The sequence below is a fragment of the Elaeis guineensis genome, chromosome 13 (assembly GCF_000442705.2).
Source record: "Elaeis guineensis isolate ETL-2024a chromosome 13, EG11, whole genome shotgun sequence".
Lineage (NCBI taxonomy): Eukaryota > Viridiplantae > Streptophyta > Magnoliopsida > Arecales > Arecaceae > Elaeis > Elaeis guineensis.
The window spans coordinates 70985504-71054422 of record NC_026005.2 but is presented as its reverse complement, the minus strand read 5'-3'; the positions used below and the strand labels follow the sequence as shown (position 1 = coordinate 71054422).

General features: G+C 36.4%; 4 protein-coding genes across 10 annotated transcripts in view; 3 read left to right on the top strand and 1 right to left on the bottom strand.

The window, feature by feature from the left end:
• The first annotated feature begins 9421 nt into the window (after positions 1–9421).
• Positions 9422–12127, top strand: LOC105055986 (uncharacterized). Its single transcript, XM_010938034.3, is given in 3 exon segments — positions 9422–10644; positions 10647–11385; positions 11864–12127. Coding segments are annotated over 2 exon segments (1494 nt in total). The 5' UTR covers positions 9422–9755; the 3' UTR covers positions 11252–11385; positions 11864–12127.
• A 15896-nt stretch (positions 12128–28023) lies between these two features.
• Positions 28024–36613, top strand: LOC105055987 (uncharacterized). Of its 3 annotated transcripts, none has more exons than XM_073247745.1 (3): positions 28024–28699; positions 30041–30181; positions 35784–36613. In XM_073247745.1, exons 1-3 carry the CDS (start codon positions 28238–28240, stop codon positions 36348–36350), a joined length of 1170 nt encoding a protein of 389 aa, XP_073103846.1. In that variant the 5' UTR covers positions 28024–28237; the 3' UTR covers positions 36351–36613. The 3 variants fall into 3 exon arrangements, with proteins under 3 accessions (XP_073103846.1, XP_010936338.1, XP_010936339.1); XM_010938036.4 differs by lacking the exon at positions 30041–30181 and adding an exon at positions 30421–30495 and having other exon boundaries at positions 28028–28699; XM_010938037.4 differs by lacking the exon at positions 30041–30181 and having other exon boundaries at positions 28033–28699.
• Positions 36614–44532: 7919 nt separating this feature from the next.
• LOC105056029 (uncharacterized) lies at positions 44533–53730 on the top strand. Of its 5 annotated transcripts, XM_073247627.1 has the most exons (9): positions 44536–44695; positions 44787–44905; positions 45440–45511; positions 46490–46583; positions 46827–47439; positions 48937–49072; positions 49152–49319; positions 49573–49683; positions 53266–53730. In XM_073247627.1, exons 3-9 carry the CDS (start codon positions 45440–45442, stop codon positions 53482–53484), a joined length of 1413 nt encoding a protein of 470 aa, XP_073103728.1. In that variant the 5' UTR covers positions 44536–44695; positions 44787–44905; the 3' UTR covers positions 53485–53730. The 5 variants fall into 5 exon arrangements, with proteins under 5 accessions (XP_073103727.1, XP_073103726.1, XP_073103730.1 ...); XM_073247626.1 differs by having other exon boundaries at positions 44533–44901; XM_073247625.1 differs by having other exon boundaries at positions 44533–44905.
• Positions 53731–68062: 14332 nt separating this feature from the next.
• Positions 68063–68919, bottom strand: part of LOC105055988 (uncharacterized) — a 4727-nt gene continuing 3870 nt past the window's right edge. The window contains 1 exon segment of the mRNA XM_010938038.3: positions 68063–68919. This exon segment is cut by the window's right edge and continues 392 nt beyond it. Within this exon segment, the coding sequence (XP_010936340.2) occupies positions 68344–68919 (576 nt within the window). The 3' untranslated portion in view covers positions 68063–68343.

Below are 68919 nucleotides of genomic sequence, written 5' to 3'. Positions count from 1 at the left end.
TCTCTCAGATCGTATTGTTGATATGAATTTTTTAGATTTAGAGGAATTTGAGATTGCAAATTTGATTAAAGCTATGAGGTGAAAATTCATCTGCACAGCTGAAGCTCCAATGTTTATGAAGTTTGTTAGAAAATTTTATGAGAATATTTTATTTGAAGAAGATGCTGTATCATCTTCAGTGAAAGAAAAAAAAAATTATTTTGATGATGAAATACTAGAATAAATTTTAAAACTTCTAACCGTAGGTTATCTACAGGACAGTAGAGGAGATAAAAGTATAAGAATAGAAACTATTCTTGGAGTAGAGGATCACGGTCAATTCTGTAAAATTTATGGACGATACTTAAATATTGAAATGAAACTCCTCCATATCATTGTTTGTTGGATTATACAACCTAGAGTAAGAGGATTTGATATTGTAACAGAGAGGGACTTAACAATTATGTATCATGTGGTCCAATGCATTCCACTCAACCTTCCAAGAATGATCATCAAAGCTATGCTAGAAGCGATGAGTAGGGCACAGACATCCTTACTTTATGTCATGATTTTAATCCATATCTTTAAACATTATGGAGTAAAGATTCAGGATGAACAATTAACAAAATTAAGCAAAGGTAGTAAAATCAATGAAGGAGCCCTCCACAGAATTTTATTGGTTTAAAACTGATGATGGTGAGTGGATTAGAAAGGATGGAAGCAGAGAACATGAGGAAGCTGAGGAAGAAAGACCTCAATTTAATAGAAGTGAAGCAGGACCTTCTAGATCTAGATCTACGGAGCGTATGGAGCCTGTTGATCAAATTAGGATGACTCCAGATATGGTCAGTGCAATCGCTCAGGAGATTGCATCTATTCTTCAGTCATCGTCTTCAGGAAAGAGTACTACACGTATGGATCCCAGCAGCATACATAGTTCTTCGTTCGAGCAAAAATTGGATAATCTTATTTCAGCAGTGCAGGACATAAGACAAGACATTCATAATTTGATCTGTCGTATCGAAAAATTAGAGAGATGTTTATCTCATACAGATATGCAACATTAGCTAGACAAGATTATCTGCACTTTTAGAGTACTCCAAACTGTGATATAGAGAGAATTAGGTAGGATAGAAAGGCAAAATATTTTTTCTACTGGATTGGCTACAGTTTTGCAGAATATTATCCAGATTGGCCAACAGATGAATATTTTTATTTCGAATATCTCAAGTGATCAATCCAATTAGCCTCCTTTCAAGTAGCCTCCTCTTAGTCAGTCTCATCCTAGTCAGCCATCCTTCTCTAGACCATCCTCATTTACCCATCGCTATCGTTCTGTTGTCCAGTCTGATCCTAAGGATGAGACTGTATCGAATTTTATGGATTGTGTGTTGTGATGATGTAGTATTTTGATTTTATATGTTATATGTTGTGATAATATTTTATTGTATTTTCTTGAATGTAGAGTGGTTTATATATTGAATTGTTGAATGATTTACATATATGAAAGGATGAAAGAATGATGGTTTAAGCTCAGTTGTATAATGTATGACCCTAAACACTATGATTTGCTGTTAGATTTTATATATCTACCTTGATGATTATTATGAAGTTCAGACAACTAATGTTGTATGGATATTTATTCCATGCCAGTGACAGCGTGCCAAATCAAGTCCGTGCCAAAATAATGTTCTCAGTATCGTATCAATTTGTAATATAATATATGATATTATTTTATTATTATATATTATAATAATATAATAGATATTATTATATTATTATAATATATTAAAAATATTGGACAATCTCAAACTCCAACCATATAACCTGTATAAAGATTAATAATTAATTTTTGTGCAACTAGCATAAATTGTAACATTAATTTCAAAATAATATAATCTGATTACAAAATTATTTTAGCAAAAAAAATGTATAAATATCGCAACTATAACTATCGAGAGGTATATATATCAAAAAACTGGGGCCTCTTGTGCGTTCGTCTCTCGTAAACGCCTATCATCTCTGGCTGCTGGTGTGATGGCTCAGGCGCAGTATCTATTGGTAGGGAAGGAGGTGGAGGCTCTCTCACTCTATGTGATAGAGACGAGGGAGGTGGAGGCTTGCTTACTCTCTATGATAGAGATGCATCATCTATAGGAAGGTCGAAGTCTAAGAAGCTAGGGTATGAGATGTGCTGGGCATATGAAAATGTACTCGAATCATCCATCAATGGTACAGTTTGAAGACGTCTATCTTCTGAGACAACTCGCATAGTATCAATAAGGACATCCATAATATCGACAAGTGCTCGATCCTTGCATCCAACAGTGATCGAATAGAATCCGCTCCTTACTGTATGATATAGTGACGTGATCCTTTGAAACTATCAAAAAAATAAATTTTATTCATAAATATATTAATAATAACATAACAAAATGAGACAAAAGCAAATATATTTACAACAATATCCATCATGCCACCTGAAGCACGGAACCTCATCTCGGGATGCTCACTCATCAATGACGAGATGAATCACCTAGTGATGCTTCTGTACCACTGCAGATATGGATCATAATAATCCACCATGAAAAGCATGGGTGGACCAGCCACAATCAAATCTTCTCGTCACTCCCATGCATTAATATACTCCCGATACTCTCGAACCTAATCATGATGATGTCGCCTTTATGGATTCAAACGGTGGAGAGCATCTCGAGTGTCACATGGGGGGACGTCCTGATGCATGTCAAACTATCGTATCACACGCTCCGGACAATAGATCTCCATGATGTCGAAGCAAATGAGAGGTGCACATGTCCTCCATATATGCTGATCTGATCGACATATCTCGGGCAATGCAGCCAATATCTCTGGTGTGTTAGGCATCCATAACATCTGATCATCACGCTGTTGATCTAGCTGATCCCTATAATATATAACTGTATGTGGCACCGGATTGCTAGCACTGATCAGTCGAGTTCTCCACCTGTCCAAAACAAAGCCACTATGTTACTATATGTAAATATGCTGTCATTTATCATGTAAAATCAATGCTACTTTACATACCTGTATCCTAGTGGATCAGCCTGATTAGGCATACGCCACCAAATGGATCCTCAAAACCAGCATGATCCACGTCTAAAGGAACATATCCTGCTACATCACCTCCCACTGCCGACTGATGGGCTCCTACTCTGGGAAGCACCCGATCTGACCGTCCAACATGTAAATACTCCCAGACCCAAAGTTGAAGCAACACCAATGGCCCATTTACTCAAATTATCAAGTTGATATGTTTTCAGATATTGGAAGCAATTGGATCATGTTCTCTCAATATATTGCATGCTTCAATCAAACTTTCAAGGTTGATTTTTTTTACAGTTTGATGAAAATAAGCTAAAAATGCAGCATCATAGAATCGACTATTTAAGTTAGCCTCAATATGTCGAAGATATAATCTATGATATCCATATGATGTTGTCCATCCAACAGATTGATCTGAAACAACAGCTAATATTCTTTTATACCGGTCTAAAATTATGTCAATCTCCATACGATCACGTACCACATAATAGCGCAAATGCCATAAAAATCATGACCAACTACTACAGTTCTCACCTTCACAAATGGCAAATGCTAAAGGATAAATACTTTCATTTCCATCTCTTCCCACTACTATCTTAAGAGTATCCTTATATCGGCCGTACAGATGTGTTGCATCGATACTAATCAGTGAGCGACAGAACTAGAAGTCCTGAATGCATGGATCAAATACTTAAAAAACTCGATGGAATACCTCTATTTGCCTCTGTTGTAGAAAATTTTATAAAATCTACCACGATCTCCTCATTGGCATGATGAACTGTAGCTAGCCAAAGACCTAATGCATTATAGGACTCTATCCAATCTCCAAACAGCTCACCCATAACAATTTGTTTAGCTATCCATATCTTTTTGTAAGATGCCTTACACTGCCATGCATCACGTACATAAGCCGACAGGCTGATATGGATATGGATATCTCTGCTCTAAGTGATCTTCTAATGATATCGGCAATCATGCGTGCATCAAGCTGTGGATGATCTCGCATCACATCTGTATTCAAGCATGTGTGTGGCCCTTTATATACCATAATCTCTTATCGCTGCATCTTGATCTGAAGGAATGCATGAAGATGCTAATTACAAATATCAGACTGTTTACACATAATGCTCCATTTAACTCTATCTAACTCGATGACTTTGAAAGGATGGTAGGTGCAAATGGCATATTGTTTCACGATATATTGGACTTGTTCTTTCAATCTAAATACCATTCTTGTTCTTAACTTTTCATTCCTACCAAATAATGGATGTTCTGGTAAAGCTCCATGGGATGCGGCCTCGTCGTCGTCGGATGCATCAACTAGTTCGAATTCAGGAACAAGGGGTGCCTCATGTGGTGGGACATCATCTTCTATACTAGATTCTTCACTATCACTACCATCAAACTCTGCATCATCATCTTCATCTTCATCATCAGTAGGATTAGGATCATAACTAACAGCGGCTTCATTTTCAAATAAAGTTGTCTCAGCCATTGCAATTCCTAATCTTCCTAGTCTGGTACATGTTGTATGTGGCTGATTAAGTGATACAGGATCATGCTCCATGGTAGCTGCCACATAACTAAGGTCGGCACCCGTATCATCAAATACGGTGTTATATGAATATTGATATGCAGATTCGTACCTATCATGTGCTGGGGACTACTAGTCACGGATGCTACGGTCTACCAATGGTACATACAGGGATACTTTTGTACTGATATCCAGCTTCATTAACCATTGAAGCTGCATCAGATAGAGAACCATCCATCCCCGACTGCGCAAATGGGGCAGATACAGCATGAGACACACTAACATGCTGTTCATCACCATCCGAAACTCGTACGTTGCCGGCTCAATAAAAATTTCAACAACTCGAAAAACCTCCTCTGATGGGATGCTTAAGATGATGTTCATGTTCTGATCATCTTCAATAGATACAGCCAAATACTGTCCAATGGTATGCATCGAAAATCTACATAATAAGAAAACTTCATGGTGATTGGGGTTCCATCCGGTGACAGCATAGCAGGCTCGCACAAGTTCTAGATATGTTGTGTTTCAATCTATCGTAGTCATCCAGATCCTTCCACCATCATAATATGCACTGTTAGCATTATAATTGATCCTCCCATCCCAATAGAAGATAACAGTGACAAGACTTGGATCTATTTTGTTGGAAATTATTGTGAAAAGTAACTGCATGAACATATAAATAGATGTTCACTAAGAGAAAGTACTTAATATTTCAAATGACTTACATAATAAATGCATCCTATTGCTGTCTACTAGGTAAAGTTAGGTCCTATCCCATTTAGAAATTACATTAATTCTATAGGTAATTGTGGTAATCAACCGATGCGCAATAGGAGTTGAAAAAAATTTTGGCAGTATTTTTCTTAGTTTTTTCTTAGTTCTCCCCACACGGCTAAAAATGTATGGGGAGAACTAAAAAAAATACTGTTTGAAATTTCTTCCGGCTCCTATTGTACATCGGTTGATTACCATAATTACCTATAAAATTAATTATAATTTTTAAACTGTCCAAACTGGACAATCAATTGATCAATGTACATAATTTTTTTATCTATATAAAAAAAATATAGTTGTATGGATTTTTAGAATATGTACATTATTCTATGTAATGTAAAATTTTTAAAAAATATAGACTTAATGGTTGGGCCACGAATCCATGGGATTTTGGGCCAACCAACCACATTAAATTACTTCCCTCTATATAAATTACCTTCCGTTATAAAATTATAAATAAATATTATAAAAATAAATTTATAATTTAAATAAAAAAATAAATCATAAAAATTAAAAAAATAAAAAAATTACCTTTGAAGAATGCCGGCGGCATTATGGGGAGGTACGCTAGGAAGGAGGGGATCGAGGTTCTCGCACCGAGAGGAGGGAGGGCTGTCAGAGAGGAGGAGAGGGACGGTCGCAGGGGACTGAGGGGGGGCGTTTGCACTGGGATCGAGAGGAGTGACGAGGGCGTTTGTGTTGGGAATCGAGAGGAGCAGTGGGTTTCGCATGAAGAGGAGGGGGGATCGGAGAGAGAGATCGTGCGGGGAGGAGGGGGCACTGAGCGGTGGGGATCATGCGAGAAGGAGGGGGGATTGAGAGGGAGAGATCACGCAGGAGAGGAGGGGACCGAGAGGGAGAGATCGTGCGGGGAGGAAGGGGGACGAGTGTCGCGGGGAGGAAGGGGGACCATGGAGGGGGGATACTGGGAGTGGGAGGAGGGGAGGTTTTTTTTTTTTACTTAGTGGAGTGGGGAGGAGGGGGGACCGACTATGGACCGACTGTGGGGAGGAGGGGAGTGATTTTTTTTTTTTTTTTGCTTAAGTCTTTTAAGAGTTGACATTTGAAAGAGCAACTTTCATAGTTGCCTTTGGGAGGACGACTCACCATTTCATAAGGCCATTATGATAGTCGCCCTTCCAGAAGACGACTATAAAACTCATCCTTTCAATCATCGATTTTTTTGATTGACTCGTACTTCCACACGGTATGGGAAGGATCCAGATGACACTTAAAGTCGTTCTATAGTAGGACGATTTTTTTTTGGACAGTAATTTGATAAATATTTTTTAAGAAATATTATTTTGATAAATTATTTTAAAAATAATAATAAATAGATAAAAAAAATTATGATTTACGATATAAATAATAGTAAAACTGTAAGTATTAGCTAAGAAGATACTCATAGATTGGGCTTGCGCCGAAGTAATGCTGGCAGTTGCCTGGACTCTGAGCATGTTGTGTACCAACCTAGATGTTTTGGGCAAACGTAAACTAGTATCCAAACAGAGTAGCTATTTGAGAGAGAGAGAGAGATGGTCCACTGAATCTAAGTCTATGTTTACAATTAAATTAATAAGAATGGAGTTCCATATGGGGTCCATTGCGGGGGCTCAAGAATGGTTGGAAAAAAAGGACTCAGCAAGCTGCAGTAGCTGTAACTTTGGGGGCTCATGAAGTGCTATAAAATAGCATAAAGCTCTGGAATACATTTATCTGGCTATTATAATTTAATTTTCTTTTGAAGATCTTTCCAATTTCTTGCCAGTGTCATTATGAGGGTATCATTTTCTGAAATAATGAAAATCCCTACTGCACTGTTATATGATAGTCATATAATGATTACCGTTAATTGAAATCCAAGAGAAATTCTAAAGGTATTATGACGATATTTATGTATCTTAAAGATTATAATCATATGAAACCCAGGTTACTACTCCATATCTTTAAAAATCAGACTATTCATTTTATTTTTTGGAAAGAACAGGAAATTAGAATTTTAAATCCTAGCTAAAGAGTCAGACAGTTTTAGCATAAGCCATAAAAAATTGAGTCAAATTCCCAAAGGTCCACTGAATGTACTACTTTGCATTCCACAGAAAACAATGCTATAAAAGAAAATGTTGCTTTTTATCTTCTTTTGATTCTATGGACTCGTTTATATATATATATATATATATATATATATAATATATAATATATATTATATATATATGAGTAATTGTTATAATTCTTTGATAATTTTCGTAGTAACATCATGCATATGACAAGACAAAATATGCCTCCTGATTTTTTATTACTGACATAAAGTTAGTACAACCGTATGATAGCTCAGCCTCTTTTTATGCTAATTGGCATACAAATATGCCCACCATATGTGATTCATATTCCATTTCAAATCACCTAGGTTTGGTCATGATAGTCATAACAAAGAACATGCTGAGGTAAGTGGATATGGACAACAGGATTGACTATTAATTTCGGCCTAAAGAATCCTCAATATTAATTTTCATTACTTTAGAATTTTGTGGAGAGATCAAACAAAGATAGAAACTATCAAAACAAATTTAAAGAGAACTCATTTTTATCGTGCCATAACTTGTACAACCTATCGAAGTCCAATTTTTGTTGCGTTGCATGAACCCATGATCAATACCATCTCTCATGGATGAGGAGGTTCCATTGCAAACAATATATACTCTAATGGATTACTTGGTTTAATTGTCAATATCGATAGGATCAATGTAGCTTATCATAATCTCATACCATAAGTGCAATTGGAAGTTGTATCCAAGCATAACTAGCATCTACTACTTAACAAGTTTATATTTCTACCTACTAAGACCTCCGTATTGCATGCACTAGGTGCAATTAGACTGCGCCAAATCCAACAATGGATAACACACCATGCTACCTTTTGTGTTTCACCAATTTTTGGTTACATGCTATCCATCATGCATATGCTCCACGATTTGCCTTGGTTCACTTGTACCTGGTGCATGAATAAGTTCTCCCTACTAAGGTAAAATCAGAGAGAATATAATTAAAATTAATGATTCAAAATATAATTAATAAATTTTACATTTTTTGAACGCTGGTTACTCTAACGAGTAGCAAGAGTAAATGGCAGCTCGATGACCCTATCTCACTCCATTTGATTTTTTCTTTATTAATTATCTTTTCCTTTCCTTTTCTTTATTTACTTGTGCATTGTATAGATTTTTTACCTTTTTTTTTAATAAATGGCTTCAATTACAACCCAAAAAATATATATATATATATTTTAAAAAAGACAGCCTATTATTCTTGATTTTTGTCTACTGGTCTTTGTGCTTTCCTTATCAAAATGAAAGCCAAATATGCTGAATAGAAGTTATAAATTGAAAGAGAGAACAGAAGGAATTAGGCTTCATCTACTGTAGCCCTAAGTTCATGCAGACACGTTATCCTAAATCTTCGTAGAACACCAAAATATGGATAATGAGAAGCACACCCATGTGAGAGACTGAGATCAGTTCTGTGCACGACTTTGTACCACCATCACTGCACGGCATCCTGGACGTCTGATTGATGGGCCCGCCTCCATCATGGACCTCAATCCATAGGCATCACCCTTTGATAGACGGTGGAGATCATTTTAACCCGCATTTGACCTCTTCCTTCATTTAACGTTTCTCCAGATCAAGTCATGGACGGGGATTAGGACTAGGAGGGACCCACCTCTCCCACAACACCAAACACTAAAACCAACCAATCGCCGCCCACCGCGTGCCTGTATTCGTGATGCAAGACACTTGCTGTTTGCTGTTCCTGGCCCGGATAGCTGATCTTCCCGCCTCCCCCATTCTCCACCTCCATGACAGCAGAACAAAGGAAGGAATGGTTACGGGGGCCGTTAGTGAGGGAGAAGGGATCCCCACCACCCGTGGGACACCAGAAAAATCCACATGGCATTATCCGGGTCGTCTGATCGGCTGGCGTGGGGTCTTCAGTTGGGGACACGTGCTCCTTCCTTTCTTCTTTTTAACTTTGCTTCCATGCATGGATTTCTCCTCCCAGAGAGACCAAATAAAACAACACAAACAATGGGAATTGGAGTGCCACCAACCTCCTCCCTTCTTCCCATAGCCTAAAAATCCCAACTTTCCTCACTACTCACCCTCTAGCTACAATAACAGAGTGATTGGAAACAGGGCAGAGTTGGTGCTCAGATCTAAGGCAACAGATGAAATCTATCGTGGTTTCTTCTCAGATCGACCAAGAAATCAGAATTTGATAGATCTGATCGCCTTCTTGCTATCATCTTGAGCTCTTTGATTGTTTTTCTGGATCAAAATCTCATCTTGTCAGCTCCCCTATTCCCCCCCTTCTTCCAGTGGAGATGGAGAGAGATCAGCAGCTCAAGCATTGCTGCAAGGTTTGTAGGAAGAGCTTCCCCTGTGGGAGATCTTTGGGAGGCCACATGAGGTCCCACTTGGCACTGAACTCCCTGACCGAGGCCGAGGAGAGGCTGCAGAGCAGCAGGAGCTCCATTGGGGTGGGAGCTGGCTATGGCTTGAGGGAGAACCCAAAGAAGACTTGGCGGCTATCGGATTCTGGAGGTGATCGCTCCCCGAGGCAAGCCAAGCTCTGCAAGAAGTGTGGAAAAGTTTTCCCTTCTTGGAAGTCTCTCTTCGGGCACATGAGGTGCCATCAGGAGAAGTCCCACCACAACTTGGAGGAGGGAGAAGAGCAAGACAAAGAATTGGAGGAGCAGGAGGGTTCCTGGAGTGCAGGAGGCCAATCTGATAACGAGACATTGATTCCAAGGAGGAGAAGGAGATCGAGGCAAGTAGCATCGATCCCGGGCTCATTGTCACCGGTGTTGGAGTCCAAGAAGGAGCAAGAGAATGTGGCACTAAGCCTCATGATGCTGTCAAGCGACACTGGGTTCTGGAGTGGCATCAGCCCGGTTGCCGAGTCCTCTGATAAGAATTCAGTGGTATTGGAGGATTTAGGCTCTGAGGGGGATGAGATTGGGAAGGCAAAGAAGAGATCTGAATTCATTGCTTCAAGAAATGGGGATAAGGGAGATGGGCTAAAGAAGATGGAATCTGATGTTTCTAATGATGATGATAATGGTTTTGTTAAGGATGATGAGTTCAAGAAGCCAAAGGCTTATGCTTCCGACACCGACGAATTCGAGTACTCCTATGAGGCATCAAGGAAAGGCTCTCTCGAGAAGAAGGATCTGAATTGTGGTCTGGCTGAATTGGGGAGGAAGACTAGATTGATCAATGGCATTCGGTGGTTGGGAAGTATAGCAAATTAGGATCAAGGTCTGAGATTGGTGTTTCCAATGGTGAATTCAGTAAGGTTTCTTTGAAGAGAGGCCGATACGAATGCGCTACATGCAACAAGTTCTTCCCTTCTTACCAAGCTCTCGGAGGTCACCGAGCTAGCCACAAGAGGATCAAGGGCTGCTTTGCATCGAGGACTGAAGGCAGCGAGAACAGCTTGGAGACAGATGCTTCTATCGAACCAGCACAATTCGAAGAATCAATCCACAAGAATGTGGGCATTGATGCTAGCTCTGAAGCATCAAAGAAGGTCAAGAGTCATGAATGCCCAATCTGTGGCAAGGTTTTCTCATCAGGGCAAGCTTTGGGGGGTCACAAGAGGTCCCACTTGGTCGCGAGCTCCGATGGTGGAGGCCTCACTAATCAGGCTATTGTAATTCAGCAGCAGCCTCCGGGGCTGCTGGATTTGCTTGATCTGAATCTCCCAGCTCCCACTGATGAAGGTTCTAATAATACTGATGGGAATCTCAAGCTCAAGTCTTGGTGGGTTGGAAGAAACCACGAGCATGAGTCACTTTCGGACCTCATCTCGAACTGATGAAGATGCTGAAGAAGATGCAGAGAGTGTACATATTCATGAGATAATTGCTGCAGTTTTATTCAATTCATTCTTTTAGACATGCCAGCAAGACCATGGCTAACTTACCACTTATAGCTTCAAATGTTGAAGAGGTGAGCTCTTTTTTCCTTTCCTAATCCAAGAGTCCAAATCTCTGAGGAAATTTCAACTTTTGTTTCTTTTCTCTAACTTGGAATAAATGTTTGTTGAATTAGTAATGGTAGAAGAGCCAATCGAAGTGCTAAGGGAGTGGGGTGTTTTTTTATAGCAATTGAGATTACTTCGATGCTAGAATGTGTTTCCTCGAAGTGTCTCGTTGGTATCACTTTGGGTCATCATGATTCATAGTATATAGGTTAATGGAAGCATTAACCAAGCTGAGTGGCACTTGAGATCTCTTGTTCTTGTTCTTCTTTTTCTCACCGAAAATTAGCTTTTACATCCTTATTGGAGTTCATTTCCTTTTTTATTTAATTTTTGATTTGAGATGTTTTAAGAAGTCAGCAAGCAATGCATCTTTATTTATTGTTAACTTTGGGTCATTATGTCGATTTTCTCAACTCTTCCTCTTTCTGAATTCTGTAACTTCAGTGACTTGGTGCAGATACAGCAACATGAAGTGCATGGAGAAAAATTTTAGCATGCTCTCTGAATATTGCTTTGCCTCTTCTGAATCAAATCTAAGTAATGTTTGAGACTGACCCGATAAATCGGTGCTTAGAAATAGTTGCTAATTTGGGTGATACTTAATCGTCTTTGTGAGCTCTTGTAGCAATGTTCTTCTTCATGACCGCTTAGGCTTCATGAATCAAAAGGAAAAATAGAAGAGAAAGGCTAAGAAAGCCATCAACTACATTTAAAATTGTTCTTATCTTTGATACTCTTTAATCAATATTTTTAGTTAATGATGGACTAATAGCATTGGAGTGTTTTGTCGGACTTGTTGGAGGATAGGATACCAGCTCGACCGGAGCAATGGAGCTTTGCTTGCTTGGATTTGTATGATATTGAGGCTTAAATAATAATTTCTAGGTGTAGATGAACTGTGGGCAAATATGGGAGCATGCTGCCTTTGCCAACAGGCCATCCGCTGACCTGGGTTCATGGTTTCTGCAAGCTAGGTTGAAATGATTGGTTGTGAAATCTTTAGCAAACATGGTTAATGGCCTTTACCAAGAATATAGATATAAAATGGATGATGGCATGTGGCATCAAGTTGGTTGCTCATTTGTCCACCATAACATATGACAACCTATCTCACTCACCCATGTTGGTGTCCTTTCCTTTCTTGCTTTAGCCAAATAGGATAGTACTTATCTATGCTGTGAAAGGTTAATGCTTCTCATGCTCTCTCTCTCTCTCTCTCTCTTTTTTAGAGTCTGGAGTCCAGACAGCCCATCATCCTTGTGTTGCTCATGTCTTTTTCTTGCCTGCTTTTCTTAGACTAGTTGGCATTGGGAAGCACAAACTCTTTATGAGGAGACCTCTCTCACACAAAATATTTACATTATCTACACATCAAAGTTTAGTTTATATGATTCCACCAAAAATAGTTGGCAGCAGAATAGATTTTTTTCAGAAGCAATTTGTGCCATCCAGTAGTCTAAGAGTTGCCTTTTGGATGAGATTAGTGTAGATCCATGTAAGTTAAACAAATAAATATTCAAATCAAGGGACCCTGTTAAGTAGTATTCCATGTTGCATATGGTTTTTAGTTGGCATATATATGATATATTAATCTAGGCCATTTAGGAAGGTCTTTATATTAGTTTGAAATAGCGAAATGCTTAATCTTTGATTATAACGATTAAGCCAATGCATCAGACACAGAGAGCTTATATTCTTTTCACTAACATGAATACCTAAAATCATAAGGACTATTCTTGCACCACTCTACCCTTTGAGTGCAATAGGATGCCTTTATCAATCAGGCCAGTAGGTCCACAACTTGATTTGCTTCTCTTAATGCATGGAATCCACCATAGGGTTATAGTATTTAATTATACTTGGGCAAGCTCAGACAATAGAGAAAGTTTGGTAATGGTATAGCTCCTGCAGCACTTGTCTATCATTGCTTTGTTTGATTCTTTCATGTGGATTGCGTGTCGCATTAGAGGAATGTATGATTGGATGCTGATGTAAACATGTGAGCCATGCTTGACATGACCAAGGAGAAGAATATGCTGAGTTAGTCGCTTGATTGGATAGCATATGAACAATGAAAGCTTTATAATTAAAACAGTTGATTTTCTTCCACTGAAGATAAGTGCTAAACTTGTGGATAGCTCTCAATAATTTTGGAAGATAAGTGCTAAAGTAGCATGTAAAGGCTTGCATCTAATATTTGAGGGGCCATATCTTTAGATGTCAAGAAAGCAAAGTCAGGTTGCATGTTCTGTATTACCAGAAATATAAAATTTATCAATCAAGAGAGGTTATGTTTTAAACTTTTCTAACTTTTAATTACATAATCTCTAAATTAGGTAATCATCTGATGTGTGGGTAATTTCAATAGGATGCTGAAACCAGAAAAGAGATTGAAAAGGTTCATTTCAAGCGAAAACAACCTTCCTAAGATCCCCTTCAAGTGATCAACCTTCCTAACTATCCAAAGAAGAATACTATTAGATTTGAGGATCTTCTTTTATTCATACTCATACACATTGACATGCATAGTTTACAGAAATAAATATCTCTTAGTAACCACCCATACATAAAAAATAAAAAAAAAAAATTAAGAAAACGAAAATAACATAACTACATGTAAGTACCTGATAATCCCAAATTTTGATAACTAATTTTTAATATAATAACTATAGGTTGGATGAGTACACAACATCATCACATTCCTAGAGATGTGTCTCCAATATTCTAGCTAGCACTATTCCTTTCATTAGGTACATGTGGTTTTATATGAGGAAGCCTACTTAATAATATATAAGGCCAAATTATTTCTTAAGCACTTATGGCCAAATTATTTTTTATCAGTTGTCCTTACCCCAAGCTTTCCATTGATGAGATAAAGTTGGCTTACATGTGATAAACGCGATGCAGTGCAGCCCTGATGTTGCTTGTAGTGCATCAGAATCATGGTAGCATAAATTTAGTTGTATTCAGAAATCATCCCAAATAAAATTGGATAAGTTGCTAAATATACGAACAATTTAAAATACAATGGTGGACACATCCTCTTGGGAGACTTGAATTTATACATGATTGTTGTATCATCAATGATCGATTAAATTTATCGCATTGAGGCTCATACCTAGCTTCCTCAAATATCAGGTTTAGAAGTTTTTTGTCTCAAGCTAGCCGACAACCTAACTTTGCTCTTGCCTGAGGTCATTGAGTTTGAGAAAGGATGATGCAAGTGGGTTGCATAGGCAAGGAATCTCAACATTCTCTACTGGAAATTGATGTATTAGGGCTGAAAGATTGGCCCACTAGATTTTCTGCAAGTAATGTATATATGCGTGTCTCCAAAACTTGGATATAGGGTACGCATGACCAATGCCTATTTGTTTGGCAACCAACTATTTAGGTGGGCTCATGATTTCCTTTTGCCCCAACTTTGCTTTGGGAAGTCACAGTTCTCAGTTGAGATGTTCCAAAGTTACACTCACAAAAAAGAGTATGTTACAAAGTTACAATCAAAAAAAGGGATGTTGCAAGGTTCTGTAATCTTTGCAACACCTTTGTGTTGATTATATTAGGTGATTATAGTAGGTGACTTCTCTTGGAGAGCATGAGGACCACTAGTAAATGGGAAACTGAACAGATTTGTTCCTATATGTAATTTAAAAACAGTGTTGTCAGTGGTCATAAACTTGCTAAGTGTGTTGGGCAAATTTTGTGTTTCATTTAATTGTTCACATGTGAACTTGAATTGCCATGTTCATGGGCACATCCTATTTTGCTTTGATGCCAATGGAATAATTTGCTGACCAAGGAAATAGTTGTCTACTTGGCATCTCTCTCTCTCTCTCTCTCTCTCTGCCTATCTATTGCTCTATCTCTCATGCAAATGTAGAAGCATTGCATATGGATAATATTATTATGGATAACATTTCTCAAAGAGTTGGAGGGATTTTTCTTTGTCATTTAGATAAAACATTACAATGTCACAGAAACTAGGCTACAGCCCAATTGTTGCACCCTTTGTCCTTTTTGATGGCGTATCAATGTTGAACTCTTGGCATGGCCTTGACAAGTCGAAGCGCATGCCGACGCATGCTGAAAGCAAACACCTTTGTCCCCTTTGTTAGATGATCTTTTTGAACCTTGAAGGTTTCCCCCATCATTTTCTTAAACAAAACCGTTACAATGTTACAGACGGACTTGCAAACAATTAACTACGTAACAATTTACTATTATGTGATTATGTTGCTATTAATATTGATATCATGTATAATTTTAGATATGGTATTCTCTCGTGATAAGATGGTAATTTTCAAACAATTATATCATATTCCTGTATCATTAGATGTCATCAATATATAACATTTTAATATAAACTACTGTATCTACTTTTAAATATTATAATATCATTGTAATAATACAGATGACCATAATGCATGATTTGTGATATTAAGAAATATAGTCATGATATTATGTTAATAAAATAGTTCAAAAATAATATAATACTTGTATTATGATAAATAAATCCATATTTTAAATTAATAATATGACTGAATAACAATGTTATATTATACTCTTGTATATGGGTTGATATCTCATACTGATAATTTAAAATATTACATACTATACTAAAATATAAAATAAAAATGAATTATAATAGTTATACTAATATATTATTATGTGCTATAAAATTACTAAAGAGAGTTATTCTACTCTTAGTTACATTGGCCGAATTGTTTCATCTTGTCACCGGAAAGCTGGTGGTCCTTCTCTTTAATCCTAATCAGGTCTTTGGCTCTCACAGCTCTCTTTGTCTTGATTGTAGTTTGTCATCAATTCATCCCTCACTCTCATGCGTCGCAATTTGATGGTAGCCCATCAGCATTCCTCATGGCTTGGTCTACTATTGTGATAGAAAGAAGGCGTTGAATCTCTTTTATACTTTGATGCGGAAATATTATAATATAAGTTCTAACCATACTTCGAAACTATTAGATAATTAAGTTATAATAAAAAAAATGGGAATTAGAATCATATGCAGCTCTATTTACATAATATATTCTTTATTACATGCAATCAAGGGTCTTGATTTTAAAATAGGATTTTTTGTGTACATATTCTCCTAAATATTATAATTTACATGAATATCCTTTCCAAACTGATATTTACATATATATCTTTATAAAAAAAATTATTTTATAAATATATCTTTCTCTTTCTTTTTTTTATATATAAAGGTATATATACAGATAGTAGCTTTGCGAAGGTATTCATGTAATTTCACATATTTAGAAAGATTTATATGCAAAAAAAATTAATTTTATTTTTATCTATTTCAACTTGTTCAAATATCTAGATTAATCTCATACTCGCTTCTTAACACTTTTTGTAAAAATATTGCTTAGAAAAAGATAATATACCCCCTCGTTCTCTTGAAAAAATGAATAAATAAAATTATTCATGGATCTGATTCAAGCTTTATTTTCTAAGTTCATCATGCACATATCAACGTTCCACTCATTAGCTACCTCAAGGTATAAAAAATAAAAACTAAACTCAATGGGCTTTGGCTAATTTCGAAGCTTGCTTGACCACACGAGAGGTAGGCTAAGCTTTGGTCAATCTCAAACAAACACCTAGCTCGTTAGAACAAATTGATCATAAATTTGTTTATACCAGTTGCAAACTTGCAATTGTTGATGTTATATTTATGAGCCATCATAAAAATTTATAAAAAAATCAAAAGTGCCAAATGGGAGTTTGTTGCAGTTAAAATCTGAGTTGGAGAGATTTAACGAGCTCCAATCAGAGAAATCGAATGAGCTTTGAGCTAGAAAAATTAGATGACTTGGTGAATGATGAATGATCGACCATGGTTTGGCTCACATAAAGAGATCTGCTAAAATTCTTCATCCAAATCTAGTCATAATCTTCCTTATTGGCTAGTCAGAAAAGGTTTAGATTTTTTTTGGCTCAAGTATCTATACCGGCAATCTTCTTATCTTTCTAATGACTTGGCTTTGATTGCTAAATTAAAAAATAAACTTATTATTAGTTAAAAAAATTGAAGCTGCAAAGAAAATTGGCTTAAAATATTCAACATAAGGTATGACCTTCTACCATATAGCCGTAGAGGTTGTTAGTAAGTCTAAATGGTTTTGAAGCGCTTTAATGATTTTTTACTTAAGGGTGGTTGATGTTGTTTTTCCATCCATGAGCACAATAGTAGCAATGAATCTTGATCATTATACTCTGTTGTATGCCTTTAAGAGATTTCAATCCTCTTCTGTATTCTAATATATACCCTCTTATATGCATCGATAATAATAAATATTAGAATAATTATAGGAACACCTCATCACTTTCAGTCTAATTTCATTTACATTCACTCGACTTTAAAAAAATATCAAATTAGTCCTTCAAATTTTTGAAATGTTACAAAATAGTCCTACCATTTACTTTCGTTAATGGAATAATATTATGTGACAATTATATGATACTATTATTTTATAAAATAATAAAAATATCCTTATCTCTACTTTTTTCTTCCGTCCTCTCTGATTGATCTCCTTCTTGTCCGCCACCGACGTCCCTCTTTCTCGCTCCTTCTTCTCCCTCCTCTTCTTCCTTCTCACCTACTTCTCCTCCATGGCAGCTCCCTCCACCTCTATCCATTCTTTACTGATAATCCCTTTTCCCCCTCCTTCCTTTCCTCCTGATCCACTTTTACTCCTCCAAATTCTTTTATGAGCTTTTTTCTTCCATGGTGGCTCCCTCCATCTCCAACTATTCTTTGTCAATGACTCCTCCATCCCCCTCCTCTTCTTCATCCTCATTCATTTTTCCTCCTCATCCTCCTCCTCCTCTAAGCTATCTATGAGCCTTCTCCTTCCACGGCAGCCCCTTCTACCACCACCACTTCTTGTCGACAACCCATCATTCTCTTTTCTTTTCCTCCTCACCCTCTTCTTCTCCTTCTCATCTATATCCTTTAAAGCTGCCAATAAGCCTTCCCCCTCTATGGTGGTTCACTTTATCTTTATCCATTTCTTATGATGATCCCTCCCTTTTCCTCTCTTTCCTCCTAACCTACTTCTCCTCCTTTTCATCTTTTTTCTTCAAGCCCACCCATAAGCCTTACTCTTCCATGGCGATCTCCTCCACCTCCATTCTTTCTCGTCGACAACTCATACTTCCCCCTCTCCTTTCTCCTCACTAGAGTTAATCACGGGCAGGGCCATGGGCCTAAACACTAGTCATTTTTAATCGGGCTTCAGGTCAGGCCTATGTAAACTTTGACATTCTCTGGGCCCAAGGTCGGCCCATGATCAGGTCAACTCCTCACCCTCTTCTTATCTTTGTTATCCACTTCCTTTAAAGCCGACCATGAGCCCTCTTCCTCCATGGTGGTTCTCTCTACCTCCACATATTCCTTGTCGGTGGCTCATTCCCCCTCCTCTTTTTTCTCCTCATCCCCTTCTCCTTCTCCTTCAATCCCACCCATGAGATCTTCAACGTTGTTCTCCCCCTCTATGCCAACCTCCATGATCCCACCCTCCTCTATGGTTGTTTCCTTCATCTCCATCTCTTTTTCATCAGTGATCCTTTTCATATGAGTGAGAGACATTTTTATCCATTGAGAAAAAAAGCTAACACAATTTATTAGTAAGTGAATAACATGATCATTTTAGAATATTTTAAAAATTTGAAGGATTAGTTTTATACTTTTTAAAATCAAGAAGATATAAATAAAATTTGACTAAAATTGAGGGGATGTTCCTATAATTTATCCTAAATATTACAAGTTAATTTTTAATAAAATAAAATATAATAGTTATTATAAAAAAATAAATAAAATAAAATAATCTCATAATTAATGAAAGAATTTTTAAAACTCTCTTTGTTATATAATCATTGAATCTATTTTATTCTTAAGCAATATTTTTATAAAAAATATTTTTTTTGATATGACGATACATTCATACTATTCTAGTATGAACACAACAAAAAATATCAAGAAATAAAACATCATAGAAATCATATGGTATAGTGGATATGTCAGTCCAAATCACATCATCTGAGTGCTCTGTCACAAAAAAGACAACCTAGTCTGCTGCAGTGTTAGTCTCCCTATAGATATGCTTGGCACATATGACAGCAGCCCACCTTAGTAGCATCATGATATCCCTCGGAAGCAGATGAACATCATCATCTGTACCTTGCATCTGAATCCATCTAGCCACTATGTATAAGAATAATTAAAGTATTTAAATAAGTTGCAATAGATAAAAATAAAATTAAAATTTTTTGTATGTAAATTTTTTAAAATATGTAAAATTACATAAATATCCTCGTAAAAAAATATTATTTATATATATATCCTTATAAATATTTTTTTTTCCATGCTCATCCATTAAGGATACATTAGCCATTAAATTAGAAATTGATAATTTCTTAACCGCATTAGATGGTGTGGATACATATGTAAGAGAAAAGAAAAATGAAAGATATATAGATGTTTTATAAAGGTATGCATGTAAATATTAGTTTTGGAAGAGTATTCAAGCAACTTATAATACTTACGAGGGTATGTATGTGAAAAATCCTTTAAAATAAGGTGTATAAGACTAGCATATCATTTGAAAAGAGATCTAGCATGAGACAGTAACTCAATATGAATCGTATGTGTATGTATAAATATTTCAGAAAAATGAACAGCTGTTTTCCCAATGCCCATTTTTTGTCTCCCATCTATTCTAAAGTGTCCTGATTTTGATAAACATTAATAGACCTAATATAATTCCAAGGAACTTTATACATATTACAAAAAAATAGATTCCACCAACTTCTTTCTTGATGGTTTAGACCAACAAGTATGAGTTGGTTTTGGTTCCAATCAATCAAATCTTAGATCTAGGCAGACCCATTTGTAATTCATGACGATATGACATTGAAGACTTTTGGCCATGACATTAATTTCTACCAAGTCCAAAATACTGGAATATAGAAAGAGATTGGGGTTGTATCATTTGTCCAAAAGAGTGATTGATTTTTTTCTTGAGGTCAACCATTGAATCCTATTTTATACAACTTTCCAAGCCTTTCAAACTCTCACTTCCATTTGTTAGCATAGATCATGAGATAGATGCTGTGTTTTTAAGCTGTGCAAAGCACGATCTAATAGTTCACACCGCAAAAAAATATCTATTATTTTTTTTTGCACGAAAGATACAATCCACACCCATAGAAACATTGGCACCATTAATAATTTTATGGCCGACCGCCATTAACATCTTTTGTTCATAATGCCATTAAAGAGTCTAAATGCTAATCCGAAGCTAAAAACAAACTGCACAATGGGGCTATAAATCAGATCCAAAGTCACTCTTCCAACGCATGTTGGCACCTCAACATTTGCACCAAGGGCTAAGAGACTACAGATATGTCCGCCACTGCCATAAACCCTAAAGAAGGTAAAAAGCAAAAGAAAAAAGGATTTGCAAGTCCAAAGAAAAGCCTAGAAAAGAACTTAGTCCCCATTAAGGTGGCCTAAAAGTAGTTTTAATTAAGTTTAGTTAGGCTAGACTCCTACAATAATCAGCATACAGTATACACAGATTGGTCCTGGTGCAAAAATAAACTTGATGATTCCTCTTGTATATACTGAGCAAATGATTTGGTCTAATTTTGACCACCATGACCTTGCTTTGGTTGCCTAACTTCACAAATTGGAGAAACAAAAGAGTCGAATTTAAACAAAAGAAGAGTCATATTTAAAACAAAAGAAATGAAGTTTTAGCTCTAATATATAACTTAAGGATGCTTTTGATGTGATTAGGAGTTGAGAAAAAAAGCTGTCTGGAAGCATTATGCTCCACATGGTTGAGATATGAGCTCCAAGATAGCACACATTTCTCTCTTCCCTCAAAAAAAAAAAAGAAAAAGAGAGTAGCGCAACAAATAAATCATTGCTTGCTATCTAATTAGATTCATCTTAGTAGGTGCTAATAACATGCACTACATGGCATCTATCATTTACATGCGCATAAGTGTTATAAGAGGATTAATGCAAATTAGTCATCTAATTATTTTTTTAAGTCACCAATTCTACATGGCAGTTGGAAATTGATGCGGTGCACAAGAGATAGGTTGGGTCATATGTGAAGCAGGTACCATTCTATCAATCATCGATTGCTACTAGAGCTAATGAATTGCAAATTGATATGCTGGATGATCTATAGCAATTTTCTCATCCTAATAACAAATATCAACTATTATAATGAGCATTATTTTAAATTTAGATAATCCTACTCCATGCAAATCTTGAACTAACAATAATCATAATCATGATTATAATAGCCAATAATGGTTTCGATGTTACGTCCATTACAATGATAGTGAGACATTATTTATCTAAGCCTTAATAGTAGGGTCTGCCATTATCACACCAGTCTCTTATTATAGGATTTTGAATTTTGAATTTTGGGTGTCTAATAGCGGTGCTCTCTAGTTGGGTCTAGGCTTTATTAAACCCTATACCATGCCTTTTGAGGTTTTTGGTCTCGTTTTTCTTCCAAATTGGTCCATTGAAGGACCAAGCCGGGTCTAGGTTCGGATGATAAATATGTGTATCGGGTTCGGGTCGGTGTCGAAGTATCAATTGGATATCACATGGTATATCAAATTTAGGTCGGTTGGAGATTAGGTCCAAGTATCTATACTTTGGAGGTTTATAAGCATCCAAAACATGGTATAAAAATTAAATCATGAACAAAAGCCATTTGAAGTTAACTATATAAAAATAGTGGGTACAATTGAAAAGATACACCTTACTTAAATTGGGTATGCATACTAAAATATGTTCTAACCTGTGATTATTTTTTATTTCTTCAATTGGAGGATATATAAACAAACCTAATATATATATATATATTTTTTTTTTTTTTTTTTATATATGCTTATGCAAATAGATGTACTATTTATATATATATACATATGCATGTGACAAACTGGATAACTACAATCCTTGTTGGATATAAAAACCTTAAAAGCCGATCTAATGGTAGATTTTGTTGATGCTTTGAAGGAAATTGAAAAACTCAAAATTTCTTTCAATCAATTTTCAACTTTTTATTTAGTCCCATATTGGACAGGAGAAAACTTGAGAAGGATTCATAATGAAAATATTTTCTTGAGCTTTTTTAAAAAATTTAGTAGTTTTGGGCCACATCATAGATGCATACGCAGCTTGGCCCAGCATGATGGGGCCCATATTTTATTTTTTCTATTTATTTTTTTTAATGAATATTATCATTTTTTTATTTATTTGAGGATAAATATCATATTTTAATGTTGCTTAATGTTAACCGTTGGATTAATGTTTCTGTTGGTTTTCTATCCGTTAGTCAATTAAATACGTGTTTAATATTTTGACCATTGGATTGCCAAATGGCTACCTCTTGGAGCTATAAATTGGGCCCTTGGTAGAAGTTAGAATATGCAAGAAAAACTTGCTCTTTTCTCTCCTAATCTCTTCTTTTATTCTTCTAAATTATCTTCTTCGTGCTTAATCTTCTTCTTCCAAATTCTTTCTTAAGCTATTTCTTTTTTCTTCATTTTACCTGTTGGGTCGAAGCTCTATCATCCTCTCCATAGTCGTGCCCATAATAGAGATTTTTTATTGTATTTTGGGATGAAGTTTTAAGATTGATCCTGTGATACCTGGTCCTAAAACCCCTATACCCTTGCACGAATCTTAAGATATGAAAAAGAAAAAACAAAAAGAAAGAAACAAAGAAAAAAAAAAGCAAAAAAAAAAATATTGAAGACTCCCAGTGGGATTCTTCTTCCATTCGGATTCATCGGAGAGGAAACTGATTCCGAAGAGGATTCTGCCTCCCCTCTCTATAAAACTCCCCTCTCCCTTCTAAGCAAACCACGATGAGCACCGGCCTTCGTCCCTCTTCTTTCTCTTTGAGTTCTTCCCGTTGAAGCCGCAGATACCATCTTCATGCCTATCAAAAATCGGAGGCGAAGACCCACCGAACAACTCGAGGTAAGTCCGATCCCTTTTCTTCTCTTTCTTCTCCTCTTTTCCATGCCATTGCACACGACCGCCGACCGTCAGGTTCATCGGAAAAGCCACCAAAGAAGAAGACCCTGTTTTTCCATATTTTTTTAAAACTTTTGATTTTCTTTTGTTAGCCGGCCACTTGTCACCGACCATCCCTTGCTTCACCACTGCCAGCCCCTACATTGCCGTCGGACTCTCAGCCGTAGGTCATCAGCCTTTGTTCCCTTGATCGATCAAAAAAAGAAGAAAGGAAAGGGAAAGAAGAAGAAGAAGAAAAAAGAAAAGAAAAAAAAAAAGAGAAAATGCTTTCTCTCTTTTATCTTTCTCCTCTAAGATTTTCTCTCTCTATCCTCTCTCTTTTTTGTCTATTTGACCTACGGATCCTACTATGAGTCTGATATGACCTTTTCAGAGAAATTCGGATTCGCTTTAATATCTGTGCAGTTTGTTAATCCAAGTCTGGCCCTTACCATATATTTATAGATCTAATCACCGTCAATCCCTATGAAGTTATTATGACATAATGTTAGATGATTTTGATCATAGATTATTTTTTTGAGAAATATGAAGATTCTCTCTTTATTTTTTCACTCTTTACCCATTTTCTCTCTCTAAGAATACCTATGGATCCCTATCGAGCCATGTCTTCCTCTTTTAAGAACCTATGTTGACTCTGACAAGATGACTTGAAACTGTTTTGATATTTATGCTATATGTCAAACCCATGCCAGGCCTATCTAGTATCTTTGAAACTTACTATTGATGTACTAACTTTTTGTGGGCTGCTTTCTTCGTACTTTGGCTACGTCGATGTATCGTTCCATGCAACAAAGGTGACTACATTGACCCAAGGTTATTCTACATTGTAGCGTGGATTGGCCCTGATACAGCTAAGCCATAGGAGATATCTGTTGATCGATCTTGATCTTGATTCAATTCATGCTCCATGATTTCTTGATTGAGTCGCTTAAATTTGATTCTCAGCTAGGAGGTCCTGAATTGTTCTGATGTCCGAACAGTTTGTTGGACCGACTATTTAGTCAACAGTCCTCTTTTCTTATTATTTAATTCTACTTAATTCATTGAATAAGTATTAATTATATTTTTAATTTTTTTATAAGATTATCTGATTATTCTAATGAAGTTTAAAGATCTAAGGCGATCGAAGTTAGTGAATCTTATGCTCTTTATTTATTTTTAAATAAATATATTTTTTATGTAAAAATTGTTGTTGATGAAATCATATTTTTCATAAAATAAAGATCAGCATATGTGATATAAAAAAATATATTTTATTATATGATCATTGATTCCATGATTATATTTTATGAAAGTAGCATATTTATAAAGTATGAATTTTATTATTTTTTATTTATGTATATGTATGTTTTAAGAAAAAGATATAAGGATTTCAAAGGCTCTTAGATAGCTATGAACGAATCTGTTTAGGAAGGTCGATATTCGGAGCTAGCATCCACACAAAATATGATCCCGCCAATGGGTATAAAGTTGGCACACGAAATAAAAACTCTATCGATTAAGAAACATGCACTGTCACAGGTATAATAGTGACCTTAGTATGAATATCTGTAAGCAATATTTTCAAACATGATACGAATGCATGACAAGAATGATTTATAATTTATGTTTATGAAATATTCATGATTTATGCAAGCATGATTTGATTTATAACTTATTTTATTATATGCTCTATGAAATATTTATTTTTATAATATTTTTATTTTTTAAATATTACATTATCATAAAAAATTTATGCTTGATCCGATAAGAAAGTACAGGTTCTACTTACTGAGCTAGTATAGTTCACATCCTTTTATTTTTTTTTTTTTTATAAAAAAAAATATTATTACCGACGAAGGATTTAAGCTTGAGGATCTACATAGCAAGCTTGAAAATTTTATAGTAAAAGTTTAGTTTATTTTATAATCATGGACTTATAGTTATCTATTTATGAATGTTGATATTTGGGTTGGTACTTGCTTTTGAATTTAGATGCTCCAAACCAATATTGATTTAATTATTTGATGAATAATAAAATTAAATTTTTTATTATATTTTATTCATGAAGATTTTAGTTGATTATGATTGATTGGCTTCGTATTATCATGGCTGTATCCCTCAGTAGTATAGCCGTATTATGACCCAAATTTGGGGTGTGACAGATCCCGCATGAGGGTCGGGAATTGCCTTAAAATAATGCACCATATGCCTCCGTATAATTTCACTAATTTCCTATAAGATTTTAATTTATTTTAATATTTATTTGATAATATAATCCAGTTTTTAGTTTGATTGAATCATAATTAGCTGTCATGGAAAATAAATTTATATTATGTATTCCTGACAGATTTGACTTTGATTCCACGCCTAACCTATTCATTTATCGAGTTCCGGTTGAGTCTAGCCAAAGTCAAGTTTGTGTCAACTACTGGGCTAGTGGGCCGAATGATAGTCCATTTCCAATCTCTCACGAACAAATCCTCTGGCGCACAGTAAAGGATGTTGCATGAGGTGGACTTGCTATTTTGTTATATTTCCTCTAAAGCCATCTTAAAGAGGAAATCCAAAAGGCAAATGATGATGAGACTCCTACTACTAACAGAGTCTATCAATCCCATTAAAAAAATGAAAAAGAAAAAAATTGCAGATGTGATGAGAGTATGTCCATCCGCATCCTCTCTTCTTTCTTGTCAAGTCTCTCTCCATCCATCTTCTTCCTTGTAAGCTATCTCTTTCATTTGTGATGCCTTCTTTATCTTTCTCGAGTCTTTTTCTCCTCCAAATTTCTATTTATTCTAGGATCAAATAAGTTTATAATATATATGAAAAAGACAATGATTATGTATCATCGGATCCTATATTTATATATTACACAATATCTTGAAAACTAAGCATCAATTTAAAGATATGTGTTGGGATGTTGAATCAATATTTTATTAGGTGTATTTCATCTATCTATGTAATGTGTATTAGTAAATATCATTTTCTAAAAATTATATATTAATTTTATTCAGAGATATGTATTGAGATACTAAAGAACTATTTTGCTATATATGTATTGTCTAACCATGTAATATGTACTGATGAATATCATATTTAAGAAAACATGTATCAATTTATTTAGAAGATATATTAGGTTATTATTATGTGCATATTAAATAAGCTTACATATATTTTAAAAAATTGATGAGTATGTCCTTCTACGAAGTCTGAGAGTGAGGCTAATTTATAGAAGGGTGGGTAGTTAGCCGTGAGAAGCGAGCAGTGGTCCTTGGTTGGACCCCTTCTTAGATACAATCCACTAAAGTATTGATGAGGGGTCGACCTATGCCTGGGGGTGGGGGGGGTGGAGGATGGCGTATGTCGCTTGCTAGATCTAACTTTTCAAGAACAGCTTAACCTTCGAGTAGATGTGGTACCCATTCATCGGGTGCTGAAGAGAGTCTTCTGTTTGGTCACAAAGTACAATCACTTCGATGTTATCGGTCCTTTCCTTAACGCTTCTGATTTCTATGGCTCACATGCTGTTCTTACAGTGATTTAAAGGATTATCTTCAGTTTCTGAAGGCCCCCTCCTCGGAGTTTGTCAAAATAAATTTTAACGGTAGCGTCAGAGATAGCAAGGATGGTGCTGGCTATATCATCTAAGAATTGAATATCAGATTGCTGACGATGGGGTTTCACATTTTTTTGAGTTTTCCATTCTGAGAGTTGAGCTTCGCTCCATTTGGATGGACATTATCTGCATCTGACAAGAGCTATGAACAGAGAGAATCATCATTGAGAAAACTCTGCCATCATGATAGACTAGATTCGGGACGACATGATGCAGTTAGAGACCCACCTGCTCTTTCATGACATCCAGACCTGTCTTCGTCACTTTGTTATAGTATTACTCAGCATATCTTTCGGAAGGTGAACAACGTCACTAATTAGATCATCTCTTATATAGTTAAGCACATAATAATGGATTTGGTGTCATAATCGACTTGTCTGTGAGTCTTGTAGGATACTTTGTTTTTGGATCTTTTAGGATGTTCTCATGCTAGATTGATGTGAACACCTATTTGTATCAAAAAAAAAAAATCATGAATATATATGATCTGCCATATGCTATGTATCGATGAACCAAAAAATTATACATCAATTTACTTGAAAGTATGTATTAGGATGGCATATAACTTTTTTGCTCGATATATAGCATCTAAATTTGTACTATATATATTAATGAACACCTTATGCTGAAAATTATGTATGGAGTTATATAAAGATATATACTAGGACACTAGGTAATTATTTTGTGAGATATATATCATCTCATCCTATTGTATGTATCAATGAATATTATATTTTGAAATATATTTATTTATTTAAGATATATATTAGAATATTGGATGTACAACATGTGTTCAGAATGTCTTCACAAAGAAAAATATTTGCATCTTATCAAAAAAAAACGAAAAAAGAAAAATATATGCAGAAGGAGAAAATGTTCGTCAAACAAAAGCCTCGTAAAAAGGAAGAGAGAATGCGAACCGATGGCGTCTTTTTATATGCGTCTTTTTATGCATTAATAGAAGGAATTCTATCCGATTTAACTTTTGGAATTTTAAGAGATGGGTGCCAGATGAAACGTGGCCATCGGAGAATTCTTGTTCATTTCTTTGAAAGCCATTGCAACGCCCCAACGTTTTATTAGGACACGACCTTCCTCTCCCTCTGAATGCCCTCCGATGGATTACGACAGTAGTTGGGGGGAACCCCAGGCGGCGCCGCCCCCGGTGCACCACCACCTCTACTACGCACCGCCGCCGCCGCACCTCCACCACCCTGACGTGATCCAGCACCACCAGCAATCCCAGCCCTCATCCTCCACCGCAGCCTATTACTACCCCAACCCTAACCATTACCCCGCCCCCCGCCACGACGCTCCCCTCCCCTCCTCTGCCCGTGCCGGAGCCCTCCGACAGCCGGCGGTGGAACCCTACGCCCTTCGCCCTCACGCTAATCACGGGGGCTACGATGGACTCCATGCCGTGCCTTATTCGTACCCGGGGGCGGTCCCACCGGCGGCGGCTGCTGGGGTTGGTGCCCCATCGGCATATTACTACGGTGGTGGAGGCGAGGACCCGCATAGCCTTGCGGTGAAGGTGGCGGTTCGGCAGTATGGGGTCGATCCCCACAGCTACGGACCGGTGAGTCTTTCTATCCACTTCCCATTTTTGAAGAATATCAAAACTCTTTTCTTCTCTTGAGATTTTATTGTTTGTTACTAAGGGTATAATGCGTTTTCGGTTTAGTGTTTGCGGAACTTGTGATTCTTGTAGCGACTGCATGGAATGGGTTAGATTTAGTTACTGAATCACTTTATGGCCCATGTTGCATGAATCACCTTTAGATCATAGTTGGAGTTAAGACGAACACTAATTGCTTGTAGTTGGGACGAAATTGGAAAATTATATGTATATCAAATGTAAGTTGCGGGAAGAAAGATGTATTTGGTGCTTTCAGCGGGACAAATGTTAAAGTGATTGACAAAATCTTCTAGCTGTCGGACGATGAGATATGTTGGGTTTAGAAGATCCATGACAGGATCCCAAAGAGGACGAAAAATGCATATACAAGAGATTTGTGTTGCTTGGGGTTACTTATCATTTTTGCATTATAGATCATGATCATAATTCATAAATTGTAGAGTTGAGGAAGTATTAACATACTCGATTTATATTGTCGTCTTCCATTTAAAAATTAAGACATTGTAATATTGCTTGAAAAATAAATCATTCTATTAGGTGGTTGTAAATTGAAATTTTTTAACTCAGGGAAGACTCAATAACCGGTTGTCAGCTTCTTATAAATTGGAGGCTTTGCCAAATGGTCAAAGACTTGATGTTTCCTTAAGCATGCATCATGAGGAAGTAATGGACTTATTTATTCTAATTTACTATTATAGGCAGTTACCCTTTAGACATCATTCTCTACATCTTTAACATTTTGATATGTTGCTAATGTTGGATCTCTCATTTGTAAAGATCCTGAAAGACGGTCTAGTCTTGTAAAACAGTAGTCACCTGTTGTGAAACAAAAGCACCATCTTTTATAATTGACTTGAAAGTGTAAGAAACTCTGTGACTCTACTATTGTCTTGTAATCACTTCATCGCTTTCCAAAATTGCCTTTGCAGTGTTACTTGGACGCTTGACAAAGGTGTCAACTGTCCAATCTACAATAGTTGGGCATTGGAAACTTAAAAAAATTGGACAATGAGGACATGTGCATGTTACGGTGCCAATCTTAGAAGCAAGAAGCGTGTATTAGGTTAATATACTCAGTTTAGTAACTTTATAGAATATCAAATCCACACCTCCTTCCTAAGTGCTTTCTAACAAGGTCTACAATCTGGGTACAAAGTGCCTTACTGGTATATTACCGATATAGTATGATGCCGTCAGTATGGTATAGTTGTGTTCCATACCAAGGCAAATTTCAGACCCTTTTGTCTCCTTTTTATCATGGTTTTGGGTGGTATACATCAGGTACTGAGAAGAATCAGGCAGTTCCACTTGGTTCAAATTGGCTTAGATCAATATGGATCAGTTCCAATACCAAACTGGCAAACTGATCCAGTTCCACACTGGTTCAGTACGGCATGCCCAAAACCGAGCGAAGCAAGTAAGGTATCCATTTGCATGCACCTGCACATTTAATTGCTTCTACGCCCACTCTTCCTTGCATAACTAAGCTGCAATTATATACGGCTTTGTGTATAGTGAATAATTTATTGGGTCAAGTGCTTTTAACTTGATAGAATTGATGAGATTTTTGTCAAATGTTATGTTATACTCAAACAGTTCTAGGTATAAATGCCAAAAGTTGACACGTAACAGTGATGACATTATACTTTATCAATTTGTAGTGTCAAGGAGTTCATGAAACATTCAAATGTCCAGATATGTCAAAAACTGAAATTTTGAAGTGTTCAAGATCTCAGGTAACATTGGTGAATACACATAGCAGTATTTAAATTTTGAATGTAATTTCTCTATTGAACGATTGCATGGACCATGAATAATTTTATAGTGTGAACTGTGAAGCTATTTGAAAGTATCATTTATTATGACTCACTTCCCTCCTTTTTCATCATGTGCATTTCACATGAGGTTTCTGTCTTGGCAGAGACCTCAACTGAGATATCTGTTACCCCTGCTAATGTAAACTAATAAACATCATGACATATTGGCTGGTACAATTTTAATATTTCATTCGAATTTTTTAATGTTAATTTATAATTTTAAATGGTTTTTATTATGTATAACATTAATACCGTAAAATGGTTGTTCATGTTGGTGTTACTACATTGGCTGATAAATCAATATTTTGACTCCTATATATTGACTAAGATATCAGGTTATCTTGGTTCCTTCCATATCTTCCCGGCCTTCCATCTCGTCAAGACAAATCAAGAGTTGGTTCATTGAAATACTGGCCATCCAAGAGATGGCTGAGATATTAAGATTTAGCAACCTTAATTTTTTTTGTGCCACTTATTATACTAAAACTAATGCCAACATTCTATGTTGCAAGAAGAATTGTTAAATGTTTGTTCTTTTCTGCTATCTATCCTTTTGCATGAAGAAAAGGGAAAATAAGAAATGAACTGAAAAGATCTACCTTTGTACTGTATTCAAATGCATGCATCTGTCTTTTTTTAGCAAGAACCTCCTTAAAGTGAGCTAAGAGCCTTTTAGTGACTTTATTGTTGTGATGGTTGCCTTGCATGTTATGGCATCCTTGTTACTTTGCAAGTTCTAGGATCCATGATATTTTGCTGTTGTTTTTATCAAGATCATCTATAACAATTGTGCCTAAATGCCTTGTTGATCCACTTATTTTTTGGAAAGAAATTTGCAGTCCGAGTCCCTTAGATCCCTAAAAGCATTTCATTATCCCATAACCAGGTTGAGAACAGCCATCTAGTCTCCAAAATAGTCTAACACCTTATGGAGTGCTAAAAGGACCAAGTTGACATACTTGGACATTTTTTTTATGCACCATGAAGATGTCTTCATTTTCAGCAGCATAATGTAATGTGGGTGTTAGAGTGTTATTGTATTTATGGTATTAGATGTATTTATGATAGTAGCATATTAAGCTTATTTTATTTTTTACTTATATGCCTTATTTACACATGTTCATTTATGCTAAGTCATCTGTACATATCTCTATAAATATTAATACAGCCCTAGAGAGGAGGTGTGTGGCTTTTATTCATATTTTTCATGATATCAGAGACAAAAACCTAACTGGAGGGTAAGCCGCCGCCATAAGTGATCATCTCCGGTAGATTCTTTACCACCGATTACTCTCTTTCTTCTCCCTCTCTTTTCTTTCATATATCCATACCCATCTTCGATGGATCCACATACCCATCATCAAGCATTCTCTTTCCTTTCACATTATTTTTCTTGTTTTTACTACTTGCTACAGTACCACTACAGTACTGCTATAGTACCATTGCAATAGTATTGTTACAGTAAATCCTGCTACAGTACCAGTTGTCAATTACTTGGTGCGATTTTTATTCGATCATCTTACAACAAATTAATGATGGCTAACGTGTTTTCACTGCTTTCCGTCATCAACATCAAAACTTTGGTCCTGGTTGAACTCATCGACACCACCTATCTTATTTGGAAATGAGTGTTTTTGAATGTGCTTGAAAGTTTTGGAGTCTCCTCACATGTAGATGGCTCGGCAATTGTCCCTTCTCAAATAATTGAGGGAACTGACAACAAAATTTTGGCCAATCCGGCTTACTTTATCTTAAAGAAAGAAGATACAATTATATTGTTATGAATTAACGCGACGCTGTCTTTGAGCATTTTATAGATGGTGATATCTACTTCACCAAAGACGGCGCATGAGGCTTGGACGGCGATTGAGGCATATTTCTTAGATAAAACTGCATCAATTACATTCTCTCTCAAGTGGGAACTCGGAACATAAAGAAGGAAACAATGAGCATGACCGAGTATATGCAGAAGGTCAAGGCTATCGTAGACATTCTAGATGCAATTGGAGAAGGCGAGTCAAATCACAATCTTATGATGATTGTTCTTTTAGGGCTTTCAGAAGAATGTCGAGGATTTATGAGTGCATTGAACATTCACCGAACTAAGCCCACCTTCGATCAAGTGCATTCTCTCCTCATGCAAGAGGAGACTAAAGTATAGAGAAGTCATCATCTAGCAAACTCGTCATAGGATGTTGGTGCCTTTTATGCTAACTGAGGTTGAGAAAATCGAGGTGGTCATGGAGGTAGATCTCGTGGAGACCGCAAACTTTTTCATGGATAACCGTATGGTCGAGGATCTCCAGGAGCATATCCTTCACAAACTTTTTCATATAATTTCAATTTTTTTTAATTCTTTCCGCTGCCATAGATGCAAAATCAATCATCGACTTCATTACATCAGCCGACATCTTCATTATCACACACTAGGATGCAGTGCCAGATATGTTGCAAATTCAATCACACCACTCTCTCATGCAGACAGAGATTTAATCATGCCTTTGTCTCTGACAACCTTTCACAAACTTTTGCAGCCATGAACCTTCATGAATCCCTTGAGGAGGTCTGGTATCCTGACACTAGTGCTTCTAATCATATGATGTCAGATCCAGATATGCTTTTGAGTTCTAAGCCTTATAGTGGAAGAGATAAAATTTTTGTTGGTATGGGTCAACTGCTTTCTATTACAAAAATTGGTGAAATTAAATTGAATACTCTTATTCGATCTTTTGATTTAAAAATATTTTCGTTGTTCCATCTATAAACTGCAATTTGCTTTCTGTTCATCAGTTTTGTTGCAACAATAACTCCACATTCGAATTTGACTCAACTAATTTTTTTTGTTAAGGACAAGGAAATCGGGATGGAACTTCTATGATGCAGTAGTTCGGGAATATCATGTTACCCTTATTTTCAAAAGTTGCAAGCACAGAGAATAAGCCAAAATCTGCTTTGGTTGCTAGGACACGTAGCAGCAATTTTTGGCATAGGATGTTAAGTCATTCGAGTCAATTGATTTTGTCTAAGTTTATAAAAGAGAATAATATGTCCTTTGAATCTGAAATAAATTTGTCTCATTGCAATGCGTGTCATATAGGCAAATATGTGAACCTTTCCTTTAATGAATCTGAGTCTTTTTCGACTTTTCCTTTTCAGCTAATTCATTCTGATATATGGCAAGCACCTATTAATTCTATTTCTGGTTTTAAGGATGTTCTGTTTGTGGATAATTATTCTTACCATTCATGGATATATTTATTAAAATTCAAGCATGAGGTGTTTGACAAGTTTCTTGAATTTAAGGCTTTAGTTGAAAATATCTTTCAACAGAAAATTAAATCCTTCCAGTTTGATGGAGGAAAAAAGTATGATAATGAAAAATTCCTTAATTTATTTCATAAATGTGGTGAATTTACAAAATTTCTTGTCTACATACACCACAACAAAATAAGGCAGGTGAATGAGAACATAGACATATTGGTAATATTGTTAGAACTATGTTTTTTCAATCTTGCACATCCACTAGGTTTTGGGCTGATACAATTCAAACTGCTATTTTTCTCATTAATCCTACTCCCTCTATTACTGTTTTAAAGGACAAATTACTTTACCATGTGGCTATCCTTCTCGTGACTTGCAACTTTTGAAGATATTTGGATGCTTGTGTTATCCAAATCTACAGCAACATCGCCGATCATAAGCTCTCTCCTTGGTTTCTACCTTGTGTTTACTTGGGAAATCCATCTCAATGCTGCGACCCAATTTTTATCCTCTCTTTAATGCTTCAGATAGCATTTATAATCTCTCCAACAGGACCGTCTATGGCTACAGACACATGTCCAAGTCATCTCGAACTCTTTTCCTTGCCAAAACCTGTCTATGCTGGCTTAATTTTTACCAGATTACCTAAACTCATTCATTCATTGGCTTTCACACAGCTACCTGTGTACTCTTATATCTAGAATTATGCATGTTTTCCTTGTTAGTGTTCATCTGATCTATGATTTATGTTTACGCTCATTTTTGGTATATACTGAAAATAAATTGAATTCTAATCCTTTGAGACAGAAAGTATGTCTTTTGCTTAATCTGTTGGAAAGAAATAAACTTAGTACTCCACCAACCACTTACATTTTGTTTAATAGAAGCATCACATTGTTTTCAGAATTGATTCTATTTCTATGATTCCAAATACTTGCATTGATGTGATGTGTATAAGGACAATAGGAAGTGTTGCCTTGGTATTAACATAAAAGGTGTGGCCTAGTGCATGCGGTTCCCACCATTGTAGGGCCTATGGAGGGTCAAATGTACACAGCTTAACCCCTGCATGCGAAGAGGCTGTTTCTGTGCTTCCAACCTGGGACATCCAGGTTAGAATGAAGCAACTTTACAGTTGCCCCAAGGCTGACCCTCTATGTTGGTATTAATGTAGCATGGCAAAATGTGAAGTTTCTGTGCACATAGAAGATGAAAAACTAAAGGTCACTATGGTTGTCCTGAAAAGATTGTTTGAAAAAATTCTGGTATTAAGACAAGTGGATTTGCTCTTCCTCTGCATCTCTAACAATTGACTGGAGGCATTTAGTGGGTCGATGGTAAATCCCTTGATATTTTTATCAATGCTGACGTTATAATCAGCAGCCAAGGCATTTTACCTTCCAGTTTGCTGAGATATTGGTGTCTTTTCTGAGGACAGATTGAATATTTGAAAAGCAACAGGTGGATAGCTTTCCTTGATCTCTTCATAAGGAGGACTAGATGAAGATACTGAAATGTATGGCTGCTTCTCTGTATGTAATGATAGGCCTCATGCAATCCAGTAAATGTTCCTGCCCAAATCAGGCTTGTGTTGTTTTGTTTGAGTGTAGAATTGTTATCATGGAAGAAGTCCTACCCCTGGTGAAGACTAATTCCTTCAAAAGGGTTACTTTTTGTAATGCCGATACATATTATGTTGTATTCAGATGCCTATGAGTTGCTGTAAGCTCCAGTTCCGGGTACATCATTAGTATTATTGTTGTTATTGCTGTTCACTTATTGTTATCATTTGTGTGTATGATATGGTTAGGTGGAGAGGGGGAATGGGGTGGAGATTTGAATAGGCACTGACATGATATGTTGTGCACTTGTTTGGTTTGTGACTGTTTTTCATTTTTTTTTTTTTACACTGTGGAATTAACCTCCTATGACATTTTACCTTGCAGGTCCTAGCAAGGTTTTCCAATGGGTTGGAGCCAGCAGCTCCACCCCAGATAAGACCCCTGCACCTGCATGGTAGTGCATCACATCTAACCTCGAAAAAGGCAAAGAAGAAGGGCCGGAAGAAGGCCACCAAGGTTGTGCAATCAGCTTATTGTGAGGTCTGTAAGATAGAGTGTAACACGCCAGAAGTTCTGAAGACCCACAAACAAGGAAAAAAACACAAGAAAACGTTGCAGAAGCTTCAGGAGTCTATTACAGCAAATCCTGCTAAAGCTCCAGAAGCCACAGTGGAGAGGAAGGAAATCCCAGATGCTGAGAAAAGCAAAACTGTAGGTGAGAAAGCCAAAAAGAAGGGAGCTCCAGTAACGGCAGGGGAGCTGGAAGCCAAAAAAAGGAGAGTTTTAGAAGGTGGGGCAGCTGCCGAGGGTGTTAAGGTTTGCACCATTTGCAATGTTGTGGTCAACAGTCAGAAAGTGTTTGACTACCATATTGCAGGGCAGAAGCATATTGCCATGGTGAAAAAGCTGCAAGAAAAACATGTTGCAGCTGCATCAGATATTGTTAAGTAGTGACATGGATGGTTTAAACATTACCTTCGTGCTCTCTTTATATGTTGTTACAAAGATGAGAAACCAACAACCTGTATGTTTTTTGAGCTTAGATTTGTCCATCATTTCCTGGCATTGACTTTGTTCAGCTTTTCTCTACCTTATATTTCATCTTGCTCGGGTCGGTGCCTGGGTTAATGCCAGGAATCAAATCTCAGCTTCTGTTTCGTTTTATGTAAAATTAACTTTAATATCTCTTTTTCTATATTCCTGTTGGACCTAAATATGGATCTCTTCTAGATGGTTAATTTTGTAGATAGAGCATTGACTCTTTTTGTAGGATACTGATGTTACTAATTTCTGCTTATGTTTCATATCATGTTAGTCCTTTGCCATTCTTGCATGATAGGAAGGGGCTCAGTTGCTCCTGCCTAGAGATATCCAATACCCAAATTGAGAGAGTTGCTTTGTTTCATTCTTGATTATTTGAGATCAATGGAGTAGTTGTGATGTGTGTGACTCAAGTTTTCAATCACTTCTGGTGGCAGATTGGCTTTTTTTTCTTCTCCAGAGAAGTTCATGTGTTTAAATTCTTACATGCTAATTTAATTATGCATTTTTCTTTGTTACAATTTATAAAGAGAACACATGTATGGATTATATGAATTTAATTAGCATATGTTTTAAAAAAAATTGTCTTCTACCTTCATTTTCTTGCACTTATATCATGTCACAAAGGTCAAGATCCACGGCATCCTCAAGTCCCTCTTCAGCTTCAATGTACCTTTGATCCAGGAGGGGAGGGGGCATATACCTGCGGCCCAGGCGAAGCCACGGGGATCATCGTCAGATGGGAAGACGGCGGAAAGTGCTGGTGGTAAACGTGGGGTGGGGAAGAAGGCTTCCCCCTCGAGCAGCATGCGCCTGTCATCAAGGTTGATTGTTTTTTGTTCCTTAGATTTGTTTCGGTCATCAAAGGAGAGTTTTTTTTTTTCCTTAGACTTGGAAAGGTGGTGTTTTAATTTTGCTGATTCGTTTGATGTAATGTTACAATCCAAACCAACATGCTTCAAACCGCATTACGCTTGTATGAAAATAAATTATCATTTATGCAAGTAATAGGCAAGCAGTGCAAGTTGGTGAATGATTTTTCTGAGAGGACCGGTGCAGCAGGGTTAGAAAACGGCTTGTACGCTGCAATCCATCCTAGTACGTGGTTGGAGCAACTGCTTGTCGGGTCCTCCTCAATTCAACTCCTCGGTGTAATAGGAGTTGAACTTAATGGAATTGCTCATCATGCTGGAAACAATTTATGTATTGAAACTTGGATTTAGGATCTCAAACTATCAAATTAGCAAGGATTTATGAAGAGATTGAAGAGCCTTGTAAGGAGGGAGGGAGGGATGGAAAGAGAGAGAGAGAGAGAGAATGGCTACAGGATTCATATTGCTTTGCTTAAATGGGGGTGCAATCGAGTCGAGATGAGTTAAATAACTAGAAGCTCAAGTTTGATTTGACTTAAAATACTCGGTTTCGAAATTTGATTCAAGATCGATCGAGTGTTAATATCTCAAGTTCGAGTTTGGCTTAGTGAAAAATAGGTAAAATTCAAGATCGATTTAACTCGAATGTCAATTGAGTTATACTCGAGCTCGAAATCGAATCTTAGTTTATTAGTAATATATATATTAATATATATATATTATAAATAAAAATATTATTATTAAAAATATATATAAATTCGAGTAGGCTCGCAAGCTTTTGAGTCGAATATTTTGCTACTCGAACTCGATTCAAAAAAGTATTTGAGCTCGACTCGAACTTGATAATACTCGAATCGAGTCAAGCTCGAGTAATTTACAAGCGGCTTACTTATTTGCATCTTTACTTCAATCCATACCTTAAAACCTAATTTGATCTGCGTTGGGCTCATTTGAATCTAAGCATCATTGAAGTTTTAGCTAAATTAATAAGGTGGCTTAAAGTTTAGGTTAGGGTCAAGCTAACCTATCCACGTGGCATTACATTTACAGATACCAAAAAAAAAGGTTTCCTACTAAAATAAGGGTTACTAGGGAAAGCAGAATTTAAAAAATGAGTTTAAAGCATGTTTTAAGCAATGCTTAATTTGCATTTTCAAAATACCAATTCAGTTCTTATCATTTGAAAAAAAAAATCAGTTTCTCTGAATGGGGGCCAAAAAAAAATTTTTCTCTCTCTTTTGCAGGCACCTTGGTAACACTACCGGTAGAAATTAGAAAGGATAAATTTTATTTGGATTTTTTCCACATGAATATCTTGCATGCAGAACCCTTGCGCAAGTTTCTTTCTTTAATTAAAAATCTTGTAAGTCTTTGTTTTTGAATAAAAAGTAACCTACTATCTATTAATATTTGTAATACAAAATAGACTGCATTTCAAAAAAAATACATTCTAAGCCCCATAAAACAAAAGAATTTTTTTTTGCCCCTCTTTGTGGGCAATGAGCAGAGAGATTTTAGTATTCTATTAATGTATTTAATACATATTCTTATTTCCTATACTAAATTTATAAATAACTTTTATAATTTTACATAGATACCATCCATTTCTTTAATTATACAATTTTTATCAATCATTTTCAGCTCTCATATATACAATAAATTAAAATTGAGATCAAGACTTCCTCAGCGCAATAAGTGTCAGCTATCCATGGGGGGACAAATGGCGCGTATCCAGCATGTAAGAAAAAATGATGTTTCGTCCAAAAAAAAGAGAGCAGCTTAGATTGGATGGGTCAGAGATGCTCTCAGTGGTGGAGCAAACCAGCTCTGCTCTAGCTCTCCTCTTCCATGCCATTCCTTATCATGAGAGAGGTGCATGAAAAAAAAAGAATGAGAGGAATGGGATAGAGCTCTTTGTATGGTGGCTCTCTTCTCCCATGCCATTTCTTGTCACGAGAGAGGCATACGCAAAAAAAAAAAAAAAAAAAGAGTGAAAAATGGGGTGGATGAAAAGAAATCTCAGAGACAAAATTTTTAGAAAAAAAAATTAAAAAAAATTGATGCCAAAGCATAGATTATCTTATTGATTTCTTTCCGTGCTTTAGTTTATATGTACGTGGGATGGTTCAAAGCATCATTCAAACATCAAGAATGGCTTAATAGAAAAGATGAGGTGGGGAGTGTTTTTTTTTTGTGGGTCTGTTTTTGATTGCTGCTTCTTTTATTTTTCATTAGATTTATTGAGGATTAGAAAGATCGAAGAGGATGGCAGCAGACAAGAAAAATCGAGTAAAGGAAGCTAGGGAAGATGAGCTTAGGGCCTTTATTTATTTTTGGGATTTGCTTTTACCAAATGTTTGTAATTTTCATTCCCTCATCAATTAAATTTTTCTTTCACCGCGATATCAGAAATGGTATGCTGTTTCTTATTAGGTATGCAGGGGGGTTGTTGCCTATGTTTTCATAGTCTTTCACTCTTTTATTTACAAACATCATGTGAGGAAAGAGAGGGACAAAGGGTTGCTTCCATGCTATGGTAGCTTTCCTTAATGTCCATATAAAAGAAAAAAAATGCTATGGTTGTTGCTTAGATTCAGCAGCCTTCCAGTGAACAGAAAAAAGAAGGAACAGAGGTTTGCTATGAAGCTTTTCAATGAACAGAAAGAAAAATATGTATAGGTTTTGATGGATCGAGTTAGGGTTTGGTGAACAAAAAGAAGTGGATGGATTAAGAGGAGAAAAGAAGATATGGGTTAATGGGTTAGGGATGGATCACGATTGGATCCATACAAATCAGTTAACAAGCGAGCCAAACGGATCGTAGGTCATTCGGCTAACAGGTTAGTGGATTCGATTATGGTTAGGGTTACGATAGAAGACCTGATTAGGGTTAGCTATCTGGCTAGGATTAGGATTAGGCTAAAGGGTTGGTTAGGGTTAGGGTTAGGGTTAGGGTTTGCTGAGGGTTAGGGTTAGAGTTAGGGGTAAGATTAGGGTTGGGGCTCGAGTTACGATTAGGGTTAGGGTAGGGATGCAGAGAAGGTTGGATTGGAGAAGAGAACCCCACCCCCTCGAAAAAAAATGAAAATAAATAATTAAAAAAAGGAAGGGAGGAATACGGTTTGGATCAGAACAAAGAGAAAAAAATAGAAAAGAAAAAATAATAAGTGCAGGATTAAGATTAGGGTAGGCTTGTAAAGAAAGTTGGATCGGAGAAAAGAATAGAAAAAATTAAAATAGACGGTGCGGAAGATGAAAAGAGAAATAGGGTTTGGATTTGGAATGAAGAGGAAAAAAATAGAAAAAAAATAATAAGCAATAGAATTCGACGGTGGATAGAAATAATACATCTTAGAAGGGGTTGGGTTTGGGATGAGGCTTGGGTTAGGGTTAGGGTTGGGATTAGGGTTAGGGTAGGGATACAAAGAAGGTTGGATTGGGAAGAGAAAACCTTAAAAAAAAATAGAAATAAATGATCAAAAAAAGGAAGGGAAGAATATGGTTTGAATTGGAACAAAGAGAAAAAAATAGAAAAGAAAAAATAGCAAGTGCAAGATTAGGGTTAGGGCAGGGTCGCAGGGAAAGTTGGATCAGAGAAGAGAACAAAAAAAAATGAAATAGATGGTGGAGAAAACAAAGAGAGGAATATGGTTTGGATTTGAAATGAAGAGGAAAAAAATAGAAAAGAAAAAATAATAAGTAATAGAATCCGAAGATAGTTAGAAATAATAGATCTTGAAAATGAGATTTACTTTGATTTGCCTGGAGATGAGAATATTGGTATAGGTCAAAAAATGGTGCAGAGTGCTTTCACCGCCCGTCGTAAGGTCGGCTTCGGGGATACTATCCTCTACCGTATTATCTCTGAAGACAAAAGATAGAAAGAAAAAAGAAACCCAAAATCGATATCGGGATCAAAAAAATGCAAGACTACCTGCATCTCTCTCTCTTTTATCCTCTCCGGCTATGGAATAGCCACTGGTAAAAAAAATTCGGTGAAGAAAGGCCAATAGCAGTGATCGGACGAAAGCGGAGGAGTAGAAGAGGGTTTGGAAGCGGCGACAGTGGTGGATAGGTAAGAAAGGGTTAGGGTTAAAAGAAAAAAAATAGACACATAACAGTTCTATAAGTTCCTGATGCATAGAAAGAAAAAAAACTAAATATATGAGGGCATCCTTATAAAAATTATATAGAAAAATTATTTTTAAATTAATAGGGTGCATAAAAATTTTATGAGGGTATAGTACAAAAATTTTTTAGGTGTCTCTATGCAGATGGTCCTATAATTTTTCTATAAGTGACAAAATATATTTCTGATTTTTTTCTCTTGAATATTTTTTATTCAATTTTTTAAAAAAAGAATGTATATAATTTGATTTCTTGCATTTCTATAACTAAATCGGCATGGCTCTTTTCTTCTATTTAAATAAATTTTTTCTCTTTTTTTAAATTTTTATTGTTTAATTTCTCGCATGAGGCATAAAAATTTTATTTATTTTATTTAATATTTTTTCTAATGAACATAAATTTGTAATAAAAATTATGGATCAATCATTTCTTAACCTTCTCTTTTATGAAGATTTTTTTATAAAAAATATTTTTTCAATTAACTAACCGTGATGCTTATGAAGTAAAGAAACTATAGCTCTTCTATTTATTATTTAATCTTCTATTGTTCTAACTATATATTCTGATTAAGAAATATCAATTAAAAGGATATTTTTTAATTCTTTGATGAATATTTATGATTTATGAATATTTTTATAATTCAAACACACAATCACTATTTTATGTAATGTTCTTAACAAATGTTCTAAAGGCACCAAAGATTGAGGATTTTTTGATTCTGCTTTCTATTTATTAAGACCCGCAACGTAGCGCGGGTTCCATGCTAGTTTTTCATAATATTTTATCATACTATTTTTTGAACCCTATAACTCTGAGTAGCATTACCACTTGCCATAATATTATTGTTGTTATTTTCATAACTTTAGAAATTATAATTTATAATTTTTCATGATCATATCGTAGCTTGTCTTGGATTTTTCGGATATGGCATAGGTTATCAGTGATAGATCCAATTGCTAAAACTTTATACCCTATACGATTTAACTTTTTTCAACCCAAAAATGAAGTCCCAGGCCAAATTAGCGATTAGGGAGATCCTAGAGATTCGAAAGTAGACTGAGATATTGTCTTACCTCATAGTTTCGATCACGAGCCGTCGACTCCAATGGGTTGAGTGTAGACCTTTAGAGCAATAGGTCTAGGAGCATCTTCAAGATTGGTAGGCAAGTGCCCTATCCTTCATGGGCAGGATGATGATGGTGCGATTGGTACTGAGCTCTGTTACAATATACCTCTTGGTGAACACAATTGTATCAGTTGCTTGTATTAGAGGGATGGAGTAGCAATTTTGTAACTTTTTATGGGGTTTGACTGTGATAATCATGGTGTTCATCTTCTCTCCCAGGATGTAGTGTGCCAGCTCATGCGAGATGGTGATATGGGGATCCACTCCTTAGTGACGAGACAGGAGGTTTTGATCGTGAGGCATGCTGCCAAATTTTTGCTCCAGTCTGACTATTTGTGGAGTAGAATGATGAGGGCCCGCTATGGCGGCTGGAGCCTCGGGACCCCCATCCCTGCTTTCCGAAGATGCTCTTTCATACGAAGGAAGATTTGTGCCCATGGACCTGGTGTCATGGACCAGATCAGATGCTTGATTGGAGACGGACGATCAGTGGAGGTGACCTAGGATGCCTGAATTTCAGACATTTCTCTTTACCGCTGGCCGACCCTCATCAGCACTGAGGTGGACGGCCACATGAGGATCTTTGGCCTCATCACTGCTGATGTTCCAACCGGAGATGAGAGGAGATTACTAGGCTCTTTGGGAGCCCACATACGGAGCGGATCCTTGCCATCTCCGTTCCAGTGCACCCCACTCAGGATGCGAGGGTTTGGAGGTACTCCTGCTGCTTTAGAGTCTTCTTGAGAGACCTTTCTCAACTGTATGCACCGGCACCTACTAGGAGGATCGACACTACTTGGATTTGGCAAGTTGCTGCCTACCTCAAGGTGAGGATCTTTCTCTGGAAGCTGGCCTGGATCTGACTTCCTACTCGACCTTTTCTCAGGGATAGGGGCATGGAGATTCCGACTTCTTGTCCTATTTGTGGGATGGAGGATGATTCCATAGAGTATGTTGTGTTGCGCTGCGTAAGAACAAGGGTTATTTGGCAATAGGCGGGCGGTTCTCCTTGGGAGACGAGCACTGGTCCCTGGTTGGATTCTTTCCTTGCCTTGATTCGTTAGAGCATGAGTGATGGGTTGATCACTGTTGCTGGACCACTGGCTTACACTACTTACTAGATCTGGTTGTCTAGGAATAGCTTCATCTTTGATGGTGATGTGACTCTGGCTTGTCGAGTTTTGGACATAGCTGTTAGTCTTGCTCAAGAATATTGTCGGTCTGACACTGCTACTCGATCCTTAACATCCCCGATCTCTGGAGCTCTTTGGCTGCTCTGATAGCATCCTGTAGGGTTCTTTCTATCTCTTGGGAGCCCCCACCTCCGGAATTTGTCAAGGTCAACTTCGATGGCAGCGTTAGAGGCAGGCGGGGCAGAGCTGGGTTTGTTATCCGCAGCTCTGATGGTAGATTTTTAATAGATGGTGACTCTCACCTTTTTGAGTCTTCTATCTCTAGTGCAGAGTTTCATGCTGCCTGGACTGAGGTCACTTTTGCCAGACAGCAACTTCATGCGAAGCAGATTTTTTTTATAGGTGACTCTGCCATTATCATTACCTGACTTCAGGGGTGTGCCAGGCAGCTCGGAGGCCATCCTCTTATCCAGGATGTCAGGACCACTCTTCGTCACGCTGCTGCAGTCAAAATCATCGAGAGGCTAATACTGCAGCAGATTGGGTGACAGCTTTTGTTGCCGACCACTCTGATGATGGAATCTAGAAATAGAGAAAGGGCTGCCTGCTAAATTTATAAAATTTTTTGTTTCTTAATTTTTTAAACTGTTGTTATATCAGACCGGTGTGATCTTCGTTTGTATTAAAAAAAAAAAAAAAAAAAAAAAAAAAAAAAAAAAAAAAAAAAAAAAAACGTGAAATAGACGAGCAACCTTAGATTCCATGAAAACAATTTAACAGATTCCACACCTCGCGGTGAGGTCACCTCCCAGCCCCTTAAATTAGGGCTGAAGCGTTGCCCTTCTCGAAAGAAATCCAAAACCAAAAACTTTCGAATTTAAACCATTCCCAGAGAAACCCTCATCCCCAAACCACTCTAATAGCTTCCTCCCTTTCTAAATCCCGGCCATTTAAATCGCTTCTTTTTGCAAATCCGATGCCACTCCTCTCCCACTTGTAATTGGAATTCTCCTTGTTTGGTTTTCTTCATCTGAGTCAATCCGCGGTCGCTCCTGGAGTCATTTATCTACTTGAAATTTCTACGTAGATTCTCTTCGAGCATTGTTTTCGGCGCTGGTATCTTTGGATTTTTTGTTTCATCGGATGCTGCAGGCTATGATCGGGATATTTTGCAGAGAGTGAGAGGATTTTCTTGCACTTAGGCAGGTGGTTTTCTTCTGAAGTTTTTCCCCCAATTGTTATTTCGGCACTTGATTTCTGTTAGTTTATATCTGATATCAGTTGATTACAGACAAAGATTTCGCCTTTGGCCTTCTTTTTTTTTTTTTTCTCGATTTTCCGTTTCCAAATGCTATTTGGGCATTAGGATTTTGTTGATATGTGTAAAAATTCCAACATTCTGCGATTAATGCTTCATTTTACTTATCGTTACCTATTTTCGATTATGAATTTCATCTCCGTTTTAAGCTTATGTAGGAAGTTATTAATGAAAGAAAAAGGATTTATTTGATTCAATTATTTGATCAAGCTTGATGGTTGTTGCATGTAGGCCAACAACTAGAAATTGCTTATTGTAAATATGCCATTCTTTAGGTCATTTTGTTCAACGAGGGCTACGTTTTTGAATAATTCATTCATGTTCTAGTCTTTGAAGCTTAAAGTTAAACAATGCTCAAAACAAGGTTAAAATTAATGTTTGGCTCTTTTTTATTGATTTCTATCTTGTGTGATTTCCTGCAGATGTCTAGCAGTTCTAATAATGGCTATGCCACAGATGTTAAGTTTTTACAAAGAGGATCAACATATACAGAGGTAAACCTCAAGACCTCAGACAAGTTATCCGTTGAAGTTTTTTTTGGACCATTATGAATAATATTAGCAATGTAGCATGAATCCATGTTGGTCTTTCTATTCAAAAGTTCAAAAATCTTCTGCTCTGCAGTGATATTTTATTTCGTAGTTAGCAATGTATCGGTAAACATGAATCAGTAAATAAGATACAAGAAAGAGTAAATAAAGAAGTGTGATAGCTTCGCTGATCCTTGTAAGCTGTGTACGAGACTAGAAGCTCACAGAGTCAGCATTAGAGCTCTAAAATAGGGTTGACTCTTTAAGAATTTGAGATGCTGTTTTTGACTCAAATATCGGAATGACAAAAATGGAAAAAAAAAATCTCATTCTCTACCCTCATAACTGGTAGTGGATGGAGTAAAATGCTGAATCATGAAACTCTTGTAAAGTCCTGCACAATACAAAGCCCCTCACAAAGTAGGAAAGCAGAAAGAAGAAGGTCGTCAGAATGATTCACCAAACCCGCCTAGGTGCTCAAGGTTTATTTGCACATGACCTATTGTAACGTGGTCTTATCTTATCAATTTACACTATTCAGTAGATCTCAACCTCCAAGGCTCATATAGATTTGTTGATAATTCTAAATCTGTGGTGCTATTGATGGACATTATTTTTCGTTAAGTCAAAACAAACAATTCGGCAATGTTGTTAGTCTCTCAGTAGGCTGGTTTAAGTTCATATCTGGTAGGTGACAAAGTGCAAGAAGCCAATGCTGTATGGCTGGAAGAACTTTTACCAATAATTTGTGTGAATTTGATTGTAAAGTGAACATTGATAATCTGGGAATCTTAGCTCAGCTTTGGTTGTATCAAAAAGCTTGGAAATGATATATCAGTTTTCTTTAGAATTTATATAATGTACATGATTATTTGTAGGATTGTAAAAAGTTTCTGTCAAATAGCTTGCTTATTCTTTTATTCAATATTTTTGTTGATTCAGAGATTGGAAATAGATGCAAATGCAGCATCGGAGGCATGTAGTACATGCACCCAGAAATTGGAAAGAGAGTTGATGAATTGCTGTCAAGAGATAGGTAGCTGTACTAGTATTACCTTGCATTTCTAATGAGTCATCAACACATACCCTTGTAGAAACTTATCACTTTCAAGAATTAAATTATTTTAGCATGCAGAAGATCTTACTGTTACCTTTTGATCTTCAAACTGGGCCCCTCATAGCAACATACTTCGGCAAAATTTGGAGGATATTTTCTCCTAGAATGTCTTTTTATTGCACTGAATCCCTTCTTTTGTAGCATTAACTGGCTGCCATACAGAATATTTGCAGGATCAACTAAATCTGCGGGATGTTGAGGCAAAGTTTATGGGTGAGCATGTACATAGCCTTGAATTGAAGCTTGCAGAAGTTAACAAATTACATGAAAGGTTAAGATCGATAGGCGAAGAACTAGTGCAATCTGATTCTCAACGCCTTATTTTGTTGCGGGAATTAAAATGCAAAGAAGAAGAGTTGAAGAAGTCTGCTTTCCATATAGAGACACTTGATACAGTAATTTTGGATTCACAATGTGAAATTGAGAGTTTAAAACTTGATATAACTGCTTTAGAGCAGAGATGTCTTGAGGCAGAGAGGTTTTGCCGACAAACTGATCAGGAAAAAGATATGATGAACTCACAATTGGAAGAACTACAATTCCGGTTTCAAGAGGCGCAACAGGTGATTCACCATTTGGAAAATGAGAATAAAAAACTGCAAGAGAAGATACAGTTGTCTGAGAGAAATGCTAGAGAGTGTTTTCATAAAGTTGAAGAGCAACTTCAGAAGTGGCTGGAACACTGTAACAATGTGGGATTCCATATTAGCTATGAATCTACCCAGGCCTTCCTGCTTCATACAAGGAAAGAGCTCCCTTTACCAACAGAAATGTGGTAAGATTGCAACTTCTTTTACTTATTTTCCATTTTATATTATTTGTTATTCATTTTCTCATTTTAGCAACAATTAGTTTCATAAAATATCTCTAGCTTGCTACAACTTCCAACTCAATACCTATTTTGTTCAATGATATTTCAAAACCTCATAAACCACTATGAAGATACATGATAAAAATGTTTTCATTATTTTTCCAAAGCTACTGTATTTCTATTGCTGCACTATTAAAGCATGGCAGTTGCTTCAGGTAGCTGCCTGGAGCCGGGTACCAAATTTTGATGAGTTAAAAAGTGGGAGAGTAGAAAAAGATAATATAACAGGTGATAGTAAGTTTATACACTTCAGTGAATAACCGATTGATTATGTGTATCTTCCACAGAGCTTAGGAAAGCATGTGCCCGAACAGAAACTACCAATGATTTGAAACTAAATTAGCTCTTGCATTTTGAAAGGAGATAAAGTTGCAGTTTGCACTTGATTCTCCTCTAGTTACGCCCTGCTTTGCATTGGCTTTCCAGGAGGTTCATCCATTTTCCATCTTATGCTGACTTCATGATTTTGTGTGCTCTTATATGTCTAGGTGATTGCTTTCCATCTTTCACAGTCGAAATCACTCTCAATCCCATGCTCTTACACCGAACAACGGATTTGTTGCTAGTCTCTGTGACATCATTTTCGACATTAAGCTCTGATTACTGTTAAATTTTTAAGATTTGAAGGGGTATATTACCAAGAAATTAACTCACGTCATCATCAGCAATGATTACAAGCAACAACCATGAATATATATTGTTTTGCATTCTGTTTTTTCTTAAAAAAAGGAAAAAATAGTGCTTTGAGACGTAACCAATCATTAGGAAACCCAGAGCTGTCATTCACAGTATGAGAGCGGTGTCTCAAGCTCATGAATAAATTTTCATGACTTGACCTGATGTAGTTAATTGGTAATTGTGATGTTCTCACATGCATGTCCTTGTTGATTTGCTGATGCATCTTTGGGAGAATCTTATATTTCATGAATAAACATGGTTGATGTATATCATGTATGCTTGTGAAGTCCATGAATGCGCTAATGCAGTAGGTCTCGGATGTGACTCGCTTTTTCTAAGTCACAGATTTTGTCCTGTTCTACACAAGTGTTGCAACTGTTTCATTTTATTGGAAATCTTAGTAACATTCATCTTGTGAAGATTGGATGGGTGTCGGATAGTGATTGCAAAATGCCACCTAATATTGTATAAATGACTGTCTGGTAGCCCGCACTGCTATATGATATTTTGTGTTCATACTTAATTGTAACTTGCTTTTCTGCATGCTTCTCTTTTATTTCATTGTGGTTCTGACATCAATTTGTTTTGATATCCTATTATATTTGCTTACTTTTATCTCAGAAATATATTTTACAGTTCCCTTATCAAGAAATGCATGTTGATGTTGACCCTTGTTTTTTGTTCTTAAACTCCTAGTAGTAATAATCAATGCTATTTCTGAAGCACTTGTGAGGAATTTTTAGGCCAATTCCTTTCAAAACATGTTGCTGTAGCATCTTCTGATGAACATGTAAAGGATGAGATAGAGAAGTTGACAAATCAGATCCGTGAATCTGAACTACTAGTAAAGCAGCTCAAGGTCTGTTAGTGAATCACAGTTTTGCTGATATCTGAAAGCAGTGTTCATTTTTCAAATGTACTCTATCTTGCCATGCTAGGAAGAACTTAGAGAAGAAAAGCAAAAGGCAAAGGAAGAAGCAGAAGATCTTACTCAAGAAATGGCTGAACTGAGGTACCAAATAATGGGCATGCTTGAAGAAGAATGCAAACGTCGAGCTAGTATTGAACAAGCATCCATTCAGCGAATTAAGGATTTAGAGGCACAGGTATGTGATACAATGCTATAAATCTGGTTGATTGACTTGACAGTTGGTGCAGTTGCTGCTGGCTGTTTTTTAATTCTGAATCTGGACTTGCATAAGAAATGGTCATGTTGATTAATTGACTAGGAAGCTTATGAAAACATCAATTTCTAAATGGATGACATGGGACAATCCGATATACACTATATCTTGAATCCTTGAGATAAGGTTACGTATCTCTAAAATGTCATAATTTCTTCTGTTATGGGTGTACCAGGTACAGAAGGAGCAGAAGAAATCTGTTGCAGCCCTTAGGCGTTTTCAGGAAGTCCTTGAACAAGCTGAAAGGCAATCCTTGGAGGTTGGGAAGTTAAGGAATGCATTGGAGGTATATATATTCAGTTACTCTTGTATCTATTATTTTTCTTTAAAACAGAATTTAGTCCCACTACATTAGCGTAACTGTTGTCAGTCTATCTATAGATATGTAAAGATAACATTACCATGTAAGATAAATGAAGTGTTTGCTCCAAGGTTTGCCATATCGTGCCGAATCGGCCGGTACATCCCATCTCGTACCGGACCGGCTGGGAACCGGCACGATTCGACCGGTAAAATCGGTACACCAGCAGTATCGAAGAAAAAAGAACAAAAAGTGAGAAAGAGAGAGAGAGGGGAGGGGAGGGAGGAAGGTGGGAGCCGTCGGAGGCCGGCGATGGCTGGCTGCGGCCGTCGGAGGACTTTTGAGCCTCGTATCGCTCGATAGGGCTTTCAAGAGAGCAAAAAAAAGAGACAGCGCTCGGAGGGGGGGCGGAGAACCTATCGGACGGACGGTGCCTCAGTTGCGAGGCTCCCGGTGGCCGGCGAGCCGACGCCAACGGCCTGAGGGCGGTCGAGCGGGCGGAGCCCCCGTGGGCTCCGCCCCCTTCTTCTTTTTCGAAACAGACGACGTCTGTTTCGATTTTTTCTTTTTTTTTTTTTTGTTTTAAACTTATGAAGTCAGCAACTGGGTTGCCGATTTAAGAATTTTTTTTAAAAAAAATAAAAATCGTGAAGCCGGCAAATTGTTTGCCGACTTCACTTAAAATCATGTTTTTTAAAAAAATTTGCAAAACAGGGGCAATGCCCCTGTTTCACGCCTGCGGCGCTGCGCGCGTGGACTGCGCCCTCCGACGGCCACGGCGGCCAATCGGAGGCCGTCCGGCGGCCCCGCAAGCTCCTTCCCCTCCCTCTTTTTTTTTCTTCCTCTTTCTCTCTCTCTATTTCTCTCTATTTCTCTCTTTTTTTCTTCCGGTTTGGGTCATCGGTTCGGTACGGTATGAAACCATACCGAACCATACCACCGGTTGGCCGAAACGACCGGCGGTACCGGTTCAGCATATTTAGGTTTGCTCCAATAACCATCTTATTCGGTCAGAATAGAAATGTGAAAGCAACTGCTTGTCAATATTATCGCTGTTTGCCAGTAAATCATTAAAACAAATTGATTGGATGGTTAATGGATTATAAATTTTCGCATGCATAACTACTGATTCAGTATGTTTCAAAAAGAGCCATGTTGTCGTTTACTTCTATACCTTATGATCAAAGTTTAATTACTGGTTGTTTAGACATTACACAATAAGTTACATCTTCATCTAGGTTTATTCTTATTGTCTGGACTGAATGCAGACACTTCTAGAGTAGGAATCCACACGCTATGCTTCTACCTGGTCGCCAATATCTTATTCTTTGGTTCTTATCGACTGATACCATAAAGTCACTCTTGCCTTGGTAGTAGCTTTTAGCATAATTGTAGTTAAGGAGCTTCAGCTGCAGTCCTGCTCTGAAATCGTTATGAGGTTCTTCATGGTTGTGCATTTTTGAGTGATATTTCACCTTATACACTGGAACATGCCATGTGGTGCATCATTCCTTCCCCATTATGGGATCATTTGTTTGTATACCCATGTTAATTATTTATATCCCAATCTGTACCTCCCTTTGGATGCTTCACTATCTTCTTTGCACTATTTAATCCTCTTATGGCAAGCATGTTATGATCTGCCTTAATGTTTTTTTTTGTGTCTGTGTCTAAGAGAGGACAGGATGAATGAGGGAATATTTTTGGGGCTTAAAACCTTGTCCATGTTTGTGTTCGTGAATTGTATTGGACATAGACCATGTATGTACACACTTCGCTTCGTTGTGGTGTCCTGTTATGAGGTTACATGGTCCCCATTTAAATGTGTATATCTGGCCTATATTCAATATGATCATGTATCAGATATGGGCCATGCATGTATACAGTTCACATCAATTTGGTATCCTTTTATGACGGTATGGTCCCCCATTAAATGTATATATCTGGCTTGTGAATTTACTGGCACTCTACTCCACTTAAGTCACATGACAAAATTCTTGATGCTGCATTCGCAGGTGAAAAACACAAATTGGGAGTAGTGCAAATAAGGAAAAACTACAAATTAGCTTGCCTGAGGCCTATTTTTTCTTTCACTTTAATAGATGGACAAACTGCTCCTGCAAGGTCCACTTTTAGAGGAGGCCCTTCCTTGTTAGCTTATGTAGTGTGGCTGGTACAAGTACTATGAATGTGTAAAAGATCCTTTTTCACCTTTTCCCATGAAAACCATACAGAAAGGCAACTGAACCACTCAATGCATAAATCTACTGACTTTAGGACTTCCTCTTGAATGGAATTCCTGTCATTTTAATTGATTCTTTGAGAGCAATTGCAAACCATTCCAAAGTGTTTAGTTCCAATAAAAGTTGTTTGTTTTGTAATGTCACTGACTTTAGTTGTTTGTTCCAATAGAAGCATAGCAAAGATTCTGAAGTCTGACAAAAAAAGGGAAGTCAAAATAAACGTACTTTCAGGAATATGATTGGGTGTTTTCTTTGTCTGAGTTATTATTTTGCACAGAGGGCACATGATTCAGGGCTAGGGATGCTTGTATTCTTTGTTGAACAGGTAAATTATATATGGACATGTGTTGAGTGAATTGCTCTGTTATGATGGGTGGTCTTGATAGCTTTAATCTTTATGAGGCTGACTTGGTCATGTCAGACACACGGTAAACTTTACTACTAAAAATGATTGAGGCATAATCACTAACTTTTAGATCTAACTATCCTGAGTTATGCCACACCATGAATGAATATTATAGCTTTCTTGTTTAGTGGAATGTAGGGCTGCAAACTATCCGAGCTGCTCACGAGCTGCTCTGGGGCTCGGCTGAGTTAGTAAATGAGCTGAGCACAAACACTTTTTTAGAGCTTTGTTCATAAACAAGTCGAGCCTGAACATGAGCTGGTCTACAAAACCGGGTGGGGGGGAGGGGGGGTGCGGCAAACTAGGCTTATGTAGGACAAGGTTAGTTTGGAGCTTATACATGCCAAGCTTGAACTACTGAGGTAATGCTTGGCTTGAGCTTGAGCCGAGCTCGAGCAACTCAGGTTTATACTGAGTCTAGCTCGAGCAGCCAGATAGTTGGCTCAGCTTGTTTGCACCCTTAGTCAAATGGTTGTTAAATCATTTTATATTCCTTTTTTTGATTCAGACTGCAATAAATTTTTCTGTCTTCAAAACACCAAGTCACATGACCGATTTGGCTAATTAAACAAATATACCTAACATTGCAAGATTTTATTTTTTTGATATTCCAGTGAATAAGCTTCTATGGTAGCTTTCTACATCAGGAACCTGAATGCATGAGAAATGTGCAAAGCAGCATCGGGATGCAATTGAGTACAAAATATTTCCTTTCTATTATTAAAAGAACCTTTATATCGTTCTCAAAATATTGCTGTTGAGTTATTAGATTGGTGTTCTTAATGCAGTACAAATTGGATTTTTTTCCTTTTCTGATGAGCTTTATTTCTTTTAAGATGTAACATTCCATTTCCAATGTTACAAATCCTCGGTTAGTTGAATGCTGATTGTTTGCTTTTTTGCATACTCAAAACTCAGAGGTTGCACCGGTGCACAGACCTGGAGAATGCTTCTGGAAATGAATGCTGCATCTGTAATTATTGCACAAGTTCATTAAATTCATTAGACTGCCAGATTAAAGTGCCTGTAGATGCTGAAGCCACTGAAAACACCTCCAGTACAGCGTTGATAGAGTGGTTTCCAGATAAAGCTTCCAGGTCTGAAGACGGGCAAGATAAAGAATGTGAGCAAGGATAGTTAATCCTAAATCAGCATGTTACAGTATTGTTGTCATGGAAAGTCTCATTGCAGAATTGGTAGATCCAGCTCAGTATAAACAACCTGCATTTGAAGAACATGATATGATTTTACCAACAAAAAACATGGCATGATAATCAGCAAGGCTGTTGGTAAATGATGAAATATTATCTTTTTTGTCTGCATGTACATGTACTGCTGTACAAATGACATTTTAATTAAAAGGTAAAATTGGATTTAACAGACTGAAGTGTAAGATTTTATATGGATTTGTGTTGGGTCGATGGTGTAAATTTGCTCTTCTTCACTAAGAATTCTTTCTATTGAATGGAAAATTTCTTGCAAGAATGGAGTATCAGTTATGACTAAATATGTCTATGCTTCCAATATAAGAATTCAAAGATAGCAGTTGTATGTTCAAATGCTTGACAACTTTGAAGGATGTGAAAAACTTCGCCTTCACCAGCCGACATTGCATGGATTGATGGGGGGTTGGGAAGTTGATTGGATGCATCAATCAACTGCCTAATGTAAAATGCAAATTTTTTCTTGTCGCAATGTTGCTTCCGTTCTTTAACTAAAAGAGTTGGCCCTCTTATAGGCATTGTTGGGGGACCAGTGATAAATGCTCGAGAATTGTTGAATGTTTGCTTACATTTGTTTATTTATTATTTTTTTAAGAAAACCTTGCTTCTTATGCAGCAACAAAATAACAACTATAGAAAGTAACAAATATAAATAAATAAGTAAATATTTATATTTTTTTTTTGTTGACATGTTACTTTCAAGGGCACTGAAATTTCTACTTTCTATGATCATGGATGTCCTCAACTTGCATGTATCACACAACAAATTCTGAGATTCATACTTGTTCATGCATGCTGCAGTGCGCTGTAACATATGGAATGTGCATCAGAGAGCATATTCAAATCTCAAAACCCGGCAAGTATAATTGAGAGATAAAAACAGACGCATCTTACCTAATGCCACATCATCATCCACCCTAGCAGCCTTGTTTGAGTGGGTACAAACCAAGGAGGGTGCAATCAACATTACATGACCACAACAAAGTTTAAAATATACATTATTGGCTAAGAAAGCTTAAATGGCAACTAATAAACCCTCTTGTTGCTGATCTTTAATGCATAAAATTGAAATACTGTATCTTTTGATTCAAACCTCGCAATTTCTAACAGAAACATACAAACCTTGTCATTCCACACCGTGAACCCAACTTTTCTTAGGAGAGCGGTCAAGGCATGCTATTGCCATATCAAGTCTAACATTTAGTTGGGGTTATTTTGGTATTAAAAATGAATCTCGTATCAGATTATCATGTTGATATTTAAAATTGAAAAGATAGATAGTAAAAAAAAATTGATAGATATCATGTTTATTTTTTGAAGAGAGAAGATAAAATAAATATCATAAAATTTAATATTTGATAAATTCTCAATGGTGGTAATTACATTGACAAAAATGCTATAATAAAGCTACATATATAATCATCGAATTTATTATGATATCTTCTCAAATTTATTAAATAAAAAATTTTATTAAAAAAAATGCAATGACATCATGAGAAAAGCTATATGATTATAGACATTATATAAAAATTGATTGGAGATGATAATACTATCCTATATTAAAAAATATTTTATATTAAGGATATATTTATAAATTTCTCATATATCTATATAGGATTATATCCAACCAAACATAATAATTTTCTTCCGGTATCATTTTCTAGAGTATTTTTTCATGAACCAAACATAATAAAAACTATTTTCCTCTGTAGTCATTTTTTTAGATAAATAATTCTCAAAAACCATCAAATTATCCCATAATCTGACACATTCCAATGAAATGGATCCTAAGAGGCCATTTGGTTGGGGGTTAGAAAAATGATTTCATGTCAGATTACCATGTTTGGTATAAAAAAAGAAAGAAAGAGATGGTAAAAAAGTTGATAGCCCCATGCTTATTTTTCGAAAGAGAAGATAAAATAAATACCATGGAGGTTAGTATTTGATAAATTTTTAAGTAGCGATAATTCATACTTGATAAAAATACTCTAATAAAGCTGCATATGTAATTATTGAATTTATTTGATGTTTTTTAAATTCATTTAATAAAATTTTTGTAAAAAATTAAAATGAAATCATCTTATGTAAAGAGCTATGTGATTATAGTCATTACATAAAAACTAATTCGAGATAACAATCTATCCTAGTATTAAAAAATTATTTTATATTTAAGGTATATTTATAAATTTGACTATATTCTATGTAGATTTACTTCCAACCAAACGTAGTAATATTTTTTCAATATCATTTTTCAGAATAATTTTTTCACCAATCAAATATGATAAAAATTATTTTTTTTGTAATTATTTTTTTAAATAAATAATTCATAGGATTTATCAGATTATCTTGTAATACATACCCAACCAAATGAACCCCAAGAGCAGAAGGAAGATTGTCATTTATGACACTGGTTTTATTGGTTAAATCAAGGCCACTTTTGAAGGCCAATTTATGCTATGTATGTATCATAGACAAACTCGAAAGCAAATCAGAGAGACCAAGTATCAAGATAGAAAATCTTTGTTTACTAGCATATATTTAGAGACTTATTTTTAACATCATCTTATATACATGTAGAGATAAAATGTGATGATGTTTTATAAGGTGAGTAATTCTTTGACCAACGTATGTCGTATAGCAAAAATATACCATCCATCTTATTAGGTCACTAGCTATCATTTTCAATACGCATTTAATGCTGTAGTTCTGATTTTTATTTAAAATTTTGAATGATAAAAATATCTCTTCTTTTTTGAAAAAAATTATACATCCTACAGTCAAATTATGATTTCCTGCATAGTAGAAGTCATGATTTTCTTATAGAAGTCATAAAGAAAAAAAATATTTTATTATTGAAAATTTATGAAATTTTTAAATAACGAAAATCCCCTCTTTTCTTCTATGGCAAATTCTGACTTGTGTTATGCATAAAATCATAATTTGATCGCAGGATGTCTTAATATGTTACAGAATGTCATAATTTTTTTAAAAGAGGAGGGATATTTTTTATATTCAAAATCTCAAATGAAAAAGCAGAATTACAGGCATTAAATGTGCATTGAAAAGCTGGTGACTATGTGGCCCATAAGATGGTGTGGTATATTTTTGCTGCATCGTATGCGGTGCATGACTTTTTCTTTGTAAGGAGACATTTATTTAGAAATAAAATAAAAAAAATAAAGAAAATGAGATGAAAAAGGATCCAAGAAAGGAACCTCAAATAGATATCCACTATAAGTAAACCAGGCCTCTCTGTTTCTCACTGGAATAGAAGGAATCAGACAGCATAAATGGAGAGCCAAAGGGGTCGAAGTCCCCTCTTTTCTCTTAGTGGGAGAATGAGAAGAAGATTAGGCTCCCTTCCGCTCATGTCATTGATTGGAGTCTCTCTCAAAGACGGAGTTTTGATAGAAAAATATGTTCAAATTTTGTAGAAAGATCATATTTTGTTTGCTTAACATCTTTTAATGACAGCTCCTTTCGAGGGATTTTTTGTAGGGGAGAGCCCAATCCTCGACCTTCTTTGATCGTTTCTTCGATTCATTTGGTGCTTGAAAGCACGCTACATTCGGCCCTCAAGCATATCACCATTATGAATGATAATTTTTTTTTTTTTATTTATGGAGCTAGTGTGGAAGAGGAGAAGGGGAAGAAAAAGTTTTGGAGGTTATTAGAATGACATATGTTGCTGTGAGGCTCAAAATCTGAAATAGAAAAAATTGAATGAAGTCGAGCTGGATGTCGGTCGTGATCTGGAATGCCTTCAAAAAATCTACAAACAAGTCAAAAATCGATGGAGATCCCCAATTTTTGACCCTTCGATGCTTAAGTCAACTTTGAGCTCGAGAACAGGTGGTGGAAAAAGTATAATAGAGCAGGAGAGTTTGCCAAGAATTATAGAGATAGGACTTTGTAGGAACTGGATCTCTTTTTAAGAATTGACAGAGTTCCTACTGATGGAGTCTCAGTCTAATTTTTCTAGGCTCAGAACTTATCTTCAGAAGATCCTGGCTTCTATTTATAGAGGGGCTGATGAGGCCGTTACAGAGTTTGTCAGCCGTTAGAGGAGTTTGTTATAACAAATGTTCAGTTGTATGGAGATCGTGGGGTGACTACCTATATGATAATGAGCTGTATCATGGCTATAGCAAGCTGGAAGATAGCTATAAAATAACCGTCTGTATTTTAGGGTCACATCGATTTGGATCGATGTCCCATAGGTAGGTCAGTAGATAGCCGAACTAATCATAATGCTTCATTAAGAGTCAATTCAGATTAGCTCAGATCGATGTTTAGTTGAATTGAGTTGAACCAGATCGGTATTCAACCGATCTGATCTAGAAGTAGACTTTCAATAATACAATTCTTAGATGATTCTCTCTAATATTGTTACGTGCTAGACATGGTTTTTTAAGAGATCGGCCTTCAGCTTTCGATGAGATCGACTTTATGATGATCTCAGCCTTCCAACGAGGTCGGCTTTATGATGGTCACAGCCTTCCAATGAGTCGGCTTTCTGATGAGCTCTACAACTGAGCTTCACATCGATATTCTTATCAATCTGAGAATTTTTGAATCCTAAAGATATCAGCTGGGTGGCGTGACCCCTACAATACTTGCCCCCATTTTTGAGTCCAAAGAAGTTGCTTTGGATAAAAGTAGTCCAAAAAAAATTTCTCAACTTGTCTGAGGTGGCGAATTTGTGCCATTTAGTTCTTTAAGTGAACTGCTCGGATCTTATCTGATGTCATCATGGGTAGATCGAATCTCTTATGCATCAGAAGTTCTATCTTGAGATTTTTCATCTCCTTCCCTTTCAAAGGCATTTCACATGAAATTTCAAGTTAGAATTTATCGTTTTGAGACTAGCAAAGTCCAATCTGAAGATCAATTTTTCTGCATAAAATTATGGTGAAGTCCAATCTAGAGACCAAGTGTTTTACTTTGAATACTTGTGGTCCAATTAGAATTTTGAATTTTTATGAGATATAATTTGGAGATCTGATTTTTGGTCTTCTCGAAACTTATCTCAATCCGGAGATCGATATTTTGGTCCTCAAGTGGACTTGGCCCATTTGAGACTTTGAACCGATTCAAGATCGAATTTTTGATCTTTTTGAAATTTATCTCGATCTAGAGATCGATATTTTGATCCTCAGGGAGACTTGGCCCATTCAAAGCTTTAAACTGATTCGGAGATCGGATTTTTGATCCTATCAAGACTTATCTCGATCTGGAGATCGAGTTTTTGATCCTCTCAAGATTTATCTTGATCCAGAGATTGATATTTTGGTCCTCAGGGGGACTTGGCCCATTCGGAGCTTTAAACTGATTCGGAGATTGGATTCTTGATCCTATCAAGACTTATCTCAATCTGGAGATCGAGTTTTTGGTCCTCTCGAGACTTATCTCGATCCGAAGATCGGTATTTTGGTCCTCAGGGGGACTTGGTCCATTCTGAGCTTTAAACTGATTCGAAGATCGAATTTTTGTGACGTCTAATCTAGAGATTGGGTGTCTCACTTTGAATATTTTGTGGTCTAGTCAAAACTCTAATCTAATCGAGACTTTGGATTTGTATGAGGTCTAAGTTTCAATGAGCCTTGAGCTTCATCAATGTCGTGTTTATCTAGGTAAACTAGTTGATGGCTATATTAAGATAGAACCCTCAGGAGGGTTAGTTCTTTTTGTTGCTGTTTCACATTTTTGGTCCTCCTAATGAGATTGGTCCCCTTCTAATGAGTCCTAATGAGATCGGCTTTTGGATGAGGTTGGCCTTTGATGAGTTTGGTTTTTTGATGAGCTCGGCTTCCTGATGAGATCGACTTTCTAATGAGCTCGATCTCCTGATGAGATCGGCCTCCTGATGAGCTTGATCTTTGGATGAGCTCGACCTTCTCATGATCTCGACCTTCTGATGAGGTTGATTTTCTGATGATCTCAGCCTTCTGATGAGGACAACTTTCTGATGAGCTTGACTTTTTAAGAGTTCTTTCGATGAGCTCTACTTTTTGACGAGGTCTGCCTCTTGATGAGGGTGGCTTTTTGTTCTGTTTGGTTCTTCACATGAATTACTACATCTCTTTGGATAAGTTTTTAATATAGATTGCTAATATGTATTTGACGAACTTCTATCTCGAATCTTATTGAGAGTTTTTAGGTGACTATGGATAGTGTCAAGCTCGGCTTCCTCTACTTTGGATCCTACCAGGGATGGCTTTAGATCTCGTAGATGATTTTTGGATGATCTCGAATCCTGTCGAGATTAGTTTTTTCTGTCTCAGATCTTATTAAGACGACCTCAAATCTTATTGAGGATTTTTTTTTAAATATATGCGCGCGCACGCGCGCGTGCGCACATACACACACAGATATATATATATTGGTCTGTCCAATCTCACATAGCCCGATCTGAGTTTAACTGTCCTATATAGGACTTAGATAATTATATTTATAACAAACGATTATGGTCCAAGGATTAGATGGCTCAGATGATTGGATTAACTCTACTCCCATGTACATGAGGTATTGTCCGTTTTGGCTCATGACCATCTTTGAATTTCAGTAAATTTTGATCATTTGGAGCTTCACGGTTTATCCTTTACGGAGAGAGAAAAATTTCAATCTATATTAGCCATACTTTCTCTTAACTTACAACTGATGTGGACTAAAGATGCCATCTCTTTATAACATGAACATTATCTGACTTTGATTGGATCAATCATGAAGCTGATGTAGCTTAATATAATAAGTAAACTTTAAACTATTAAAAATGATATAACTTTAAAATTAGATCGATTAATTAATAATAAATTAATCTTAATAAATTGAATGTAATAAGATTTAAGAAGTACCTCTGGTCGATGTCATCATGGGCAGATTGGGTCTCCTATATATCAGATGAGTTTCATTTTGAGATGTTTCATTTCTTTTCTTTCAAAGATATATTGTTTTAAAATCTCTAGTCAGAATTTGAGTTTTCTCGAATAGATATCTCATATGGATAGACTTTTTATCCTCATTTGATCAGACTTCATGACTGAAGGCTTATTGTCAGTGTGCTGTTTTTCAGAGAAGAACTTTTATTTGCCTTTCGATCTCCATCAAGATTTGACATTATGTTGATGATCCCAGTAGTAGACAGATTGTGATAGATTGGTTATTGATTGTATTGAGATAGAGTTTCTTGAGGTGCTGCCTCTAGTTGCTATCCTGTTGTACATCGAAGTGGAGGTGAAACTACTTCTGGCATGCCTCCAGGGAAAGATGGTGAAGGCATAGAGTTATTTTGTGCCCTTTAATTCATCATTTTTTTATAAAGTTTTTGGGCAAATACCCTTCCTCTAGCGTCAATCTATTGCTGCGAAGCTCAAAATCTAAAATAGGAGAGATCGGATGAAGCCGAGTTGGAGGTCGGTCGCGATTTGGATTGCCTTCAAGAAAACCTACAAAATAAATCAAAAATCGATGGGGATCTTTTGATTTTTGATCCTCCAATTTTTGGTCCTCAAATGCTTAAGTCAGCTTTGAGCCTGAGAACAGTTGGTAGAAAAAGTATAATAGAGTAGGAGAGTTTGCCAAAAACTAGAGAGATGGAACTTTGTAGGAACTGAAACTCTTTTTAAGAATTGACAGAGTTCTTACTGACGGAGTCTCAGTCTAGTTTTTCTAAGTTTAGAATATACCTTCAAAGAATCTCTAGCCCTCTATTTATAGAGTTGATGAGGCCGTTACAGAGTTTGTTAGACCGTTAAAGAAATTTATTATAACAGAATATCCAACTGTATGGAGATTGTGGAGCGACTGCCCATATGGCGATGAGCTGTATCATAGCTGTAGCAAGCCGAAAGATAGTTGTAAAATAATTATCTGTATTTTGGGGTCACATTGATTCTGGACCGATGTCCCATACGACAAGTCGGTAGATAGCCAAACTGATCATAATGCTTCATTAGAAGTTAATTCGGGTTAGCTCAAATCGGTGTTTAGTTGAGCTAAGTTGAACCAGATCAGTATTCAACCGATTTGATCCAGAAGTAGACTTTGAATAATATAATTTTCAGATAATTCTCTTTGATATTGCCACGTGCCAGAGATGACTTTTTAAGAGATCGGCCTTCAGCTTTCCAATGAGATCGGCTTTATGATGATCTTAGCCTTTCGATGAGGTCGGCTTTACGATGGTCTCAGCATTCTGATGAAGTTGGCTTTCTAATGAGCTCCACAGTCAAATTTCATATCGATATTCTTATCAATCCAAGAACTCCTGAGTCTCGAAGATATCAGCTGAGGTGGTATGACCCTTACAACAACATGCATTTGGTATTTTTTGACCTCAAACTGATGTTCGCTTCAAAATTTGATCTTTTTGTTTATAAGTTATTGAATTAGAGTTCCTTATACCAGTTGTAATCTTTTTTTGTATATAGGTTTCATGTTCTTTGCCCTTGTCTCTCGAGATTCTCTTGTTTTTAATGATACCATTTTACTACCATCTTTTTCCTCCAGTTTATATCATCCCACAGCTTAGTTTTTTGTTGGGATCAGTATACATTTGGGATTTCTATCTTGATATGGTTCCGTCTTTTGATTATTGGGTTTGATTGTGATTACTTTCTTACTGATTTTGTATAGCACTTTAATTTTCTTGCACAAATTTCGTCACTTGATTTAAACTTTTGTTCTCTGGGAGAAAAAAAACCTTTTAGTTATGTATGTTTAATTATATACGCACCTGTCTTTCCTGTGGCAATCTTCCTATTGGGATAGAATCTGTCTGGATTCATGCCACAATCCAGTCTTCTAAGTTTCTTTTGTTGAACCATAACAACTTATAGTATCCAAAATTCTACAGGAATTCCTTTACGTTCTTGCTGCAAATGATTTGTTACCTTGGTTATTAATTGTCGTATGCAGACAGAGAGAAAGCCATTATCTCAGTGGAGCTATTAAAGAACTTCATCGATCCTTTTCTAATCTAAAAATACCCTTTATTTCATTTATATTCTTGTGCAATTGTCTTTGTTCATCATGGCCTTCTTTATTGGTTGTCATCTGAATTATTGAATAAGTTAAAATCTAGCTACCCCAATCTGGATTTTCTTCAACTTTTGGTTTTTACTTTCAATTATTGGAGAAATGTAATTCTACAAACTCTGATCTTTTTTTTTTTCAATATACAAACTATTATAATTTGATATCTATATGATGACAATCTTTACTATTAAGTTTTAACTAGTCTCTAGTTTTATTTTTAATATTTTCAAACTATTTTCGACCTATATATATATATATATGGTGAAATTTTTATCAGCCTGGAAACGTGTGCTCGGGTATTTTTCCCTTCTATCACCAATCTATTTCTGTAACTTTCACCAATCTAAAATATACGGAGTTGCTCATATATTTTATTTAGGTCTTCATTTTTTTCATATGTTTCTCATTCATACATTTTGTCATGGAAAAAGTTGTTATAATTTCAATCTCGATAACATCAATTGTTGCTGCATTTTATTTTCTGTTGGTCTTCATCTGTTTTCCTGCAGTGTTAAAACTGTAAACTGCTAATCCCATGGCATGAATGCTTTTCTATTTGTTTTTAGGTACAGATATTGGAATTCTGTGTTGACTGGGGTTTGCTGTCTCACTGCTTTTTTGTTTATTTCCTTCTCAACTTCTTTTAATCTGTTCGGTAATTGCTCACGAATTGTCTAAAGCAGGATTAGCAAAGATGCCAATATCAAGGATTTCTAAACAACATTCAGCTGACCCTTGTTTCTCAAAATCCATTTTTTTTGACTCTGATTCTGATTCTGAAACAAATTCAAAGACTGTGAGAACTTCCTTGGTCCGGGTTAAGATAAATCTTAAGGGGTTGTTCTTTTGTGCGTAAATATCACGAAAAATTTAGTCAATTTTTTCATTGACCCATTTATCCATGTTCTCATACTTTTCAAGATGAATAAGTTACTTTACCATGAGCAATATTTATCCATAAAATGGAGGAAAGTTTTACCCATTTAGAAGGTAGCTAAATCATTTTCCCATCAACCAGTAAAGTAGGTATTTAATGCTGTACCTAAAATATCCATCCTCATTTTCAATGTCTCCATCATTCAATTCTTAATAACTTAGTCAAATCTAAAAAGCATAAGGGATATCATGGGAAATATAGATAAATTTTATCAACTTATCCAAAAAAGTAGTGATGTAAAAGAATATGGGTAATAAATTCTGAAATTATTTTTCTATATGTAAAAAAGTATAAATAAATTATTTTTTAATTTAAATATTATCTGACAAATATTTATTTAAAAAAATATAAATTTTTAGATAAATTTTTTATCTGCAAAAGGATGCCCTAAAAGCTCCCTTAGTTACGATTCTTCTGCTGCAAAGAACAGGTATAAGAATGACTTTCATGATTCAGGAGGCTCAGAGAACCGGTCAGCGCAAGAACTGGAAAACTATGCTGTATATAAGGCTGAGAAGACTGCACAGAAAGTAAATGACTGCATGAAAATTGCTGAAGCAATTACTCTTGAAACCTTGCATCAGCAGGGGGGAGCAGATTGCACGGACTCCTCAAACTGCTGCTAACATTGATCAAGACCTTAGCAAGGTAAACTCAAGAAAGTTTATGACTAGGATGATGTGGTGTGCAAAAATTGAAAGGAAAAGAGATTTTCTTTTTCTTCTTTCATAGGGGTTTTCCGAGACCAAGTTACTATTATTTCTTTCTCCTCCCTCATGTTGAGTTCCATGCCCCCCTATCCATACCTAGCTATTGATTATGGTACACAACTTTCATTGTTCACACATCACATGTGGATCGGTGGATTTCTCATAGTTGGTGTTCCAAGATCAGTGAGAATTTTACACTCCAGAGGAGGTATTTTCCTTCTCAAATACCCAACATACTAAATCCCAATAATATCAAAGTATTGAGTTTTGAGCAAAATGATTGGTTGAGGGTGCTTTTGAACATTAGAATACATTGATGAATGACATCTGTGGCATGTCTTGTATGAGTGTTGAGACCCGGTAAAATTATATTTGTTGTTATTGACTTTACCAACCAAAAAGTGGGATCCTTTTGTAGCTTTGTTTTGTTGCTTTTGATTTACCTTTAGCACAATATTTTTGTTGCTCGTCTCATTTTTGTCAGAGTTTCCATCATCTCTTGTTCCTCCCCTTTTCACATTGATATTTATAAATCTTGCTACCTAAAAGATGCAAGGATGATTATTAGCCAAAAGATTGGCCAATCTGCTACTCAGCATGTGCAAGAATTTTTTTTTTATATATATAATTTCCAAGTTCTTTATTCCTTCTGCTAAATCACATCCCTATGTTTCTTTACAGGCAAAACAAGGCTTTTGATGGATTGCATGATGATGTGGAAGAGCTGAATGACAGAATCAAAGGAGCCAACCAACGAACTCGGAGGTTGCTCGGGAAATAGGCCACAAATTTTATAGTGCAAATGTCATAAGAATAGAAGACACTGGTTTTCAGCAAGTTTTACAGACCACAGCTCTGTTATTTCTTCCTGTATTACCATAGTCCCCTTAATTACCATCTGTGATTGACAGTAAGTTGTATATATATGCCACATTATAGCCCTTGTTTATCCTCAAGTATGTGTTTTGTGGTGCTTCCACTGCAATGTTGATTTTTCATTCATAAGCTGTATGTGCTCACATTCCATGGCAATGTTGATTCCTTATTCACAAATTTCATCCATCCATTCATAGAGATGGAACATGTAGTACCAAGTGCGACGAAATGGATTGAATAACACTTGGATCAATTGGTGGACATCAGTCTTTTGACAATAAAATGTGGCAGTAGTATGAAATGAAATGAGTTACCAGATGCTGCACACCTAAGCCATTTTTGACATTTTAGTGCTTATATTTTGGCATGACGACATATTTAACCTTGCAGCAGAAAGTATCAAAACTATGAGAAAACATAAATTTAGTTTTTGATTGTAATAAAAAAAAAAAAGGGTTTTATTCAAACTATTTCGCAGGGAGTCTGTCCCTTTCTCAAATCCAACCAGTCCTTGAAGCCCCTGTTGTTGTGTCCTCTAAAAAGGTTTTTTTCAAACTATTTCAGTGTTCAGAGATGTTCACTTTTTCTTGTGTTGCTTCCTTTGTAGGAATTACTGTGTTTATTGTAATACTAACCTTGTCATGTGGATTTCCTGAATCATTGCCCTTGATGTATTCATCTCCAATATCTGGATTTGGTTACATTTACTTCATTTGTTCTTGAGGTTATCATTAAGGTCAACCATAAAGTAATTTAGCAGCAAATCATTATGTCTATATGCAAGGTCAGCCAAAGTCAAAATATGACATAAAACATTCAGAGAGTGTTTGGTTCACGATCGGAATCAGAATGAAAATTAGAATGGCTTAAAATCGAAATCGGAATGGCCAAATTCTCCGAAGCACTTGGTTCGTGACCGAAATCAGAATCGGAATTGAAATAAAAATTTGAATCCATAAAGGAGAGTAGGGATTGTATTATATATAGATTGAGCTATTCCCATTTCATTCCATCTCGGAATCAGAATCAAAATGTGACTCTTCCAGCCAAATGGCTGAATAGGAATCATCCATTTTGATTTCGATTTCAGACCCACACTCTCTCCAATCAAACACACCCTTAATGTAATAATGATCAGAAAGAGCTAACAATCTTTTATGGTTGATTGTCAACTTGGAACCAATGTTTTGTTAATTAGTTTCACCACTACAAGGTAAGAGAAGAACTGCCAACATTAGTTGGATGACCAATTAAAAACAAAGGGAACCCTACCTTCTTGGTTTCCTAATTTCTTTCAACCTGCAAAGCAGTACCCAGAGGCTCCATGCATACAGAGGGCAGAAGATGTGTGATAAACAAAGATACAAAACAAGCAAATTCATCAAGTTTTTAATCTCAATTAATCCAGGTAATGGAAGGATTCCTTTGCCTAACACCATCCTTCACTAGATTTGCATTAAAATATTACTTTTTGGTCTAAACATTAAAATATAAATTTAGAAAAAGGAACAATGTTGCAGGGAAGAAGCTCTTGACATTTTGTCTCCCATCTCCAATAAGAAACGTCAACCCAACAAAATTTATCAATTTAAGAATTCACTTACCCTTAAAGACATTTTAGCAACAACATGCCTCAAGATATCATCAAATTGTTCAAGTATTTTTCTGGCCTCGAAATTTTATGGCACCAAAAATGAACCTACAGCTTCACCAAAAATGAAAAAGATAATCGTGTACTTAATAGTTTTGACAGCCTAGCACAAGCAATAGATTTAGAGACATCAACTGCATAAATACTGCTATGATGGCAAAGAGGTCTCTCCACCTAGAGATAAAAGTTTCTAATATCCCTGATTTCAGTACATAATGAAATTGCTTTAACCATGCTACAAATTAATTATCCAGTATTCATTTATGACTGATAAGTATGTGTAAATCTAGTGAAATATAAAGCAGGTTTCTTTAGCATTTGATTAAGCCCTGTGCTCATCATGTAGAGTGGATCAAATGAATGCTACCAGTTTTTTAGTTGCTTTGAGAATCAAAAAAATGTTTAAACATTACCCTTTTGAGTTAAAATTTGGTAGTCAAATTGAACAACATAGAAATGGATACAAGTAGTTTAAGTGAGGAAAAGACAGCGCAAATTTTAAAGTAAAAATGTTCGTTTGTCAAGGTAGATTGCAAGAACCATATATGAACAAAGACCTGGCACAAGTTTGACTCTACAATTTGACAAAATCCATAAATCATTAAGAGCTAAGAACCCTAAATCAAGCACAAGGGCAGTTCTAGCAAGCAAATGAAGACATCTTCATATAAATGCCTTCCAACACCATAACCTCTAAATCAGTTGTCTAATGCTCACAACTTTGTTGACAAAGGCTAGGAGTTGTATGCATTTGTTCACATGAACTCATTGATGCATCCTAAGGACGGTGACGACATCATGTTTCTGTCCATGATGCAAAATAGTTTCATCTTCTTTTGCACTCAGATCTGTAACCAAACACATCATGCTCCATGAAGAATAAGCCACAGAGTCCAATTTTACTTTCACCACCTTGTCATTCTGTACTAGATATTTTCAGCATCTCGTGAGTCATCCACAAACAGCAGGACATTTTTCACAGTTTGAGGATGCCTTTGGAGCTTCATTATCATCAGCAGTTCCAACATACCATAGACCACAACCATATAACACTACCAGCCTTCGGCTGTATGGTTTTAATCTCTAGAGTTTGATGCCCTGCAACCTTGGACAATCTTGATAGAGCAGCATCTAGTGATAGTAGGTACATACAATATAAATCTTATAGAACTTATAGTTGAAGCCTCCATTGTAAAGCCATGTCAGCATGCCTCCGTACCCCATATCACCAAAAAAAAATTCAGCTGAACCAACACGGGAAAAAGGCGCAAGGGGCAACAGGGAACAGGAAACTTGTGTATAGCATTGGCTTTGCAATCTACCAACATTAATTACTGACAGATCATGCAGCACAGGCATGAATGCATGAATACATCTTCCTGCACTATCATATGTAATTTACAGACACTTCAAAAAATCAGTGTCATCTCAGTGCTGGATGCATAACAAGAAAACAGCTTAAAAGGTAAGAGAAAGCAAAAACTTCCCAACCTGTAAGACTTCAGAAAAGCATGCTTTATCATATCTTGGGGAACATCATAGTGAGCATTGCTAGAACTGGCCTTATCCACTCACACAGCTGGATACAAGGAACTTCCTTTTGCTCCCCTGATCTTCACACAATTCCACAACATCTCTCACCTTCTCAATCAGTTCCTCCAGCCCATCCACTCTGAAACTCTGGTAGTCAAGAGCTTTTTTGTACCGCTGTTCATACAGAGCCTCAAAATTACCGAGGGGAACAGGACAGGAGTAACAAACAAGAAGCTCTTGAACCTCCTGTCTGAAACTCTCCAGATGGTAATCAAAGTCACATGCTGCACCTAAAACAGTCTCGGCATTCCTCTCATCATCCGAGAACTCATCAGAGGAGCTACCCAAATGAGTACATACACCAACATCCACATTTTCTTCCAGAACTCCTTTTCCCTTTTTATCCTTCCTCAAAATGATTGGTGTACTCAGACACTTCTTCAAATTCCTGTCGGCTGAGTTACGAAGGCAGAGCAGTTTCTTCTGTCCCTTCCCAACCACAACCAAAGCATCAGTCATTTTCTTAATGAGGTGCACCAGCTTATACACTCCATACTCTGCCATGTAGAGTGGCCGTCCAAAGATCTTAAGATACTCTGGCGGAAC

Coding starts and splice junctions, on each gene's coding strand:
- LOC105056029 (XM_073247626.1), top strand. CDS start 45,440: ATGTCTAGCAGTTCTAATAATGGCTATGCCACAGATGTTAAGTTTTTA. Junction 45,512..46,489: donor GAGGATCAACATATACAGAG/GTAAACCTCAAG, acceptor TTGTTGATTCAG/AGATTGGAAATAGATGCAAA. Junction 49,320..49,572: donor TTAAGGATTTAGAGGCACAG/GTATGTGATACA, acceptor TGGGTGTACCAG/GTACAGAAGGAGCAGAAGAA.
- LOC105055987 (XM_073247745.1), top strand. CDS start 28,238: ATGGATTACGACAGTAGTTGGGGGGAACCCCAGGCGGCGCCGCCCCCG. Junction 28,700..30,040: donor ATCCCCACAGCTACGGACCG/GTGAGTCTTTCT, acceptor GGTATACATCAG/GTACTGAGAAGAATCAGGCA. Junction 30,182..35,783: donor AACCGAGCGAAGCAAGTAAG/GTATCCATTTGC, acceptor TTTACCTTGCAG/GTCCTAGCAAGGTTTTCCAA.